The 72,089-nt window shown below is 43.4% G+C and overlaps 3 protein-coding genes across 3 annotated transcripts in view; all 3 read left to right on the top strand.

Annotated features, from left to right (window-relative positions):
• LOC130485648 (matrilysin-like) overlaps positions 1–1,179 on the top strand; it is a 7,553-nt gene extending 6,374 nt beyond the window's left edge. Inside the window, exon 6 of the mRNA XM_056858868.1 lies at positions 1,043–1,179. Within this exon, the coding sequence (XP_056714846.1) occupies positions 1,043–1,179 (137 nt within the window). The remainder of the gene's footprint in view (positions 1–1,042) is intronic.
• Positions 1,180–9,786: 8,607 nt separating this feature from the next.
• On the top strand, positions 9,787–17,258 carry LOC130485647 (matrix metalloproteinase-18-like). The gene is made up of 6 exons (XM_056858867.1): positions 9,787–9,894; positions 13,819–14,036; positions 14,124–14,269; positions 15,044–15,169; positions 15,814–15,975; positions 17,248–17,258. Exons 1-6 carry the CDS (start codon positions 9,787–9,789, stop codon positions 17,256–17,258), a joined length of 771 nt encoding a protein of 256 aa, XP_056714845.1.
• A 15,941-nt stretch (positions 17,259–33,199) lies between these two features.
• On the top strand, positions 33,200–46,229 carry LOC130485646 (collagenase 3-like). Its single transcript, XM_056858865.1, has 6 exons — positions 33,200–33,454; positions 34,798–35,018; positions 35,104–35,249; positions 37,842–37,967; positions 42,054–42,215; positions 46,063–46,229. The coding sequence occupies exons 1-6, from the start codon at positions 33,200–33,202 to the stop codon at positions 46,227–46,229; spliced, it is 1,077 nt and encodes a 358-aa protein (XP_056714843.1).
• The last annotated feature ends 25,860 nt before the right edge of the window (positions 46,230–72,089 follow it).

Below are 72,089 nucleotides of genomic sequence, written 5' to 3'. Positions count from 1 at the left end.
CCAGGCTCCAACAGCTGATCCTGCTTGTGGATCTGTCCACAAACACTTAGCTGCACACAAGATAGCTTTGTTGCTTTGATGGGGCTCAATGGGTGGTGAAGGGAGAGATGAATGGGTTAATAGTATTGGCCATCTATTTGTTGGGCTTACCATGGCATGTAACAATGAATGTAACGGATGGATGAAAGGGTGCAAACCAAAGAGTCACAATAGTAGGAGCAACGTGTGCAGCTGCCCGAACATTTCAGAAGTTGGTTTTTGCAGTCTGACATTGATACTAGGGATCCCATGTCCCCAGCTCCCATTTCCCACCACCGCACTGAGAAGCCGCAGGATAAAAATAAACAAAGAAATGGCCATTGACCTGACCATGTGATGTCAGAAGTGACATCAGCCCTCTCTCAGGGTCACCAGAAACTCTATGGCTTTACCATAGCGGTTCCAGTGATTCTGAGAGAGGACTGATGTCACTGCTGGCACACACACCCATGTTCCCCCCTGTCCTACTCTGGTTGCCATGCCTGGTAAGCCTAATTGATACTGTTCCATGGTTCTTACTTCTACAAGTGATGAAAAGTTCCAGGGGCAATGCTTACCAACACTGGATCCCTTTCAATATGAGAGCACTGGAGATGTATGGCATTTTTGTAGTATTTTGTAGTATTACAAAGATATAAGCAAACCGTCGGTGGAGGCACAGAAGCATTCTTACAGGGCAGCAGATTCTGTACACACCCAAGGTCCCTCATCCCTCTCACAGCAGAAAGTATCTGCTTCTGGATCAGGCAGGAATTGATTGTTAAGTAATGGTCTAAATAAGTCTGGCATAATGGCATGGGCTCTTAAAACCAAATTAAGGCAGCCATTCTATAGTTTTACGATATAAAAAGTCCCACTGAGCATGAAAGCATTCAAACTGTAAGACCACGCATACAGTGGTGGTAAATTTGACTTTGTTATTAGCCACATCTTCTCTGACAGTATTTTCATGGCTATTTCTCCTATTTCTTGGAAGCTTCCCGTGTCTCTTATTTCTCCTAAGCAATATCTTTTTTTCTTCTTCATCAGGAAGAAGACAATGAAACCCTTGAAGAGCTCCGTTACTCATCTCATGAAATGAAGGCTTGTTCGAGGCTTGCGATGGTTGCTTCCCAAGGGATAATGGTGGGTCAAGGCTGAGAGTGCGTGACTGGCCTAAGGTCACCGAACAAGTTTCCATGTCAGAGTGGGGATTCAAACCTGGGTTTCCCACATCCTAGTCGAACACCTTAAACACTATACCATGCTCTAAGTGTGTATAAGAGTTATCTCCTTGAATAGGATGGCTCTCTCTTTGTTTTAACCTGGGAGCTGCCCTCTGTCCCCTCCTCTCTCTGTGTGTTCTTTGTTCTTCCCTACTCTCCACATGGCTTTTCATGGAGTCACCACATATCTACAGGTCTCTCCTGTAGAAACAATGACTCATACCCCCATACACATGATGCTGGATCAGCTGGCCATTTGTGATAGGGAAAGTACTCCTTAGACTTCTCTCTCTCCTTTCGACTGCAATCTGAATATGAGCAGAATTTACTTGAATAAACATACGCTTTACTTTTTTGCAATGTACTTCTTGGGAGATTTATTCACTGAGCTCAATATCCTCAATATCACATTTCTATGACTGGGCAAACTCTGCTACATTAACCAAGTATCCCAATACGGATAGCAAAGAACAGGTCACCCCCAGAGTTCTGCATGTGGTGTTCCACCTCAGAGAGAGACCCTACGCAGTGGGCTGCTTCTGCTGGTGGACCAATGATCCAATGATCACCCATCCCTTCGTAGGAGTTACAGTGGAACTGTTTGTACTGTCTCTCTGGGCTCATCCAGAGTGCATCTTTCTTTCCTGTGTCCCTTGTCAGCATCTTTCTTTCCTATGTCCCTCGTCTGCAGGGGAAGGAGTGACCCCAGCATGGTACCCTGGCATCAGCACATCCACCATCCCATCTGGGTTCCCCTCCCCCAGGTTCAGGGGAGCTGGAAAAGAGGGCTGCAGACATCCCAGTCTGAAGCCAGGACTCCTGCACTCTTGCTTACTTGTGTAGGCACACTGTTCTCGCATGCGCACGCACAGAAACACACACGTACTGCAGGCTCTTCCCTTTGGTGTCTCCTGTCCTGAGATAGAGTGTCTGTGAGGGTTCAGAGCACAGCATTGTTAATCAAATGCAGCCACAAATGGTTCTTCTCTCCCTCGGTTGTTTGCACTGTCCTTGAGGTGCAGTTCCCAACACCAAAGGCACCTGTTGTTGCTGTTTTTCCTCATGCATGGGTATACCAGCATTTTCAGTGGCATAACTGCTGCAGCATTGGGGGCAGGGCTGGGGCCAGAGAGGCTTAGGGAGCGCACAAGCCCAGCTCTACTCATGGCATTTTAAAAAGATTTTCTACGACAGGGTAAGCCATGTTTTGGGCACTAATTGGAGCAATCGCAAGATTGGTTTCAGGAGCCTAGAATAACTGGGGAGAAGGGGAATCAAGTTGAGTTCACTTCATGGTGTGAATGGGCCTGTTAAATGGAGGCACAAAAGTATTTGAGAGTGCCATAGAGCCAGAGCTGGCTAAAGACAGGTTTCCTGTGACTTGATATGACAATGAATGGGCTAAGAAGTGAGCCCCCAATCTCTCGCAATGACACAGGCGAAGATAAGCATAACACTCAGGATGAGGCTGCATGCTGTTTCACTGGTCCCCTGTAAGCCAGCGGTTGCCATCTCCCGGACTGTATTACATGGTAGCCGCAGAGACACATGCTCCAGCCATTCTAGACGGGAGTCAAGCCCAGACATCGTGGACAGAGGCCCCCGTACTAGCAAGAACCAGAGGGAATCCATTTTCTCTCTCTGTACCCAGATCATGTCTCTAGCAGCTGTCATGTCGCAAGAGACGATCGAACAGCCCCCCACCCCACCCATCCATCTGCATACTGAATGGCTCATCGGAAACCTTTGAGATAACAGCGGCACGAGATCGCACCTCCAGCAACATACCTGAGCGCAGTTGCACAAACTTTTGTTTCCAGCTACTCCTGACTCCCGGAATGTGCTCAGGCAATGGTTTAGATTAGCCCATATAAATTGCCCCCCCTTCCCCACCCTTGCAGCCGACCATCAAGGTCTTTGTCCACACCGGGAACCACGTGGGGGTAATCCAATTAACCCCCACCCCAGAAAGGTATATCTGGGGATACCCGTAGACGTTACAAAGCTCAGCTATCTCCCTCCGCTTTATACTTGCTGTTACACTGTTGATTTGGGTAAGTGCTGCCTGACCATGCATCCCTCCCACCTTGCTGGTCAAGTCCCGGGAATCCCCCTCACCCCCTTCTTTTCTTGTCTTTGCCGCATGGAGCCCAGGATGCCGTCTTCAGAATCAGGTGAATATCGCCCCTCTTCAAGGGACCCTGCCACATTGGCGAATGTACCTCTTTTACTACCTTTACTTCCTAGGCCCTGTATATATGTAATCAAAATATTGTTTTGCTTGTGTGTGAGAGTACATATTAATTGAGTAAAAATCTTTTTATCTAAATCCACCACCTCTGCCTTATTTTGAGGATCACAGTACGGACTGCGGTATACATAGGTTGGATCCCTGTTTAGATACGTCATTTGCCGGTTATTGATTTGCTAATTCCCAATATAAATATTCATAACTGAGCAATTTGGCTAACAGCCCCCCTCCCCAAAAAATCTCCCCAGCACAATTCTGCTGCCTGTGCAGTTGCTTCAGCCCCACTCAGAGCTGGTCTAGGATTTCACTGACATGAATTCAATACAACTGTTGCAGAATTGCCTGCATATGCTGTATTCGCTCCACTTTCCTGCCCCATAAATTTTCACAAGTGGCCCACTGCTGCTTCTCAAAGATTACACATTTATTTACTTATTTCTTTTACACCCCACTTTTGACTCCAATGTCACTTTTGACCCAACATGACGTAAAACAATCTCCCCTTCTCCATTTTATCTTCACAACAATGCTGTGAGATACCTTAGGCAGAGAAGGTGTGACTTGTCCAAGGTTACTCAGCAATCGTCCATAGCAGAGTGGGGTTTCGAACCTGGGTCTTCCAACTCCTAGTCTCCGACCAGTATACCATGTGTGCAGTCACCAAAATTATAACTGATTCATGGGTTCCCACAACGATTTCTATAGAGAAATGCTTCCCATGAAGACATTTGTCATGGTCCAAGTGTGGCCCTGGCATACCATTCCTATGTAGGAGGGACAAGATTAATTAATCATTGTCATACCCATTGACTTATACCAGGGTTCAAGTTGTTTAACATTGCATGAATCAATGAACAAAGTTCCTGGAAGATTAATGACTTACATTTTCAAGATTAATTGTTAAAAATTACCTTTCCAAAAACAGATGCAGCTCAATGGTGCATTGTTATTCTTCCTGAAATAACCATCAGAACTTCCTTGATGAGGAGGGATTTTCCAAGCTCTCAAATACATTTGAAGTATCCATAGGGAGCTAAAAACAGTCTGGTTTCGATGAAACTATTCAAAGCAAAAAGCCCAAGAATCAGACAATATGTTAATCCTTCCTGACAGATACAGTGCAGTAAATATTTGGAGACTATTTTACTTAACTGAGGCGGTCCAAAGAAATAAACACCAGGAGAGATTTTTAGTAGAATATGGAAGGCCAGCAGGCTACAAATTAAATAAGGGCAATTCTCAGATTCTCATACAAAGTATGGGATTCTAGTACATACTACAAGATTTCCTGCTACAACAGGTAAAATGTGGAGGGGAAAAACCTTAAATACCAAAGGAAAATCAGGATATTTTCACACTTAATTATGTCCTTGTAAACAATTTCATGAGGAAGAAATTACAACTATGAGCATATTTAAGCTTATTCTTTTGTGGAAAATCTTTGAAGATGATGAATCTCCCTAAACTAATCTATTCATTCCAAAATGTGTCAATATTCCTAACACTTATTTCAGAGTTTTACCAAAAGGATTTTTTTTTCTGATTTCATCTGGGAAAAGAAACCCCTGGAAACACACTCATAAGGACATAAGAAAAGCCATGCTGGATCAGACCAAGGCCCATCAAGTCCAGCTCACATAGTGGCCAACTCCGACCATGTTTGAGAAATGATTGAAAGGTGGTTTTGTGTTCCCAAATTAAAACTATATTATTATATCACAAAGCTGATCTGGGTTTTAAACTGGTTGCATCTAGAAGAAGAGCACAGCTCTCACAGTGAACTCCTATGAACACTGTCCTGGAACTAAGCCCCATTCAATACACATAACTTGGGATTCTAAGTAAACTGGTTTAGGATTGCTCTCTTAGCCACATGGAACAGATTCTTACTAAGCCTTTCTACCCCTTTGTTAATGAACAGACTGCTTACAAAACCATCAAAATTTGAATTACTCTTTCAACAGCATATGAAAACTTGCTTGTCAACATTTTTATTAAATGTTATTGGAACTAGAATGTCAACCTTAAAAAAGCTTTGTAAACAACTGAGATAGAGATTGGGGACATGTTGCCAGTCAAGAACTATTGATTTATACTTCCTCTAAAGATTCCGTGCTCTCAGCTTACCGTTAAAGGACAATGTCCAGAAAATGATGGTTCAATGCAACTTATCACCTTTAAGGCTTGCCAACATACACACACAATTCCTGTGTGTGTGTGTGTGTTTTGGCAATCCTTAAAGGCAGAGTGGAAAATTTCCCCATTACCAGGTCTCCAGAGAAAAGCAAATCAAGCATATGGCTTACTATATGTGTAGGATCCTGGATACTCTGGGACAGCACCATGATTGTCATGGCTGCCATGAACTCCTGAACCACTCTTGTAAGGGCAGCCTTGGCATGAACACTGAAGTCCCCAAGGACCATTGGGCAGCAGAGTGTGCAGCACACAAAGATAATCCCTGTTCTAACCCAATTCCCAAGCATCAGTTACATACACGAGAAGAAGAAGAAGAGTTGGTTTTTATATGCCGACTTTCTCTACCATTTAAAGAGAATCAAACCAGCTTACAATCTCCTTCCCTTCCTCTCCCCGCAACAGACACCTTGTGAAGTAGGTGGGGATCAGAGAGTTCTGAGAGGACCGTGATTAGCTGGCTTCATGTGGAGGAGTGGGGAAACCAAGCAGGTTCACCATATTAGAGTTCACTGCTCTTAACCACTACACCACACTGGCTCTTAGTCACATGACTCAGTACCAGATAAGTGCCACAGAGGTCCAGTAGACTCTGACCATGCTTCATTCCCAGCTGATGCTGTTCCAAGAAGTCTGGTTGTCAATTCTTGGAGAGAGCCCCCTTCCCTCTTCATCCACCCAGGTGTATGTGATACATAATGAGCCAGCTTTCTCATCCAGTTTGAGGGAAGTTTTACTGTGGACCAATCTAGCATTCACAGCAGCATTTTTAGGCTGGGTGGGTGATCATTAAGATCACTAGGGTTCCCTCAGCTACAGGAGCAGAAGAAGGAATAGTCATAACCTTCCCCACACCTGGTCCATCCTTCTCCCACCACCATACCTCCCTCTGGCTGCCAGTACCTTAATAGTCACACCTCTTGCCCCTCCCACCAAACTACATTTGTGTGAGTGTGTTAAGTGCCATCATGTCACTTCCAATGTATGCTGGCCCTATGAATTAATATTCTCCAAAATGTTCTGTCATTAACAGCCTTGCTCAGGTCTTGCAAACTGAGGGCCATCGCTTCCTTTATAGAGTGAATTTATCTCATGTTGGGCCTTCATCTTTTCCTCCAACCTTCAAGTTTTCCTAACATTACTATCTTTTCCAGTCTCATGATGTGACCAAATTACGATAGCCTCGGTTTAGTCATTTTAGCATCTAGGGAGAGTTCAGGCTTGATTTGATCTGGAACACATTTATTTGTCTTTTTGGAGATTCACAGTATTTTTAACAGTCTTCTCGAACACCATGTTTCAAATGAATCAACTCTCTTCCTGTTAGCTTTCTTCATGGTCCAATGTTCACACCAATACATAGTAATGGGGAATACTATGGCATGAATGAACTTGGTTTTGGTTGCCAGCAACACATCCTTACACTTAAGGGTCTTTTCTAGTTCCTTCATGGGTGTCCTTCTCAGTCTCAATCTCATCTGATTTCTTGGTTGCAGTCTCCCTTTTGGTTGATGATGGAGCCAAGGAATAGAAAATCTTTAACAATTTCAATTTCTTCATTGACAACCTTAAAGTTGTGCAATTCCCTAGTAGCCATTATTTTGTCTTCTTGGTGTTCAGCTGTAATCTTACTTTGGCACTTTCTGTTTTAATCTTTAGCAGTAGTCATTTGAAGTCTTCACTATTTTCTGCCAGTAATGTGATATCATCTGCATATCACAAATTGTTATTGGTCCTTCTACCAATTTTCCTTTACACTGAACCTTCATCTAAATCTAATCCGGTTCTCCTTATGAAATGTTCTGGATTCAGATTGAAGAGATAGGGAGAGAAAATACATCCTTGCCTGACACCTTTGCCAACTGGAAACTATTCTGTTTCTTCATGCTCTGTCCTAACAGTAGCCTCTTATCCAGAGTACACATTGCACATCAGAAGAACCAGATGTTGTGGCACACCCATTTCTTTTAAAACCAACCATAACTTTTCATGATCCACACAGTCAAAACCTTTGCTTTGATCTATGAAACACAAGCTCATTTTCTTCTGAAATTCTCTCATATGCTCCAGTAACCAATGTAAATTCACAATATGATCTCTAGTGCCCCCCCTTTTTTCTTAATCAACTTGAACATCTGGCATTTCTTGTTATGCAGTAAAAGTCTTTGTTGTAAGATTTTGAGCATCACTTTACTTGCATGAAAAATTAACGCAATGGTCTGATAGTTGCTGCAATCTTTAACGTCTCTTTTTTTGGAATTGGAATGAAACTGATTGTTTCTAGTCGGTGAGCCATTATTTTGTTTTTCATATTTGTTGGCATATTCTTTGATCAACTCCATTTCTATGGCTTGGAATAACTCCATTGATATCCTATCTATTCCTAGTGATTTGTTTCTCCCAATTACTCTCAGAACAGCTGTCATTTCACTTTCTAAAACAGTAGTTTTTCTTCAACAAATTCCTCTTGGAAGGAATCTGTCATCTTTCATCTCTTCTGTATAGTCCTTCAGGGTATTGTTCCCATCTTTCTTTTATTTTGTCCTTTTCAGTTAATGTCTTTCCATGTTGATCTTTCAGCATGTTTAACCATGCTTTAAATTTCCCTCTGCTTTAAATTTCCCTCTGATTTCTTGGATCTTGGGGAACAGATCTTGTTTCCTTCCTTTTTGTTGTTCTCTTCTATTTCTCTTTGACTTTACATGCAAGTTGCCGAGATAAATATTGTGCCAACAATATTTGATTTTTTTTTGTTTCCTACTTTTGCATTCCAGTTGCCTATGATTATCAGCACATCTTGTTTAGGTGTGTGATCAATTCCTTCCTGGACACTTACATAAAAGCTTTTAGTTTTTTCCTCATCAGCATCTGTAGTTGGGGTGTAAACTTGAATGATGGTTACATTGTTAGGCTTTCCATGGAGTCTGGTTGATATTATTCAGTCAGACTTTGGATTATAGCCCCTCACTGTCTGTGCTACATCTTGCCTCACTCCGTTTTGTCTGTGTTTGTCATTCCCCGAGTAAAACACTTTGTAATTTTCTGATTGAAAATGTCTTAATCCAGTCCCTTTTAGTTCACTGTTGCAGGGGAGGCAGATGGGTGAAGTATCAACCTCTTCCCCTTTCACACTCATACTGTGGATCTTGGGAAGGCCTTCTTTTCAGGCCGCTAGAAATGGTCCACCTTCTCATAGGAGGCAAGGCCAAGGTAAAGTGGATCTTAGAGGAAAGTTCTGGTTGGCTTTGGCTTAAAACCAGCCCCCTATCAATAATGCACCTAGACGATGTCCTGCAGTGAGTGAGATGAGCAAGTACTGGAAGCAAAAATAATGACAATAATAGAATTTTTACTTCTGCCCATTCTTTCATGTTTCTTGTGCTAGAACTGCAGTAGGAAGTGGTACGACCCACTTGACCTTAAGCTCTGCACTATCACATTGTATTGTGAGAAGGTCCATAGCAAAGTAGCATACTGTACCACCATTTCAGCCAGTCCTGTCTAAATCTGTCATGGCTCCATGGGCAAATGGATTTTCAGACAGAAATCATTCCACACATCATCATCAATGGGCCACACTGCCCCGCTTTAACCACTCCATTTAAATGCTTCATAAGTCACCCTCTTTGCACTGTTCTACCTATAAAGCTGAGCTTCCTTTGTAGGGTTCAAATGTTACAATGAGCCTCAATGACAAAGAAAGGTAAACAAGAGATGAGGATGGGGTTGGGAGACTACAGAGAAACTAGCTTCCTTGTATCCCATGACTCTAGCAGCTGAAACAAGTGATAGGACAGTCAGATACTTGTGGGGGGTGTTGTGGTGGAAACAAGCTGCCTCTGACTTAGGTATTACACCACTGGAAATGTCAACAACAAAAATAGACATCTCTTAATGCTTTTTCATAATCATTTTGAAATAGTGACATCTGAAAAAAAAATTCAGCAACATGCACAAAAGAGATGGAATGTGAGTCATGTGGATTTTCACACCATGCCAGCAGTCAGACCTATATAAACTGGCCCTCTTCGGATGCAAGAGACTGGAAGCCAAAGACATTCTTCTTTGAGCCCAGACTCTTTGGTAACTTCCACGATGTTGCAGTTGCTCCTCGGCGTTATCATTTTGCTGCCCTGCTTCCAGGCCTTCCTGATTCCTTTAGATAAATCCCATAAGAACAACTCAGACGAGGACAACTGTAAGGTTGGTAATCCTGTGCTGTGATGAGTCTTGCTGCGATACTGCAAGGGACATTTCTTTTTTAAAAGAAAAGAAAAGCAACTGTTTATTTCAGAGGGAACAAGCTTGTTCTCTGTTGCTCCACAGACTAGGACATGGAGTAATGGATTTAAACTAATAGAAAAGAGATTCAATCTAAACATTAGGAAGAACTTTCTGACGGTGAGGGTGGTTCGATGGTGGAATGTGCTGTCTCGGAGGGTGGTGGAGTCCCCGTCTTTGGAGGTCTTTAAGCAGAGGCTAGATGGCCATCTGTCGGGAGTGCTTTGATTGTGGGATCCTGCATGGCGGGGGGAGGGTTGGGGTCACTGGGGATGTGGGGGAGGTAGTTGTTAATTTCCTGCATTGTGCAGGGGGTTGGACTAGATGACCCTGGTGGTCCTTTCCAACTCTATGATTCTATGATCCCCTTTTACCTCAGAGCCAATCCCTCACACTGACCATTCTGTCATTCTACCAAATACAACTAAGCCATGCTGTTCTTTGGGTACAACGAAGAATTCTAAGGCGAGAGCCTTTGGTAGCAGCGACAATAAGGAAGGCAACGAGACAACATAACACACATCAACTCAGCACGCTATAGAGAGGTGCCTTTTCAAACGTTACAAGTATGAAATATGAACGAATGAAATATTTTTGTTTGTTTGGAGGGAGAGTTTAAGCCATTAATATTTAATGAAACCATCTTCATCGTATTCGTTGTGTTATAATGTAGCAGCTTGATCAAGTTTGCCTTCTTCTTTGTCTGATAACTCTTGGACCTTTTCTCCACTTCTTGCTTTCAGTGAGTTTTTTTCTTGAATTTTCTTTCAAAATCCTTCTTTGGTTTTCCAGATATATCTTGAGTTCTTAATTCTTTCCCCAACTGATCGGAAGTAATTATTCTCTTTCCTTTATGTAAAGCTACTACTAGAGCAAATGGGATGAGCCAGTGGTACCTTCTTTTGTAGAATTTGTCTTTAAAAGTCAAAGTTTCTCCTTTTTCTCAACAGGCTTGTAGGTAAATTGTGAAAGATCTGAAGAGGTTGTCTTTGATGCTCCAGTATTGTATCTCTTGTTTTCTTATGTGTAAATTTGACCAGGGTATCTCTCTAAATGTTTTTCTTGGAGGCAAAGTTTAAGTTTATTCTGAATATCTGGTCAATTTCTGGGAAGTCTCCTTGAATCTTTAGATTCCCTCTATTAAAATCTTCTACAGTTCATTGGTTCTCGTAGGTTATCCGGGCTGTGTAACCGTGGTCTTGGTATTTTCTTTCCTGACGTTTCGCCAGCAGCTGTGGCCGGCATCTTCAGAGGAGTAACACTGAAGGAGTGTCCTTCAGTGTTACTCCTCTGAAGATGCCGGCCACAGCTGCTGGCGAAACGTCAGGAAAGAAAATACCAAGACCACGGTTACACAGCCCGGATAACCTACGAGAACCAATGCACTCTGACCGTGAAAACCTTCGACAATATCTTCTACAGTTCATCTAAATTGTAAATTATGGCTTCTACTCTGTACTTCCAAAGTTTCAAGCCTTTGTTCAGGTGTGTCCATCCAAAGATTCTTTCCTTCTAGACAAGTATCAATTCCTTTTTGTCTTTCTTTAATCTACATAATTTCTTGTGTATTTTTTGGTATCTTTTTTTAAATTTCTGATAAACCTGTTGAAATCTCTTGTCTCACTCCTTGCACCTCTTTCTTTTTTCTTTCTTGAGTACTTTCCTCAGCCTGCTTGATTCTGTCCTGAGTTCATTCCTCTGTTTGCTTAATTGTTGCTTGCATACGTTCCTCTGTTTGAGTCATTTGATTTGCGATGGCCTGAAATTGCCTTGACAGTGTTTCTGTAATCTTTCCATGTTTTCTTGTATATCTTGATCTTTTTCGAAATTTCTCTTCTCTTTTTACATGCCCCTATTGCCATTACTCTCTTTCTTTTTTCCTCTCTGCTTTACTATAATCTTTCCATATAATATTCCATAAAATTTATATTAGATATTGATCACTAATATTCAAAAGCATCTGACCATATCACATTAGAAATCTCATAGAATATCACTTGCTCCACACAAAATAGGTTTCTAGTTCATTCAAGATTTTAAAAGGAACAGTTAAGATTTCAAGTTTTTATTGCAAGTCATTTCAAGTTATTACAATGAGAATATATAAACACCAAATATCATATAAGAAATCAATAAATTTAAAATTTACACCAAAATGACTTTGTAATTCAAAATTTGAAAAACAACCAATTAAATTTCAGCTCATTTCTTAACTATAAATTGTTTCAAGGAAAATATATAGTGGCAGGAAACAGGAGAAAAGAGTAAAAAAGAGAGGAAAGATTTTTAAAAGTGAAGGAGAGAGATTAAGTTTATTAATATTAATACAACAATACTTAAAATCTATTAATACATTAATGAATTAATAATACACTAAATAATATGGTTAATATTGTTACTTTATTATTGAATATTAATATCTTGTTTTTATTCATTTTTACGACCAAAGTTCTGAATATAAAAAGAAACAGTGTGCGTGTGTGTAATTTTGAGCCCTTCTATAACCAATCATGTTTTGATCTGAATCCATTTTAGTAATCACAATGAATAGATGGAAAAAGGAAAAGGGGAAAAATGAGGAAGTTGTGGGGGGAAGCCCTTTTACAATAGGGAGGGGGAGTCAAGCCTATCCAGTAGCCTGGTATTTTTGTTCATTCGTTGTTTGTTAGCTAAAAGGACCGATGTGCATTCCAGCTAAATATGTCCAAAAATAATATCCACTCACGTCTGGGAAAGCTGGTTATAAACAAGAAAGGTTAATGAAGACTCAGAAGAGGTTACCCCTCCCGAAAATAAATATGGCAATGGTACAAAATCTGCTGTTTTCGTTTCTGTTCCGGTTAATTATCATCTCCGCTTTTTCTTATTTAATTAGTCCCCAGTTCTTTGTTTGTGTGAAGCCTGTTATAAGCTCACAAATTTACAGTTCATTTTAGTTTGTTATCTTCTAAAGGAGAAGTCCATATCTCAATTTCTTGGCTTTATTCCCAGTAACACTATATTGCCGTAGCAAGTTATTGCAGTAGGTGAAATTATCAGATGGTATAGAAGGATTTTCTTTTAATTGTAATAATGGATAGTGAAAAGAATTAAACAGGAGAAATGAAATAAATTGGGTGGGATTGGTCTTCTTGGCAGAATGACAGCAATTACCTTGTTGCCTTGATGTTATCTGAAGCTCGCAATTCAAAAAGCCTGCCGAGCTACACCTGTCAGCACCGGCCTCCCTCCAGGGAGGGACGAGAGGAAAACCAACTAAGCCTTCTCATCGACATGCTTTGGACACCCCCAGCAAGATAAGTTCCACAGCTACTTCACTGAGCTACTTTTCAGACCGCTATTCCACCCAGAAGTCCAGGACATTTCTTTTTTTAAATGCAATGCCAGCATGGTGCAGTGGTTAAGAGTGGCCGGCTCTAATCTAGTGAACCAAGATGAATTTCAGAATAACAGGGGTAGCAGGGAAGATTCCCCTCCAGGATCCAGCTCATGCAACACTTAGTGTCAAATGTCTTTCAATAGGCTTTTCCAATCCAAGCATAGTTGCAGCTATCTAGCCCCCAGGTCCTATGAAGGCAGTGCTGTGTTTTTGATCCAGCTGGGAGACATAGGAGCAAAATCCTACCACCACATACAGATTACCTTTTTCTGGATCGAGACAGCTAACTAATGGACTACTACAGATCACCAATTGAGACTTAGCTCATGGATTGTTTCCAGTTTGGCTGTTCTGTTGTTCCCCAGTTTATCAATTTATGTTCATGACCTGCAGTGTCACAACCACTCTTTCAAGGAGCAATGAGTGCATTAAGATTCTAAGGTAGCTGTGTTTTTTTCTTTGACCAGGGTTATCTTGACAGGTTTTTCCCAGGCCTTAAGAAAGCACTCAATACTACACTGCAAGAACGAATCAAGGAAATGCAGAAATTCTTCCATTTGACCGTAACTGGGAAGATAGATGCTGCAACTAAAAAGTTAATGGAGCTGCCTCGATGTGGAATGCCGGATGTGTCAGAATTACGAACAACCTCACAAGTATGGGAGAAGAAAGCGCTGACTTACAGGTTAGCTCTATTTCCCTTTTTTCTTTGAAATATCAACAGTCCCATTTCCAGAATACCAATATTTTTATATTGCTCTTTTCCTCAAAGGATTAAAAATTATACTCCAGACCTGGCTAAATCCACAGTGGATCGAATCATTAAAAATGCATGGAGTGTATGGAGTAACGTGACCCCGTTGACATTCAAGAGAGTTTATAGACCTGCCGATATTGAAATTTTGTTTGCAAGTGGAGGTAAGGATTTACAGTTATCAACTAGCAAAAAAATTCCTTGCATTCTGAAAGGGGAGGGGCCATGGCTCAGTGGTAGAACCTCTGTTTGGCATCCAGAAGGTCCCATGATCAATTCCTGGCACCTCCAGCTAAAAATAAATGTCAGTAGATGAAAGACCTATGCTGCCGGTCTGAGTAGACAATACTGACTTTGATGCACCAAGGGTTTGATTTAGTATAAAGCAGCTTCGTGTGTTCATGAATCAATTAATTTTTAATGCATAAAATCCATATCCTTTTTCTGAATTAGATTACAATGTCAGGGACCCAGAATCACTGCAGAATCATCTCTGAACTAAGCCTGTAACAAAAATGGTGGCTTCCGAACTGCAGTTTGGCTACCTTTATCATAATACCTCTATTGATCTACCTCCATATATTTATCCTGGCTTTCCTCTAAATCCTGACGTTCCTCTTCACTCCCCCCCTTCACACACACCATTTCCTTCACCTTATCTCATTGTTGCCAAAATACTCTAAACACTTTTTTAAAATGAATTATAAATTATATACATTATGCACCTCATATGGAAGCTCCATTACCACTTACACCAGTACCACCATTGACCCCTCCCCAAAAAACCCATCTTCATACACCACATAACATGGATGAAAAAAATGTCAACATGGATATGGGAGTATTTGAGCATGATGAACATTTCAGAATAATGAACCTATCCCTTCTCTAACAGCATTTTCCCCCCGGACAATAATTGCATTTTCTTTCACATTTAGCCCATGGTGACGGTAATGCTTTTGATGGAAGAGGAGGAGTTTTGGCTCATGCTTTTTTTCCTGGCAGTGGCTTAGGAGGAGATGCCCACTTTGACGAGAGTGAGAAATGGTCAGAAACCAACAAAGGTAAAATCATCCTTTAAGAAATATTTGGGTACAGCTTATCCAGTTACTAGACCAACTGTCCATCTTTCCAAGGGTACTCTCCAGCACTGATCTCTATTGAGAAGATGTGCTAAGAATCCTATGCAGAATACAGACCCCTATGAGTTAATTACTAGTTCTTTGTGGCTCATTTCAATTTGGAGTAGAAGTGGCCAAGAATAACAAGGTAGTCAAGCAACTCAAGTCCTTTCCCTGGGCTCTACGTACTAAAATGTGTTGGTTTGTTTATACACAATATAAATATATACATGCATGTGAGTGTGTCTGTATATTCATACCTCTCTATATATGTATGATTGTGTGAGTGAGTACACATATGCATATATGTGTACCAAATAACTGTTAGCCTCTAGGACCAGTTAAATCCAAATATTATATTTCATCCCAATACAGAACAGCGAGAGACCATAATCCATGTATATTATTTTATATTTATTAATTAAAATATTTATGCCTCCCCTTTTCCCATAGTGCAAGGTGGCTTACAAATCTATATTTAAAACATACAAAACACAATGAAATCCCAAATAGCCACGTCCCTATTATTACCAATTAAGTATTTAACACACAATATCCCCCTTCCCTCTTTTATGTTTGTGTTTTAGAAATCAGCCTCTTTCTTGTTGCTGCACATGAATTTGGTCATTCCTTGGGGCTGGAACATTCAAATGTCGAAGGTGCCTTGATGTTCCCTACCTATTCGTATGTGGACCCAAAGACCTTCCGTCTACCTCAAGATGATAAGGAAAGGATTCAGGGCTTATATGGTAAATTCAGAATGTGTTTCTTGTGATGATTTTACTTTTGAACACAGTCCTGTCCTTTAAAAAAGAAAACACCTAAAAAAATCTACTGGCTTGGACCTGTAGTCTTAACTAAAGCTAGGAGCTGTTCTCTAAATTTTGCAAAGATGATCCAGGCTCCAACAGCCAATCCTGCTTGTGGATCTGTCCAAAAACACATAGCTGCACACAAAATAGCATTGTTGGTTCTGATGGTGCTCAATGGCTGGTGAAGGGAGAGATGAATGAGATAATAGCATTGGCCATCTATTTGTTGGGCTGCCTATGGCATGTAACAATGGAAACAATAGATGGAGTAATAGGTGCAAACCAAAGAGTCACAACAGTGGGAGCAACATCCGCAGCTGCCTGAACCTTTCAGAAACTGATTGTTGCAGTCTAACATTGATACTAGGGATCCCATGCCCCCAGCCCCCATTTCCCACCACCGGACTGAGGAGCCGCAGGATAAAAATAAACAAAGAAATGGCCATCAGCCTGACCATGTGATGTCACTTCTAGGCAAAACTCAGAAGTGACATCAGTCCTCTCTCAGAGTCACCAGAAACTCTATGGTTCTTTTACCATAGAGTTTCCAGTGATTCTGAGAGAGGATTGATGTCACTTCTGGGTTTCCCCCAGAAGTGACATCATGACATCACTGCTGGCACCCCCATGTTCCCCCCTGTCTTACTCTGGTTGCCATGCCAGGCAAGCCTAATTGATATTGTCCCATGGTTCTTACTTCTACAAGTGGTGAAAAGTTCCAGGGGCAATGCTTACCAATATTGGATCCCTTTCACTGTGAGAGCACTGGAGATGTATGGCATTTTTTTAGTATTTGCTTTATTTGCAAAGATACAAGCAAACAGTCGGTGGAGGCACAGAAGCATTTTTACAGGGCAGCAGATTCTGTACACCCAACCCAGCTCCCTCATCCCACTCACAGCAGAAATTATCTGCTTCTGGATCAGGCAGGAATTGATTGTAAAGTAATGGTCTAAATAAGCATGGCATAATGACATGGGCCCTTAAAATCAAGTTAAGGCAGCCATTCTGTATCTTTACTGAATCAAAAGTCTCACTGAGCATGATAGCATTCAGACAGAAAGACCACACACACAGTGGTGGTAAATTAGACTTTGTTATTAACCACATCTTCTCTGACAGTATTTGCATGGCTATTTCTCCTATTTCCTTGAAGCTTTCCATGTCTCTTATTTCTCCTAAGCAATCTCCTTTTTTCTTCTTCATCAGGAAAGAAATAATAAAACCCTTGAAGAGCTCCACTACGCATGTCATGAAATGAAGGCTTCCACGATGCTTGCAATGGTTGCTTCCCAAGGGATAATGGTGGGAATTCTCTCACTTTGCCCAGAAATAAACATATTACAGATTTAGCCTGAAACTCGTTTCCACTGGATGTGGAATCTCATTCGACCCACAATCATATGTATGAAAGGGTACCTTTGCTGTGCATGGTGTCAGCGGTGGGCTGCATTGATAAGGACATATGAGAAGTGGTCAAACCCTAGCTCAGATGCTGAGGTCACAAGGCAAAGGAAAAAGTGAGCGGGGCATCTCCTAGCTCTTGACTTTTCACCATATTTTGTCATTTGCACTTGTCAGTCCTGAGAGTTTCCTCCATTTAAAGGCAATTAAAACATCTGTCTCTTTTAATAAAGCCCTATTATCCAGTCTAGCAAAGGAGAGCCACACTCCACATCTGGGTACATGTTTTAGGCTGACTATTCCACTAAGGCAACTGAGCAAACATTTAACTGGTTCCTTCCCTCTCTCCCACCTACCTGTCTTAATCCCTCTCTCCCATCTTCTACTTTTCCTCTTTCCTTCCCCCTCACAGCTTATCTCCTTCTGCTTCCTTGACTGTCTCCAGCTGCCATTTTTCCCCATTTTGCTTCATTTCCTCCCACCCCCATCCTGACTTTCCTGCCTGTCTTCCCATTCCTTGGTTCCCCAATTCACCTCCAGTTTTAGGGTTGCCAGCAGGGAGAAATGTGGGGTGGGGATAATGGGGAAACAGTGTTGCATGAGGCCACAATGTAATTTCTGGGAGTGACATCACAGCATCATGCAACTGTTACCCGAAATGCTCCTTTAATTGGGGAATTAGCTGAGCACACGGGAACTATATTTATAAAGCGGGATGCAACCAATGTATACCAAAGACGGAGTCTGTGACCTTAGAATAAAGACAGAGACAGGGATTCCGAATTAAGAGAGTTTATGTCTTCAAGCGTTCAGTGGTGCAACACAAACATACACAGAGAATCTAAGAATTCAAAGAGAGGAGTACAGAGACATTAGACAATTTGGCAGGAGTTCATTGACGGGCTATACGATAACTTTCCTGTAGAGGAGTTGTCCTGAGTTCCAGTAGACTAAGATACAGAGAACTAGAGAGGGGTGAGGAATAGGGGTTCCCGGGGACTCGACCAGCGAGGCGGGAGGGAGTGTGGCCAGGCTGCGCAAAACCCAAACCAACAGAGTGATGGCAAATATGCCAGGGAAAGACCTAAGGAAACCTTATGGGTGTGGGCGACCCCAGTTATACTGTTTTTCTGGGGGTGGGTGATTGGATTACCCCTTCGTAGCTCCCAGGTGACAAAAGGATTAATGGTCAGCGGCCGAGGTGAGGTGGTGAATATTTGGGAAAACAATTCTAATTCCGGTGACTGGTGCAACCCGGGAGGAACCGGGAGAATCTTGGTGATGAGCTTAATGGCTTAAAACAATAGGCGCAATCTCGCTGCGTCCCGGGATCGTCACTTTGCATAGCCGGGGGAGCGATTCCTGGCTGTTATCTCAATGTCTCTGGATGGCTTGCTTAATCAGTCCAATGATGCAAGGGAGGGGGGTGTAGATGCAGGTTACGTGCTCTTCTGCTTTCCCTGACATGGCTTCTGCTGGAACAGAGATGCACAGGAAATGGAGTCTCTCTGGCTCACTGGAGAGGTTGACCTGGCCTCGGTTTCTCAGCTGCTGGCGGCTCAGGATACACATGAGCAGTCGTGTCAGTTTCACTGGTGCGCGCGAAAGCCTTCCCTGTAGCGTTTTAGGGCAAGGTGAGCGGTTTGGAACAGTGTGCACACGTATGCCTGGGGTTGCCATGACCAGTCCGGGAGATGGGCAACCGGTGTCCTTACACAACTGTAGGAATCCCCCAAGAAGCTATAGGGGTGCTCTTGGCTGATCCTGCATTAACAGGGAGTTGGACTAGATGGCCTCTATGGTCCCTTCCAACTCTATGATTCCATGAAAAGCCATAGAGATTGGGGAATTCCCACAGCATTGCCATCCTCACCCTGTTTTGCTCTCACCACTCCACTGAGCAATGGCGGGGGCTACAGAAGCAGGGGCGGGAGGTTGCCAACCACAACAGGCAACTTGGTAAGTCTATCCAGGATTGAATCCAACACAGCAGCCACTTTGATGTATCAGAGTTGCACAGGCAATCCATATTGGCTGTCAAGATTTTGTGCGGATATCCCATGACATCTTGGCAACCTTTTATCCCTTTCTTTTTTATTTTACAATTTAATGTCTTTTGCAAACCTGGGGATCAAGGAACTCTAATGTTAAAATACACCCAGCAAGCTCTACAGATGTAGATACAAGTCACCACCCGCAGCTAAATTCCTCGTTTCCAGAAACACACATGTGAGGAAACAAGGCTAACAAAACCACAGCATTCCCCTGCTCTCACCCAGCACAGGCAAACACCCCAAACCCCTCCTGCCAACAGTTCAGATTGTCACTACGGTGGGGTTTAGGAGAAAAGCCTTTTTCCAAGCAAGGGGGATGCAGACTCTGGGGCAACAAAAAGGGAACACACAACGACAACCTCACCAAAAGCAATTCTGTCACCCCCCAGTGGCTTACTGGGGAAGGTGCCCATGTGACAAATGGGAGATTCAATTCATAGATTCAATTCCCAATAACGAAGAGGCTGACCAGAAGGAAAAGCTTGCCTTTTGCTGAGCAACAAAGGAGAGAGAATCCCAGATCTGAACCCATCCCTCTTGCACTTAGGAGCAGTTCTCTAACCACTTACCCAACTGGCCACACAGAAACAGCACAAGGCACTACGCATGTCCCAGCAGCCCTGCTATCAACACGAGACACATGGGGCAGGGAACGCTGCAGTGGGAAAGCATGGCACACCCCTGATTCGATTCCCACATGGCGGGGGCTTTGAGGCAGCTCCATTTTGCCCCCATTCAGTGCCATTAAGGGAGACTCAGGGCCCATTTCCACTGCCGATTCTGTTGGCACCCTATCTGACCTAGCAACCCAGTATGCCATGGGGGCATATGGGACGCAAGCTGCCAGGAGAAGCAGGGCACTGCCATGCCAAGGTGAACCAAAGATTCCAGGGCTCTGGGATCCATCTTGGCAACTGTGCAAACTTTGGGAGATGTCATGCAGAGATGGGTTGTTTGCATTCCTCTAGCCTAGATGTTGAAAAGTCAGAAACAACAAAAAGTAGTCAGTCTCCCTCGCATACCTAGTGAAGCACTCCGAGCAGGAACTGATAGCCAGCACCTTAATCCCATTAGCAATTAGAAACTATTCTAATAGTTCTGGCCGGACAGTTGGAGTGAGTGACTCAGCATGCCTGGACATGGGGGGGTGCTATGTGTGTGTTTTGCCATCATGTCACAGCTGACTTAACGGCGACCTCAGAGGGTTTTCTAGGCAAGAGACGTTCAGAGATGGTTTGGCATTGCCTGCCTCCGCATCATGCCCCTGGTATTCCTTGGAGGTCTTCCATCCAAATACTAGCCAGGGTCAAGGCTGAGAGTGTGTGACTGGCCCAACGTCACCCAGCAAGTTTCCATGGCAGAGTGGTGATTTGAACCTGGGTTTCCCAGATCCTAGTCTGACACCTTAACCACTACACCATGCTGGCTCTCTCGGGGGGGGGAGGCACTACATCACTGTAGTTGAATAATGCTGAAAGGGGGGCAAAGCTTCTCAGGAGTCAGAGTGACCATTACACCGAAGTTTCACTTGCACTGGCTAATTGGGCACAGACACCAGCACAAGGGCACTTATGCCAGCTCCAGGGAGCCATGTAGCAGCATGAGGCTCAGGCACTGGTGCTGCCTGGACAGCATCGTTTTTCCGGCACAAAGCCTCATGTCGGCATCGATGGAGCTATCCCAGGGTGTTCCCTAAGTCCCTTTGGCCCAGGAACATCCTTTTTTTTTGCAGGCTGGTCTAGGATTCTCTCAGATCAGTGCTTCACAGAATTAATTTTACTAACATGAATTCAGTACAACTATTGCAGAATTGCCTGCATATGTTGTATTCACTCCACTTCCTACCCCTTAAACTTTCACAAGTAGCCAACTGCTGTTTCTCAAAAATTACACATTACACATGCTATTTTATTGGTGTGTTTGTTTTTATATTGGTCATTTATTGTTTTAACAGTAAGCTACCTCAAGCAGGAGAGGTGGGATAAAAGTGTCCTAAATAAATAAATAATACAATCCGACTAGGACTGTGCATATCAATAAACCCAAACCGAAAATAAACCTGAAATTAGCTGTTTTGACAATACTCTAGTTTTGTTTCGGCCGAATACCAAAACCGGGGAATCTACCAGAAGCTGAATAGGTGATTCCCAAAAAGCTGAATAGATATTCAGCTTTTCAGGTTTCGGCTATTCACCTTTGCTCAGATGCATGGGAGAAGGCAGCCTTCTCCCATTTCTCTATCTTTTACTAGTTTTGTTAGATCCCCATAGTTGGGGCCCTTTTGAAGTAGGAGTCATGTAATTGGAGCCAACTTGGTCAGTCCAAGCCGTCCGTCACCATTCAGTGGATTAATTTGGATAGCAGAAGGGGCATTAAAAAGATGGGGGTCACCAAGTCCTGTCCAGAGGGATATATCCTCCAACTAAAAGCACCAGCTTCAACAGCTGCTGACACAGCTTCTGAAGAAGACTCTGAAGAAGACCCGCACGGATGAGTAATCACCTTCAAAAAAACCGCCTTGGTCGTGACTTCGGCTGGCTCTGATATCACCCGCCCCTCCATGAAAACATGCTCTCAAACTGAAGGTCACCCTGAGTAGTGTCCGTTCTCCTGCACCATGACCACCTCTTGAAATCAGATTTTTGATGACTGTATTAAAGGACAGTTCCCAGGAAGTCATTTGCCACCAAAATAAATGTTTTCTGTGCCTTATTTTTCTTGCATTTAAGCTGTTTTCCTTAGTTTGGAAGCTAATTTGCATGGATGGCATGCAAAGTGACCCAGATATGAACTGAGCCCCCAGACTCTTAGGCGCCAGCCTGCCAGTTGGCTCTTTCCACCAGTCCTTGACAACGTTGCCCTTCTGAACCTGAAAACCAATTGACAGCTCGGCTCGCAAATGCCTGGAGGATGAGGGTGACCCTTTTGCAGGCCCAAACAATTGGACCCCCTGTCCCAAACTTCGGTGTCCGGCTAAAGAGATTCCCTTGCAGCTACGCTGAAAATTTGGTGACTCTACTTCAAAAGATGCCCCATAGATTATAATGGACCCAATTCTTTTTAGGAAACTTGGAAATAAAGCCGAAATACCCATTTACAGATATGGGCATTCGGCTAATTTTGGGGTTACAAAAAAAAATTGCTCCCAATAAACGTGAACCTGCAATTTACTGAAATTTTTTTTTTTGCACTCCCCTAGTTTTTTGCACATACCAGAAGCTGAAGGCCAATTGCGTATCCTGAAAATGTAAGGAAACTAGTACTGGAGAAGTTGAATTTTTTCAATCATGTATGCTGAAGTTTTATACATTAACATATTTATTACCCCAAAGGTTAGCCATGTCAGGGAATACACCTTGGAGTGTTCCTACACGTCTAGGACCTGAACCTGTATCTCAGAGGATCTTTAAGTCTGTTGTATGTACAGTTCCAGGACAGGATCAATATCGTTCTAGAGAAAAATAACTGGGGGCGGGGGGGATGACACAGATGCTTAAATGAAGAGTTATATTGTCCCAGCCAAGATAAAACCTTTCCCCTCAGCACACACAGTCAGGCTGAGAGAGAGTGGGGCATTAAAGAGGGTGAAAGGGGGTGCGTCAACAGTAGCTGCCGTAGCAACTCCCTGGCCACCCACCCACTCCGCAGTTCCCCCATCAACGGCCACAGCAATGTCTCCCCTGCTTGCCTTCAGCATCAATGGGGTAGGCTGGCTGATGCCCGTTGTCAGTTGCCTAATCACTGGGAGCCACACCAACCATTGCAAAGATAGTTCCTGGAGCCTAGCAATGGCTGCAGCTACTCTGGTTTTGGAGGGGGTACTTAAAAAACCCCAATATGTTTTTAAGTATTCAGATTTTTCTGCAAATCTGGGAGGGGGGGATTTGCATAACTATCTGTTTTTAGTCAATGTGGGCCCACTCCACGGATTTAGCTATTCGCAGATGAGCCCACATGTGGATGTTAGATATATAGATGGGATTAAGAACTCCTAAAATGATAAAAAAGGAGCACCTGTAGGTTTAAGAAATGGATGCCCTCAGTGGTCATCGCTAGGCAACCACAACAGTCTTACTAGCCTTCAAGACTTATTTTCCATCACTGAAACACAGAGAGGATAGGGAGGGCAGGATCCTTTCCAGGGTAGTTTTGGACTTAGAGGGAGGATTCATCAGGCAGGCCAATCAGCAAACACAGTGCTACTTGCTACTACCCAACTTGCATGTCTCACCCAGGCCCGGATGCTTTACAGCAGCCACCTCATGAAATCCAGCATAGTGTAGTGATTAGAATGTCTGATTCAGCTCTGGGAGACCCAGATTCAAATCACCATTCTGCTGCAGAAGCTCCCTGAGTGACCTTGGACCAGTTCCCCATCCTGAGCCTAAGGTTGTTGTGCGAATAAAACGAAGGAGAGAAGAATGATGTATAGGGTGGCCAGCTCTGGGTTGGGAAATGCCTGGAGATTATGGGGGCAGAGCCTGAGGAGGGCGGGGTTTGGAGAGGGGAGGGACTTCAATGCCATAGAGTCCAGTTGCCAAAGTGGCCATTTTCTCCAGGTGAATTGATCTCTATTGGCTGGAGATCAGTTGTAATTCCAGGAGACCTCCAGCTATTACCTGGAGGTTAGTAGTCAAAGTAACACAGTTGTAGGCCAATATTAACACAATCAAACTTTGTATTTTAGCATCAGTTAATATTTGTATTATAACATACTATATATAATAACCCAATTAATATACACTGTTAGGTTGCACTATTTATATCATAGTGCAGCAGGGCACAATTGTATTATGAGTCAATAAGTATATCCAAATGAAGTCCATGAAAATAAAGTCCATAAATTTCCAGATGGGGAAATGATGTAAACTGCTTCAGATTCCCTTTGGGGAGAAAAACGTGGTACAAATGAAATAATTAATTTCACTTCGAGAAACGTCGTCATCTATTATAAATAAACTTGAAAAAGAAAGCCCTTGTTCCTTATGGATTTATTCCTCAATTTTCTGATGCTTTAATAACAGTAAACCCTTGTTTTCTTCATTACCTCTGTATTGGATGTGAGGGCGATCTGGCTGCGACATCTATCACCCCATTGATCGCCAGGATTGATTCAGCGGATCTGGGTGGCTAGGGGGGTGTCCCCTACCTCCCTCACTGCTCCATGTATGTCCCTCCCGAAGCTGCGCACTCAGTGGAAGAGGACGACCATCCCAGATAGGAGTGTACCATTCCTCAGTCAAGGGTATACGATAGCTGAACTCCCCTGCTAGAACCTCCAAACAAGCTCAAGGTTCATTACCTCTGTATTACCTAAATGCTGGCAAAAAGGCAATTTAATAGTAATTATGGAAGCAGTGAGATTTGTTAAATGTGATTTTGCCCTACAACTCTTCTGAACCAAGGTTATAAGATTTTGACATCAATCATACGGAATAGGTTAGAATATGTCTTTTCCAACTATGTTAATCCTTCCTGACAGATACAGTGCAGTAAATATTTGGAGACTATTTTACATAACTGAGGCGGTTCAATGAAATGAACACCAGGAGTCACGCTTCTCTTCAATTGAGAGGAAGGCTTTGGCAGGTTGGCAAAACAAAATGTTTTCCTGCCTGAAGACTTTTGGATTCCGCGCTGGGGTGAAAAGGTTTATGCCACTATACTATGCTGGCTCTTATGCTACTTCATAGACACATTTTAGATTAATTGACATTTTTCTCAATCGTTTCAACTTTTAAGGGTCATACAACAGGGATGCCCCTTTTCTGCCTTTTATTTGTAATCTTCTTTAACCTTCTATATATCTAACAGAGAAGGTGGCAAATCTTTGGATACTTAAATCCGGTGACGGGAACTGTGATCAAGCAAGATCAAGAAGACGGATCTTTCTACAAACCTGAAAAGGGCCCTAGGTTTGCAGAAAAAAATAAAATATAAAAAATATATATATTGGGGGATTTTAAAAAGCCCAAAATGATAAAATGAGTGCCTGCAGCTTCAAGTAATGGAAACCATCACTGGGTGTTGCTAGGCCAGTAAAAGGCAGGGCCCTCCCCTCCCCAAACCCCACCCTCATCTGGCTCTGCCCCCAAAACATCCCACCGGTGGCGAAGAGGGACCTGGCAACCCTACTCCACCCCCAAATCTCCAGGAATTTACCAACCTGGAGCTGGCAACCCTAAGGGTAGGGTTGCCAACCACTAGCTGGAGAACTGCTATTTCAACTGATCTCCAGCCGATAGAGATCAGTTCACCTGGAGAAAATGGCCGCTTTGGCAGTTGGACTCTATGGCATTGAAGACCCTCCCCAAACCCCACCTTCCTCAGGCTCCGTCCCAAAAACCTCCTGCCGGTGGTGAAGAGGGACATGGCAACCCTATCTAAGGGGAACTGATCACTGTAGTTGGGAGATCCATTGTTATTCCAGTAGAGCCGATGCCACCACTTCTGCTATGTGGGGTGGAAGGGAGAAGAAGAAGAAGAGTTGGATTTTCTATGCCAACTTCTCTGCCACTTAAGGAAGAATCAAACCGGCTTACAATCACCTTCCCTTCCCCTCCCCACAACAGACACCCTGTGAGGTAGGTGGGGCTGAGAGAGTGTGAGTAGCCCAAGGCCACCCAGCTGGCTTCATGTGGAGGAGTGGGGGAACAAATCCAGTTCACCAGATTAGCCTCCGCCACTTCAAACCACCGCTCTTAACCACTAAACCATGCTGGGAAGCAGGTGGGCAGCTAGAAGGGTGATGGGGAGCAGAAAGAAAAAGAAAGAATGATAGGCCAGGAGGGCAGAAAGAGAGAGAAAGTGACAGGTGTGGAGGAGAAAGAGAGTAAGAAAAGGGGTGGCAGGAGGAAGAAAGAGTGAGAGATTGAGAAAAGTAGGGGGAGAGGAGAGGAAACAAAGGTGGGGGGATGGGACAGCTGCTCCCACAAGTTTCTTGGGGGTCCCCACTTGTTGACTGTGATTACATTAAGTTACGTCTCTCTACAGATGATGTGATCAGCTTTCTAAGTGATGTGGCTAGTTCCAGTGGTACCCGAAAGATTTTTACTAGAATATGGAAAGCAGGCAGGCTACAAATTAAATAATGGCAATTCTCAGATTATTGTACATAATATGGGGTTGTAGTACTTACCAGAAGATGTCCTACTGCAACATGTAAAATATGGAGGGGGGAAAACATTAAATACCTAAGAATCACAGTGCCAAAGGAAAATCAGGATAATCAATTTTATAAGGAAAAAATTACAGCTATGAACATATTTAAGGTTATTCTTTTGTGGAAAATCTTTGAAGATGATGAATCTCCCTAAACTAATCTATTCATTCCAAAATGTGTTAATATGATTAACACTTATTCGGAGGAGGAGGTTTACCAAAAGGTTTTTTTCCCTCTGATTTCATTTGGGGGGGGGGGGCGAGAAACTCCTGAGAAGAAGCTCAGACCCTGTTTGAGAAATGGTTGAAAGGTGGTTTTGTGTTCCGAAATTAAAGTTATGTTATTATATCACAAAGCCAATCTGGGTTTTTTATCCTGTGAACACTGTCCTGGGACTAAGCCCCATTCAATAGACATAATTTAGGATTCTAAGTAGACTGGTTTAGGATTGCTCTCTTAGTCACATGGAACAGAGTTTTTCATTGTCCACCAATTCTTACCAGATTCTTTCCACTCATTTATTAATGAGGAGACTGCTTATGAAACCATCAACATTTGAATTACTCTTTCAAAACATATGAAAGGCTGCTTGTCAAATATTAATTAAATGTTATTGAAATTAGAAAGTAAACCTAAAAAAGCTTTGTAAATAACTGGGATAGAGATTGGGGACACAATGCCAGTCAAGAAGTATTGATTTATATATCCTCTAAAGATTACATGCTCTCAGTTTACTGTTGAAGGACAACATCAGGAAAATGATGGTTCAATGCAATTTATCACCTTTAAGGATTGCCAACGTATACAAAAAAATCCCTTGGGTAACAATGGGTACTGTAATCTGTGCAATGCCTCTTTTATACATCTTTGGTGGGATTGCCCAAGGGCACAGCAATTAAATAAGGACAATTCTCAGATTCTTGTACATTATATGGGGTTGTAGTACTTATCATAAGATGTCCTACTATAACAGGTAAAATATGGAGGGAAGAAAAGACCTAGGAATCACAGTGTCAAAGGAAAATCAAGATAACGAGTTTTATAAGGAAGAAATTGCAACTATAAACATATTTTAGCTCATTCTTTTGTGGAAAATCTTTGAAGATGATGAATCTCCTTAAGCTAATTTATTCATTCCAAAATATATCAATATGCCTAACACTTAATTGAGAGATTTACCAAAAGGGGCCCCCCCTCTGATTTCATTGGGGGGGAACCCCTAGGAACAAGCTCAGACCCTGTTTGAGAAATGGTTGAAAGGTGGTTTTGTGTTCCGAAATTAAAATTATATTATTATATCACAAAGCCGATCTGGGTTTTAAACTGGTTGCATCTAGAAGAAGAGCACAGCTCTCACAGTGCAATCCTATGAACACTGTTTTGGGACTAAGCCCCATTCAATAGACATAATTTAGGATTCTAAGTAGACTGGTTTAGGACTGCTCTCTTCGTCACATGGAACAGAGTTTTTCAATGTCCACATATTCTTACCAAGCCTTTCTGCCCATTTGTTAATGAGGAGACTGCTTATGAAACCATCAACATTTGAATAACTCTTTCAACAACATATGAAAGGTTGCTTGTCAAAAATTAATTAAATATTATTAGAATTAGAAAGTAAACCTAAAAAAGCTTTGTAAATAACTAGGATAGAGACTGGGGACACAATGCCAGTCAAGAAGTCTTGATTTATGTATCATCTAAAGATTCCATGTTCTCAGTTTACTGTTGAAGGACAACATCAGGAAAATGATGGTTCAATGCAACGTATCACCTTTAAGGATTGCCAACATATACAAAAAATCCCTTGGGTAACAATGGGTACTGTAATCTGTGCAATGCCTCTTTTATACAACTTTGGTGCGATTGCCCAAGGGCACAGCAGTATTGCAAGTTAATAACTATCAGTTCCAATACTGGGTTGGATCCAGGCAGGTGTGGTTTTTCATTTATCTTTTGCTGACTCTTGCCCAGTTCCCCTTCCTACTATAGCCCACATCCCATATGGCTGAGAAATGATGAGAAAGACTTCAACCTAACTGCCTTATCTTGGTAAGTGGAGGTGCTGGGGATTGAACCTGATGCCTTCTGCATGCAAAGCAGGTGCTCTACCACCAAGGCCCAGCTCCCCCCAAAGAGAGCTGGGTGTCATCCATATATTAGTAGCATCACCTACTAGGGTTGATGATACTGAAGGCTGCTTAGAGATTCAGGTGAATCAACAGGGGTGCACTCCCCCTGACACTCTGCCAGTGACCATCATCAGTCAGGATGACAAAGGTCTAGGAGTGTGCATTCGGTAAATGTAAACCAGGAAAAAAACCAGGTGAAAAAATGGTGGCAATAAAGGGAGCTGAAAAAGCAGATCCAAATAATGCCAATTTCTTTTGGCATTATTCAGGGCCGCTTTGGCCCTGCCACCATTTTTCCCCTCCCCCTCCTCCTGTCCCCCTTGGTTACCTGCGGGCTGAGATCAGATCCGGGCAGCCTGCTGGCCCCTGCCTCCTTGTGGAGGTGGAAGCCGGCAAGCAGCCGGGATCTGAACACCCCAGTGGTGCAGAACTGAATGCTGCGCTTTGCAGAGCTCAGTGCTCAGATCTGAGTCACATATTTTTAGGGTTCGGGTTTAATAAACCCAAAAATTCTTGAATTTTTTGAAAAGCCGAATCCACTGTATTTGGCTTTTCAGTTTTATCAAACATTTCCGGGTTTATTAAATCGAAACCCGAAAAATACCGAAAAAGCTGCACAGCCCTACAAAGGTCATTTCCATACCAAACCAGGCCTCAATTGGATTGAAATGAGTCTAGATAATCCATCTCTTCCAGGACTGCCTGAAGCTGCATTGCCACCACTCACACAACCCACCTTGCCCAAGAATGGAATGTTGACCATTGAATGTAAGGCCATTGGTATCCAAGGACACCTTCTTCAGAAGGGGTCTCATAATCATCTATTTCAAAGTGATCTAGAATACTCCCTGGACCTTCTTAACTAAGCTAGCCTGACACAATGCTATTAGCCATGAGGGGCATAGTTTAACCTCAATATGGTGGGCCATACACTTCTAAGCAGCTTGTCACTTCACCAGGCCTCACCAACTGAAAGTCATCCATACAACTCAGACCAGACTATGATCCAATAACACTCTGACTGAATTGGACAAACCATGGCATCTAAGTAATAGTAGATGTAACTGTCTTCCTGTCAGCTTTCTTTATTGTCCAACGTTCACACCAATAAATAGTAATGGGGAATACTATGGCATGAATGAACTTGATCTTGGTTACCAGAGACACATCTTTACTTAAGGATCTTTTCTAGTTCCTTCATGGCTGCTCTTCCCACTTTCAATCTTCTACGTTTTTGGTTGCTGTCTCCCTTTTGGTTGATGATGGAACCAAGGAATAGAATTTCAGTTTCTTCATTGTCAACTTTAAAGTTGGGCACTGCCCCAGTAGTCATTACTTTATCTTCTGGGTGTTCAGCTATAATCCAGCTTTGGCACTTTCTGCTTTAACCTTCATCAGTAGTCATTTCAAGTCTTCACTATTTTCTGCCAGTAATGTGGTGGGTTTTAGATCAAGATGGGTACCCAAGGTTGGGTGGAAATGTATGTATATATATGTGTGTGTGTGTGTGTAAATACTGAAAATATAATTTATTAGAAGTGCTATATAAAGGTTAAAATTATTTAAAAGCATTAAAATAGCACAATGGCATTTCCTGAGATTGATAACTGTAACCACATACCAAACGTGTTTCGGCCTATAGGGCCTTCATCAGTGGTTAATTAAAACCTTTGTTAAGACTGCACACATTTACAGAAATAAATTAATAAATACATATGCAAACAGTTCAAACCCAACTAGGCATGTGCATAGGTTGTAAAATCTATTCCCAATTACTCAAACATCTGGTCAGATAGGTTCTAGTTTTAATACTGGTTAGTATATGTCTCTCATATACTATGTGTTCAGGTATCAACCTAGTAAAGCAGTGTTGAAGGGAGCAGGAAAAGAGGAAGACCCAACAAGAGATGGATTGACTCTATAAAGGAAGCCACAGCTCTCAATTTGCAAGATCTGAGCAAGGCTGTTACAGATAGGACCCTTTGGAGGACATTGATTCATAGGGTCGCCATGAGTCAGAGACGACTTGATGGCACTTAACACACACACACAATGTGGTGTCATCTGCATATCACAAATTGTAAAAGTTATTTTCACTCCATCTTCATCTAAATCTAATCCAATTCTCCTTATGATATGTTCTGGGTACAAATTGAAGAGATAGGGAGAGAAAATATATCCTTGTATGACACCTTTGCCAATTGGAAATGATTCTATTTCTCCATATTCTGTACTAACAGTGGCTTCTTGGCCAGAATGCAAAACAATCAGATGTTGTGGCATACCTATTTCTTTTAAAACCAATCATAGCTTTCCATGATCCACACAGTCAAAAGCTTTGCTGTAATCTATGAAATACAATCTGATTTTCTTCTGAAATTCTCTCATATGCTCCAGCAACCAACATAAATTCAAAATGTGATCTCTAGTGCCCCTTCTTTTTTTCTGAATCCAGCTTGAATATCTGGCATTTCTTGTTCCATATACAGTAAACGTGTTGTAAGATTTTGAGCATCACTTTACTCACATGAGAAATTAATGTGAGGGTCCGATAGTTGAAGCAGTCTTTAAGGTCTCCTTTCTTCAGAAATGCAATGTAAATTGATTGTGTCCAGTCTGTGAGCCATTGTTTTGTTTTCCATACTTGTTAGCATATTCTTGTTAAGATTTTGATGGCATATTCTTGTTAAGATTTTGATGGTCCGTTTCTGTGGCTTGGAATAGTTCTATTGATGTCCCATCTGCTCCTGGTGATTTGTTTCTCCTGATTGCTCTCAGAGCAACTTTCATTTCACTTTCTGAAACTTTAGGTTCTTTTTCTTTTTGGAAGGAATCTGTCATCCTTTCATCTCTTCAGTGTTCCCATCTTTCCTTCTTCTTTTTTTGTCCTGTTCAGTTAATGTATTTCTATTTTGATCTTTCAGCATGCTTAAATGTGCCTTAAATTTCTCTTTGATTTCTTGCATATTGTAAATCTTGTTCTTCCTTTTTTGTTGTTCTCTTCTATTTCTCTTTGGGCGAAAACGCATGGTCGCTTTATCGTCCTTTAATCCCTGTTTCAGCCAGGATTCAGCCAGGACTGAACGCATGCGTTTTGCCTAACGTGCGTTCAATCCTGGCTAAAACAGGGATTAAAGGAAGATAAAGCGACCATGTGTTTTCACCCTTTGTTTCTACTTGTGAATTACCAGAACATTGCATTTAGACTTTTGATTCTGTTTCTGTCAACGTTCACTTTTGTTTCTTATGTAACTTTAGCAATTTTAAGAGTTTCCTCAGTCATCCATTGAGGCTTTTCATCTCTTTTGGGTATAGGAATAGTCTTTGCCCATTTCTCTTTGATAATATCTCTGGTTTCAACCCATCGTTCTTCTGGTTCACATTCACTCCTTGGTACTGTGTGGTCTATTCCCAGACCTCTGAACTTCAGACAGAGAAGTGATGGACATTAGCCATGGAAAGGCCATTTTTGGTGTCACCTCTATGAAAATCCTCATATGTATCCTGGATCTTTATTAATATTAATAAGAGAGAGTGGCTAAATATTCAGGGCTATAAGCCTAACATTAACTTCTTCTACCTGAGGATGATTCCCTGTTGTGATTCATTCTATCCACACAGTGCCCAAATCTGCTTTGAGCATCATTATTCTGGCAAGGTTGCAGGTTGTGCTAGAACTGCAGTAGGAGGTGGTACAACCCACTTGACCTTCCTCTCTACACTATCACATTGTATTGTAAGAAGGTCCATAGCGAAGTAGCATACTGTACCACCATTTCAGCCAGTCCTGTCTAAATCTGTCATGGCTCCATGGGCAAATGGATTTTCAGACAGAAACCTTTCCACACATCATCACCAATGTGCCACACTGCCCCGTTTTAACCACACAGTTTAAATGCTTCACAAGTCACCCTGTTTGTATTGTTCTACCTATACAGCTGAGCTATTTCTGTAGGGTTCAAATGTTACAATGAGCCTCATTGACAAACAAAGAAAGTTAGGGAAGAGACGAAGGTGAGGTTGTACAGCTGTTGTACTGGGAGAATTCAGAGAAATCATCTTTCTGTATCCCGTGGCTCTAGCAGATGAAAGAAGTGATAGGATAGTCAGGTACGTGTGTGTGTGAGGGGGGACAAGCTGCCTCTGACTGGGATAATTCACCACTGGAAATGTCAACAACAAAAAATAGACATCTCTTAATGTTTCCTCATAATCATTTTGAAATTGTGACACATTAAAGAAAAATTCAGCAACATGCACAAAAGACAAGCAAGAGATGGAATATGAGTCATGTGGATTTTCACACCGTGCCAGCAGTTAGACCTATATAAACTTGTCCTCTTTGGATGCAAGAGACTGGATACCAAAGACATTCTTCTTTGAGCATAGACTCTTTGGTAACCTCCGCAATGCTGCACATACTCCTGGGCATTACCATTTTGTTGGCCTGCAGCCAGGCCTTCCCAATTCCCCATGATTCGGCTGATGACAGTTCGGATGAGGACCATTCGGACAAGGACCATTCGGATGAGGATCATTCGGATGAGGACCATTCGGATGAGGACCATTCTGACGAGGACCATTCAGAAGAGGACCGTTCCAATGAGGACGATTCAGACGAGGACGATTCAGATGAGGACGATTGGGATGATGATGACTGGTTGGTAGGTAACCCTGTACTGTGCCATAGAACAGTAGAGTAAGTGTCTTGCTGTGGCGCTACAAAGGACATTTCTTTTTTAAATGCAAGGCCAGCATGTTGTAGTGGTTAAGAGCGATGGACTCTTATCTGGACAACCAGGTTTGATTCCCCACTCTTCCACATGAGCGGTGGACTCTAATCTGGTGAACCGGGTTGGTTTCCCCACTCCTACACACAAAGCCAGCTGGGTGACCTTGGGCCAGTCACAATACAAAACTGAACACTGTGCCAGAGCCTTGTTGAGCTTGGCAACATTAAAAGAGACAGCTTATGCCAATCAAAAACATCAAGACACATTTCAGAATATCAGGGGTAATTTCAAACACAGGAGCGAAAATGTATCAGAAAGTGCAAAATATAATATGATACAAGCTACATAACATGAAAAACAGGGCCAATTACTATAATAGCTATAAATAGCCTAATAGTTATAAATAGCCAAGTAAATAACACAGGATTACTATCCCCAAATGGGCTTGCATGTGTTATAAAAGTCCAGTATTGGTACAACAGCCTGTAAGAGTATATGTAATAGTGAATCTTCTTATTTCCGGATGTCCTTCAGCCAGGTACAAGAGAAAAAGCAGGTTCCAAATGTCAAGAAAAGAAGGGGAGACGGCCATTTCCGATTCTTCCTCAGTCCCTCTTCAATTCAATACATGACTGTACAAAGTCTCCTCTCAATTTATAATTGGAACCACCTCTAGTACAATCCAATTTTCATTAGTTCCATTATTAAGAAAGTCAGATTGGTTCCCAGAGGGAATGTCCGCTCTATCAGGTCACAATCTAGCCAGGGCTCTGCCTAGGGTAGCTAGGTCTCTTGCTCTGGCAGGAGACCTCCCACCCTGGGCCCCGATGCTCTCATGGCTCCTGCTGCTTGGTGGTGCAGCAGAAGCAAAATGGAAGGGCGGGGGAGATCGGCAGCACGATAAGGCAGGGATATCTCTTCTGGGACAAACTCTTCTGGGACAAACCCTTCTGGGACATCAGCTCATCAGCGTGTTGCTCTAGGATTCTATTCAGGTGAAGCCCAGAGCATCACGCCTGAAGTGACGTTGCAGCACTGGTGTAATGCTGCTCATTGTGAATCTGCCACCACCACCCCATCTGCTGGGGGTTGACAGCACTGGGCTGGCAACCTTAGCTCTGCCTTAGGGCTCTGACCCACAGATTGAAGACAATTGGCTTAGGGTATTACAGGCGTATTTCTATTTTTTTTTTAAACTGCCAAATGTTGGAAGATGTACGATACACATCATAGAAACACAAACAGGTCTGTCTTTTCTCCTCTCAATTATCCAGGAATACCTTGACCACTACTATCCATGCAGAGATACAGTCAACCATACCACTAAAGAAAAACTTGAAGTGATGCAGAAATTCTTCCATTTGGCTGTAACAGGAGACCCAGACAATGAAACTGTAGAGGTGATGCATCGGCCTAGGTGCGGAGTCCCTGATGTCTTGGAATATAACAGAATATCTGGAAAACCAAAATGGGAAAAGAACCATTTGACTTACAGGTGAGTTGGGTTTCAAATTTTTGATAGATGATAAGAACCAGCGCCATTTCTTAAATGCTAACGTATTTTCCTCTACTGCTCAAAGAATCAATAACTACACTACCGATATGGATCGAGGGAAGGTAGAAGAAGCAATAGTGAATGCTTTTAAAGTATGGAGTGACATCACCCCGCTGACGTTCCAAGCAGTAAAAGAATCTGCTGATATCGAAATTTGGTTTTCAAGGCGCGGTAAGGATTTTCATCTATTTATTTTTGTTTATTGACTAATCCTGCTGACCTTGCCACTGAGGAAAGCCTGACAATTAAAATAGCATAAACAATTAAAATATCCCCAAGCATTAAAAAAAAAACTGCTCAACAGTTTAAAAGAAATTTTAAGATGCCTTTTAAGTTTAGGGTTTGGAGGACCTCCACAGGTAAGGGGGACCCAGAGCACAAGTTGAGGTATTTTGTGCAATTCCATCTCAAAGAAGCCTCAGAAGCTTTGTAGTGGCAATGATTATTCCACTCAAAAAAGTTTGATATCTTTCTCAAGCCTAAAGAGCCTTTATCCTACTTAACTGGCTGTGCAATTTTGCTGAATAGAGATGAAAAAGAAGAGTTGGTTTTTATACGCCGAGTTTCTCTACCTTTTGAGGAGAATCAAACCGGCTTACAATCTCCTTCCCTTCCTCTCCCCACAACAGACACCTTGTGAGGTAGGTGAGGCTGAGAGAGCTCAGAGAGAACTGTGACTAACCCAAGGTCAGTCTTCATGTGTAGGAGTGGGGAAACCAACCCGGCAGGCTTCATGTGTAGGAATGGGGAAACCCCATGGGGTCAGCTGTGACTTGATGGCAATAAAATAAAATGGTGGCGCTAGTCATTTCAACATGGGCTAGCTGTAGGGGGTGAGGACATAGAAGAGGAAGAGTTCATTTTTATATGCCAACTTTCTCCACTACTTAAGGAAGAATCAAACCAGCTGCAAGTCAAACCCTAATGCATTGTTTATTGGAGGCCCCATTCCTGCTGATCTAATTGTCTCATACTGTGTGATCTGCCTTGGGTCTCAGTGAGAAAGGTGGACTATAATGATGCAAATAAATAAATTTGACTTTGCCATGTTGTTCCTCTGGTTACATTCCTGGGTAAAAGCCACAGGGAAGCATACACTCTGTCGTGTCGTCTGGACCATAGTCAGATGAGAAGGACAGACTTCAATGTCAACAATATAGTGGGGACCCCAGCTTCTAGACCAGCATTTTCCCTAGGGTTCCATGAGAAATCCTTAGGGGCTCCACGAGAAATAGTGATGAATAGGCTAATCATATGTAAATCATATTTAATCATATGCAGAGGTTCCCTGAGACATGAATATTATTTCAAGGGTTCCGCAAGGGTAAAAAGGTTGAGAAACGCTGTTCTAGATGATCTCATGCATTGAATGTCTGGGAGGTGGACTGCAATCTTGCAGAATCCTACAGGGAAAACCCCAGGAGGCAATTAGAAATAAATCTAGTAGGAATTAACTGATTATACCTGTGATTATAATGATCCATGGTTGTTAGGGAAATTCTGAAAAGAGGGCTAGTGAGGCTCCACGTTTCCCTGAGTTAGTTCGTGTCTGGATGGAGTGAGTAACTCTATAACCAGATTCACAGAGAGAGAGGCAAATGACATTAAAACATGTAACCACTATTTATTTTATTGTAAAGCAAACTGGAAAAAAACATGCACAGCACTCACAACCTAAGAAACCCATTAATGCATAATATAACAAGAACAATAAGGAATATATTCTGTCTGCATACCAAGCACGAGCAAAGCACTTGTGACTTTGGCATGCAGCCCTGAATAAAAGAATCAACCAAGCTTTATACCTTTTACAGTCCATAGAAGAGATAACAAATGTCAATCAAAGAATGTAAGTAACTACATTCTCCAGACCCCTCAGGGGAAGGTGGTATGGGGGGTGCATACGTCATACAAAAATTCTGTCAACGCCCCTGTCCTATCTGACGGGGAAGATGTGCCCTGGTCAGGTCACCATCAAGGTTAATCTCTGATACCAATGTCTCTTGGATGTTTAGACTTTAAGGATGGTACAGCTAGGCTCCGGAATGTCTACACTAAACTTAACCAAAGATTACACTAATCTTAACCAAAGGCATAGCATTCTTATATCTTACACCAGTATAATTGAAAAGGATTATATGGGAAGAAGAACCAAGCTGAGAATTGGGTTGCCAGCTCCGGGTTGCAAAATACCTGAAGATTTTGGAGGTGGAGTCTGAGGAGGGCAGGGTTTGGAGAGGGGAGGGACTTCAATGCCAAAGAGTCCAATTGCCAAAGCAGCCATTTTCTCCAGCGGAACTGATTTCTATTGCGTGGAGATCAGTTGTAATAGTGGGAGATCTCCAGCCACCACCTGGAGGTTGGCAACCCTATCTGAGAATCCAAAAAAGGACAAGGCCTAGTCTCAATTCTCTTAAATTCCACCAGAATGATGATAATCCGCGTTCAAGAAACAAGGCAATCTGTCAATATAGACTACTTTTTAAAAATTAAACCCCATAACTAAATTTTTCGAACCAACTGTGCCTTTTAATCACTTAGAACTTCTCCCCCAAAACTGTGGAAATAAGGAGTTAACAAAAATCTCTTTCCAGAGAAACTTCAAGGTGTTGACCTAAATACTTTGGCAGTGCAAGCTGAAGCATGTCCACTCAGACCTAAGACCCATTTCGTTTGAGTTTACTTCCAGGTAAATGCTCTTAGAATGGCAGCCTGAAAAACCTTGCCCTAATGCATATCTTTACTTTTTCCTTTCTACTTCAGCTCACGGTGATTTCAATCCTTTTGATGGAAAAGGTGGAACCCTGGCTCACGCTTATGCCCCAGGTCCAGACATCGGAGGAGACTGTCACTTTGATGAGGATGAAAAGTGGTCCGAAAAAGACAATGGTATATCTATAAACATATAACTAGAGAGCTGCCCCTGTATCCTGATTTGCAATCCTGCCACACAGTAGGTACTGCACATACAACACTAACCATCTCATACCAGATTGAATTGTTTGTCCATCTGTCTCAGTACTGTCTATTCTGACAATGCTCTCTAGAGTCTCAGATAGAAAAACGTCTTTCCCAGCACCGGAAGGTAAATTGGCAGCCAAGTAACGCTCACTGATTTAAATGGGACTTACTTCCATGCATGTGCATATTACCCTGACCTGGATGGCCCAGGCTAGACTGATTGCATCAGATCTGGGAGGCTAAGCAGGGCCGGCCCTGGTTAGAATCACCAAGGAAGTCCAGGGTCCCTATGCTGAGGCCAGCAAGTCACCTCTGCTCCTCTCTTGCCTTAAAAACCCTACGGGGTTGCCATGGGTTTTTCTGCATGGGTTTTTTTGTAAGTTTTAGCCTCCATGTCTCTCCCCACCCCCAGTTATGCTGGTCTACGACCATAACAACAATAAACTAAACTAAACTAAACCCACCCCCAGTTCTTTTGAGACCACTTTTACCCTGATGTTTTTCTAGAAGCCGATTTTGAGTCTCTTTTTCCCTTGTGCATAATGTTGCTGTTGGATTTCTTTGCCCCTCCCACTTCCACCCCACCTACAGCCCACATTTTGATGATTTTGATGATTAAACCACTCCCTCTCCTTCCCCACCACCCTGAAGATGAATTATTACATTGTCTTTCTTTTTTTAAAAAATGGCCCTAAAATATTGATATATCGCTGGAACATTATAACTGTAGGCTAAGCAGGTTCTCTAACAGCCCATTCCTGAAAAGGGGCCCCGAAAGTCTTCTGGAGGTGGCATGACCCCGCCGCCAGTGTAAGTGCGTGTAATCACGCGATTACACGCACTTACGCTGGCGGCGAGGCCAGTCCCGTCAGTGGCCAAGCGCCATGGGACCACACCTCACCCCTTCGCCAGCGCAGGCTCTCCATGGTGCAGGCCATGGCGTAGAAAGGCCGCGCAGGTGCAGAGAAGCGTTCTGGGGGTGGGGTGGGGGGAGGAGCTGCCGGCTAGGCGGTTCCCTATCCCGATTTGGCCAGTTACGCCGGCGCTGGGAACAGCAGCGCTGCGCCTCTTCCCTGCCGACTCCGCACGCCATTATTTCAGGAATGGGCTGTTAATTCCCAGCTTTCTTTATTTTTCTTTTCTTTTCTTTTTTTTTGTTTAAAGTAAGTCTCTAGCCTTTTCCCTCACAGAGATATGCCTTTTTCCTTATATCTCCACAAGGGAAAAGACTAGAGACTTACATTTTTAAATGAAAGCTGCGCCTCTTCCCTGCCAACTCCGCAGGCCATTATTTCGGGAATGGGCTGTTAATTCCCAGCTTTCTTTCTTTTTCTTTTTTTTTCTTTTTTTTTGTGTTTTTTGTTTAAAGTAAGTCTCTAGCCTTTTCCCTCACAGAGATATGCCTTTTTCCTTATATCTCCACAAGGGAAAAGACTAGAGACTTACATTTTTAAATGAAAGCTACGCCTCTTCCCTGCCGACTCCGCACGCCATTATTTCGGGAATGGGCTGTTAATTCCCAGCTTTCTTTCTTTTTCTTTTTCTTTTTTTTGTTTAAAGTAAGTCTCTAGCCTTTTCCTTAACAGAGATATGCCTTTTTCCTTATATCTCCACAAGGGAAAAGACTAGAGACTTACATTTTTAAATGAAAGCTACGCCTCTTCCCTGCCGACTCCGCACGCCATTATTTCGGGAATGGACTGTTAATTCCCAGCTTTCTTTCTTTTTCTTTTTCTTTTTTTTGTTTAAAGTAAGTCTCTAGCCTTTTCCTTAACAGAGATATGCCTTTTTCCTTATATCTCCACAAGGGAAGAGACTAGAGACTTACATTTTTAAATGAAAGCTACGCCTCTTCCCTGCCGACTCCGCACGCCATTATTTCGGGAATGGGCTGTTAATTCCCAGCTTGCTTTCTTTTTCTTTTTCTTTTTTTTGTTTAAAGTAAGTCTCTAGCCTTTTCCTTAACAGAGATATGCCTTTTTCCTTATATCTCCACAAGGGAAGAGACTAGAGACTTACATTTTTAAATGAAAGCTGGGGATTCAGAGAACCTGCTAAGCCTATTGTTACAATGTTCTAGTAATATATTGATATTTTAGGGGTGCTTTTAAAAAAGGGGGTAGCGCTATAACACTGCTGATGATACCACCAATGACGACAGCACCCTCCCTTGAAAATCCTCAGTATTGAAGCCTTGAAAATCCTCAGTATTGAAGCCATGTGCAGAAGAAAATAAACTAACTCCACAACTGTGAAAAGTTAGGGGGAGGGCAGATATGCAGAAGACCCGTGCCTAACCCAATTCCAATGCTTGTGGATAGAGTTGCCAGGTCCCTCTTCGCCCCCAGCAGGAGGTTTTTTGGGGAGGAGCCTGAGGAGGGTGGGGTTTGGGGAGGGGAGGGACTTCAATGTCATAGAGTCCAGTTGCCAAAGCTGCCATTTTCTCCAGGGGAACTGAACTCTGTTGGCTGGAGATCAGTCGTAATAGCAGGAGATCTCCTGCTACTACCTGGAGGTTGGCAACCCTACTTGTGGATCGGCTGCCAAGAAAATCAGGAGTAAGATGAGTGTGAGGGAAAGCTTCATAAGTCTGCTGTGACTTGACAGCACTTTACACACATGCATACATAGGATTTCTGCTTTGATTTTTAAATTATATTCTATCCATTTGGAGACACTTTTTGATTCATGTTATGTGCAAATGACAAGTCCTTGCCGCAGTGATGCTGCCTTTAGCACACTGTGGTCTCCTTGCCTCATTCTACTGCTCTTTGTTTCTAGAATGATCCATGGAATTGGGAACGTCTACAGCACACTCATTCATGTTTACCTATAATACTGCCTTCAAAAAAGTATGGAATATGTAGCCAATCTCCCCTTAGCACTAGTCATACAACAGCTGAGGCATCACTTTGCATATGTTTTTTCCATCTACAATGGAGTTTCTTTGGCCCCAAGACCTTCACCTTGCTGAGATTATAGCTGAGAGAAAAAATAATACCAACTTTTCCATCAAGTGAAGACTCCAACTGTCCTTAGCTTCTTCTTGCATATATTTCCAAATATTCATGATCTTTGTTTGTACCATGTGGCAAAAATATGTATATTGAATGCACAAGCCACTGTGAAAGCTAAATTCTGCTTCTGGATTTCACCACACCAAGAACCCATTTTTGCTACATATTGGTCCATAGCCTTCCATACAGTGGATCATGCCATTAATATAACAGGCGGCACACTGGTTTGGTTTAATTTCCTTTCTCACTGACTGGAAACAAAAAGGTTGCTGATGCAGACCAGATTCCAGTGGTATGAGATGTCCTTTGGGGTTATGCATAGCTCAGTTTTATCGCCCATGCTTTTTAATTTGTATGTAAAAACCCTTGGGAGAGATCATCAGTGGTTTTGCTATTGGGTGTCATCAGAATCTCGACAACACCCAGCTATGTATTTCTTTGTCTAAGCTGCCTAATGATGCTGTGACCGTCCTGAGTCAGTGGCTATACGTGAACACACTGAAATTAAATCCTGACAAGATGCAGTTAGACAGTCCGAGGTCTTGGAGGGTATTGTGCTTCCCATATTTGATGGGGTACAACTGTAGTGTAGTGGTTAAGAGCAGCAGACTCTGTTCTGGAGAACTGGGTTCGATTCCCTGCTCCTCCACATGAAGCCTGCTGGGTGACCTTGGGCTAGTCACAGTTCTCTCAGCCCCACATACATCTCTCAGCCCATGGTCAGGCCTTTTTGACTGTGACTTCTAGCTGGTGGAACAACTTACCAGACGAAGTTAGGAAAGTCCCGGCGCTCCAATTTTACTGCAGACTCTGCAAGACAGAACATTTCAGAAGGGTTTTTTGAAAAATGGGTTGCTATTTTTTAATGTTATTTCATAGACAATTTATTGTTAGTTATTGATTTTAAATATTTTTATTATGATCCACCTTCCTGTTGAGAAAGGTAGGCTACAAATGCTGCAAAATGAATAAATACATTTTCTTTGCTGTCTTTTAGATGTCAACCTTTTTGTGGTTGCTGCACACGAATTTGGTCATTCTTTGGGTTTGGACCATTCAGATCATCCTGATGCCTTGATGTTCCCTACTTATTCTTACACGGACCCAGCTAAATTCAAACTTCCGGATGATGATAGGAAAGGAATTCAAAGTATATATGGTAATTTCAATTATTATTATTTTTTAATATAAATTTTATTAGGTTTTATACTAAAAGTTTTCCATTACATTGAACAACATCTATAACAATATCAAATTTCAATTCTAACTTAAAGTTGTTGTAAATCCATATCATATAATAGAAAAAAGAAAAAAGAAAAATGGAAAAGTTTTTAGACTTCCCCTTCACCTCTGTCTGCCTCTTAATAAAAAGTTCATCCCGTCGTAGGTAATCTAATCTTAATAAACTATCAATACTATATATAGAAAAAAAAGATCATAGTCTGTTAGTAAATATACTTATACTTAATCATTATAAAAAAGATCAAAAATAATCCTCTGGATCAGATTAGAAAGTATTCTTCCATTCTTCCCATTTTTAACTCATATTCACAATAATGCATCCACGCCCCCCATTCCCCCAAAAACCGAACGTCATTTTCTTCATTTAGAATGGCTGTGAGTTTTGCTATTTCTGCCACTTCAAACATTTTGACAATCCAGTCTTTTTTCTCAGGAGTTTCTAGCCCTTTCCATTTCGCTGCATAAAGCAGTCTCGCAGCTGTTGTGGCATAAATCAAAAAAGTTCTTTGTATTGCTAAGTCGTCTGGAATCATACTCAATAGCATCATTTCTGGTGTTTTGGGTATATTCTTTTGTAGTATTAATCTCAATTCATTGTAAATCATGTCCCAAAAGTCTTTGGCTTTGTCACAGGTCCACCACATGTGATAAAAGGAAGGTAATTTCAATTATTTTTGATAGCCAAGTCTAGTAGGGTTACCAGGTCCCTCTTCATCACCGGTGGGAGGTTTTTAAGGTGGAGCCTGAGGAGGGAGGGGTTTGAGGAGGGGAGGGACTTCAATGTCATAGAGTCTAATTACCAAAGCGGCCGTTTTCTCCAGGTGAACTGACCTCTGTTAGCTGGAGATCAGTTGTAATAGCAGGAGTATCTAGTATCCCATAATACTAGAACACAAGATCATCTGTTGAAGCTGGAGGGTGACAGATTCAAAACAGATAAAAGGAAGTATTTTTTCACACAATGCATAGTTAAATTGTGGATCTCCCCGCCCCAAAATGTGGTGATGGCTTCCAACTTGGAAGGCTTTAAGAGGGGAGTGGATATTTTCATGGAGGAGAGGACTATCCTTGGCTACTAGTCAAAATGGCTGCCAGTAATGATGCATACCTATTCTCTTCAGAATCAGAGGAGCATGCCCATTATATGAAGTGCGGTGGAAGACAGGCAGGATGGTGCTGCTTGCTGCAGTCGTCTTGTTTGTGGCTTCCTAAAGGCACCTGGTTGGCCACTGTGTGAACAGACTGTTGGACTTGATGGGCCTTGGTCTGATCCAGCAGGGCCTTTCTTATGTTCTTACGTTCTTATGAGATCTCCAGCTAGTACCTGGAGGTTGGCAATCCTATAGGCTAGCCCAATCTCATCAGATCTCAGAAGCTAAGCAGGGTGAGCCCTGGCTAGTATTTGGATAAGAGACCACCAAGGAATACCAGGGTCTTGACGTGGAGGCAGGCAATGGCAAACCACCTCTGAACATCTCTTGCCTTGAAAACCCTAAAGAAATGTTCTACAAATCCTAACTTCTTTTAAATCCTAACCTAAGATATAGTACTAATTGAAAGAGAGACTAAAGAGAAATTGGGGCGGGGGGACAAGAAGAAAGGAGGAAGATATACAAGCCTGATAAATGAAGTCCTGTAGAGTTCATCAGATGAAGGAGAAAGTAGTGTGGGAGAGGGCGGCGTGAAGGATCTGAGTGCTATCTGCACAGCTGCCTGCGTTGGAAAGCAAGCCTAAGGCACAGTCAAGCACACATTTCCCCACTACTCATTCCCACATGGGAACAGTGTGTGTGTGTGTGGGGGGGGGCAAATCAACTCAGTTTTTAGGGTTGCCATTCTCCAGGTTGTGGTTGGATGTCTCCTGGGATTACAATTGATCTCCAGGTGACCGAGATCCAGTCACCTGGAGAAAATGACCACTTTGGAAGGTGGACTCCATGGCATTATACCCCATTGAAGTCCCTCCCCTCCCCAACCCCCACCCTCTTCAGGCTCCAACCCCAAAATCTCCAGGTATTTCCCAACCCAGACCTGGCAACACTATACATGGATGCAGGCAACGGCAAAGCACCTCTATCTGTCTCTTGCCTTGAAAACCCTACGGGGTTGCCATAAGTCCGCTGAGAGTTGACGGCAAAAAACAACAACATGCTACTCAAATGCTGAAAGCAGAAAACAAGCCTTTCTAAGCATCAGACTGAGTGTAACATTCTCAGAACTAAACGTGAGTTGTTGGTCTGAAATCAGATTCCTCATCTCTTTAAATTTCAATTAATATTTTGGTGGTGGAGTCTGAGGAGGGTGGGGTTTGGGAAAGGGAGGGGAAGGGAGGGACTTCAGTGTAGCGTTGCCAGCTCTGGGTTGTAAAATACCTGGAGATTTTGGGGGTGAAGCCTGAGGAAGAGACCTCAGCAGGGTGTAATGCCATAGAGTTCCCCTTCCAAGGTAGGCATTTTCTCCAGATGAACTGACCTCTGTCGCCTGGAGATCAGTTGTAATCCCAGGAGATCTCTAGCCACCACTTGGAGGCTGGCAACCCTACTTCAGTGGGGTATAATGCCACAGAGTCCACCTTCCAAAGCAGCCATTGTCCCCAGGTGCGCTGATCTCTGTCACCTGGAGATTAGTTGTAATCCCAGGAGATCTCCAGCCACCACCTGGACGTTGGAAACCCTACTGAGGAGTCAGCCAGGCTTGCTTAGAGGGTTAATTGCCTTTATCCACCCAGGGGACTTGCTAGAGTATTCTATTTCTTCAAACATGCCTGTGGATTAGGGTTGCCAGCTCTGGGTTGGGAAATACCTGGAGATTTTTGGGGCGGAGCCTGAGGAGGGCGGGGTTTGGGGAGGGACTTCAATGCCATAGAGTCCAATTGCCAAAACGGCCATTTTCTCTAGGTGAACTGATCTCTATCGGCTAGAGATCAGTTGTAACAGTAGGAAATCTCCAGCTAGTACCTGGAGGTTGGCAATCCTGCTGTGGATGTCTTAACAGAACATCCCCACTGTTAGCCTGCTCCAGTAGCCCCTGTGAGAGCTGAGATAATTGTGAAAAGAACTGGGAACTGGCAAGGACAGGTACAGAGATGGGACATTAAAGAGACAGTTAAATGTTTAGCTGTCAAGGCCAAAGCAACTGCAGACCAGCTCCCAGTCTTCTTAATAGGGAATCAGGCATAGCTTGGTTGACCATTGGTTTACAAACGTGCCCCTCAGACACCAGGGCAGACAAAACTCAGTTGGCAAGACTAGGCACCTCTGGTATAGAAGCTGGCAGAGCCTAGCGGAGGTTTGCAGTTAATATTAAGAGGGGAAGCATTGACCACCAAAGATGTCTTCAGGGTGGCTAACAACGTTATGTAAAGCACCAATAAAGGCAAATCATAAAACCCTGCCTAGAAAACATAATAACTATGACAGCTTATTTGAACAATAAGCCCTCACCCGACACCCCATGGCTCACTGGAGTAAGAAGATGTTAAGCAGTTTCCTAATAGTAGTAGGCTCATACCCTACCAGAAAATATTTTTGTTAGTCTTTAAGGTGCTACTGGACTCTTGCCCTTTTCTACTACTGCAGACAGACTAACACGGCTACCCACTGTGAATTATGTCAACCCTTGTGAGGGATGGAGGCCACAATGAGAGTGCTGCTGTGAAGAATCCCTTGTTGTGATTTGTCTAGCCTCTGACAAAAATAGAACTTTTGTCTCAAATGCAAAGCAATGGCAATCTTTTTGTCTTTCTCCATATTTTTCTCATGCAGGGCCAAATCCAAATGAAGCTGCGGCTACAGAGGAATATGACGAACCAGGGCACAATGACAAACTAGGGCACAATGATAATTCAGGGCACAATGATGATTCAGGGCACTATGACGACTCATGGCACTATTATTCTTATGAATCCAAAGAAATATGGGGATCCACATAAACATGAGGATCCAGAAAAACATGAGCGTTATTGAGTGTTTCAGAAAGAAAAAAGCTCATATCTTTTTCTTTACCCGCATCAACAATGTCTATAATAAAGAACATGACAAGAATTCGTTAAATTTGAAATGGCAATGTTATTTCTTGTTTACATTTTTCATCCCTACCTTCCCTCTGTGAAGCAATAAACATGGTGAATTTCCCAGTCTGATCATCATCACGAGATTGTGAAGTACAAGAGAAAATGACTAGCCTATGACCACCCAATGAACTAACAGTGCAGTCTTAAGAACATTTTCCTGGGAGTAAGCCCCATGGAAGAGGCCGGAGTAGAATTCTGAGTAGACCTGCTTAGGATTGCTATCTCAGTGACTGTGAAGGGATCTTAACCCATGTTTTCTGAGCCTAAATACTACATGATCAGTGCCATCCTAACAAAAGTCAAACCATTCTAAGCCCATTGGCTTCTATGGTCTTAAATAAAAAGGTAAAGGTCCCCAGTGCAAGCACTGGGTCATTACTGACCCATGGGGTGACATCACATCCCGACGTTCTGCTCTTATTGCTTATATTTTCTTCTGCCTTACAGGGGCTAGACAGATTTCCTCTGAGTTGTGGGTTCCCTTTAGGGATACCTAATTCTCCCTTACACTTAGTTAGAATTTAAGATACCAGCCCTAATAATAAACAGGTGTGGGTTCTTACAGTCCTCTGGCTTGTCCACATACAGCTTACCACATTTAAAGTTCTAACTTCCTAATAAACTTATTAGGTGCCTATGTAGCAAGACAAATCGTTCTCCATATTAAGTCCATGTGGGGTTACCGTTTGGAACAGGTGGATAAAATTATAAACCCACACCTGTTTATAATTTGCTGGTATGCGCCGGCTTCTCAGTGACATCAGGAATGACGGTTCAGCGTGAAGAAATTTTAAAAAATATGCGGGGCACATCAGCCTGGAACACACTGCTAATTACCAAGCATAAACGGCCAGTGACTTAAACAACAGCCTTCTACTGAAAGCAGGAGTAAATGCTGGTGTCCAGCGTCCAGGGCGGCTTCAGCAAACTCCAAAGGGGTAACCATGTTATTGTGGTGTTGCAAAAATAAATAGGAGTCTTGTGACAACTTAGAGGGTGGAATAAAATCTCATTAGTCAGGTGCCACAGGACACTCCATTTTTATTTAATTTTTTTAAATATATGTATTTCAGCTTGACCATAAGCCTTATCTTGCCGCAGTCAGTGCTCAATGTTTGTCAGGTGTCAGTCTGCCACCTGGTGGATAACACAGTTCTTGTCATATAACTTTCCCTGCAAAGGACTTTTTTTTGTGTGCCGTCAAGTCACAGCTGACTTACGGCAACCCCGTAGAGCTTTTAAGGCAAAAGACGTTCGGAGGTGGTTTGCCATTGCCTGTCTCCGCATCACACCCCTGCTATTCCTTGGAGGTTGCCCATCCAAATACTGACCAGGGCCAACGCTGCTTAGCTTCTGAGATCTGACAAAATCAGGCTAGCCAGGACAGGGTACAAAGGACTATACAGCTAGTAATTTTTATCCCGCCCTCCTCCAAGAAGGTGGCATAGATGCAAGGTTCTCCTTGTGAGCTAGAGAGCTGCTGGCGGCGGCTCTCCAGGGTTTCAGGCAGAGCCCTTTCACATCACCTACTTGATTAGTCCCTTTAACTGGAGATGCCGGGGATTGAACCTGGGACCTTCTGCATGCAAGGCAGAGGCTCTACCACTGAGCCACAGCCCTTCCCCAGTTTATATATAAACTGCTCCCATCTAGTGTTTACGATTTGTTTTTCTCCCATGAAGCACCATGCATACGAACAAGCTGAAAGATTCCCAGATGTGAAACATCCTTTTTAACTGTAAAAGGGACACATGTGTATGGATGAGTGTTTTCTAAGGGAAAGCAAAGAAAGCATGATTCACAGGATTACAACTGAATATTTCTGGGGAAAGGCTGAGTCACCCAAGAGCAACTTCAGCTATTAGCACCAATTACCGTTGCTGGAATGGTGACAGCACTTATCTTGTATATTTCTGAGTTCTGCGCAGAAACATCACAAACTATGCCTCTGACATTTTCCTTCACAATTTTTTCCTCCTCTGTGTCATGTGTGGGTTCATGAAAGTTAATCTTCAACAGACAATGTTGGCGACGGTTTAACACGGCTACCCCTGTGGAATTAGAATCCCAGACCAGAATTATTCTGCTACATTCTTTTAATTCCTCCTCATCCTTGGTCCAATAGTTCATCACGTTTTCGCCTGTCCACAGGCTTTTGTGAGGGCAGCTACAAGTATTGCCATTTTGCAGAAAGAGAGCGGAAACTGGAGAGGGGAAACACAGTAAATATTCAGAGAATTTCACTCGGTCTCTACCACAGTATCGCTTTTACAGCTGACTATTCAAAATTAAGATGAATTATTTCAGCTTCTCCTAATAAATCCACCCTTCTCCTGATCCCTGATGTGTAGGGAACATAAGAAGAGCTATCTGGATTGGGTCAGAGAGCCATAAATACAATCGATAAATATTTATGCAAGCTTCAGACAGCTTAACAATGGTCAAGTCTTCAATGTCATCCACTGTTTTATTGGTGTGGGTTTTTTTTGTTCTTTTTACAAAATTTCATATCCACTTTCTGAAACCAGGCAGCTGTGTTTTTATTGCTGGTTTTCATTTTCTAGTGTGTTGTCTTTTGCATTTTGTATTTTAAATATTTTAATAAAATTATTATACGCCTCAAAGATATTTATAGCAGATAAAGCATATAAAATGACTCAAATAAACAAGATTTTCCAAACCAGAGAAGCAGTGTCCTAGAGGCTGTTAGCAAATCAGCTCTGCTTTCTCTCTTACATCCAAATTTCTGCTCTTCCAATAGACCTAAACTGGACCTAATGGTATTGCAGTATTGGCATTTTCTATCACTTTCCCTACTGTCTGACTCCAGTGTAGCTTTCTCCCTGAATGCAGGTGGTTTCAACATTGGGACAGGATTGGGAGATTTCGCTATTGTTTCTGCAGCTCCTGGTACAGCACAGTAGCAATGGGGCTTCCATATGGCAGGTTTTCCTGTGGTTTCCTGCCCTTGGTAACAGCCACCACCACCCTTAGGCCACCGGGGCTTTTTCAGCTTAAAACAAAATGACAACTGAATATTGTAATACAGATATAATGTTATAAGAGGGTGTGTATCTGGTTCTCTGAATTCCTGGCTTTCATGTTTTTTAAAAAAGCAAGTGTCTAACCCTTTTAGTTGCAGTAATATACCTTTCCCCTTATATCTCCACAGTGTAAAGTGTAGTCTTTTTTAAAAAATGAAAGCTGAGAATTCAGAGAACCTGGTACACACATAGGGTTGACAACCTCAGGGTCATAGCTGGAGGTCTCCTGGGATTACAACTGATCTCCAGCCGATCGAGATCAGTTCCCCGGGAGAAAATGGCCACTTTGGCAATTGGACTCTATGACATAGAAGTCCCTCCCCTCCCCAAACCCCACCCTCCTCAGGCTCTGTCCCAAGAACCTCCCGCAGGTGGCGAAGAGGGACCTGGCAACCCGGTGTGTGTAAAGTACTGACAAGTCGCAGCCGACTTATGGCAACCCCCTTTTTTTTAGGGTTTTTATGGCAAGAGACTTACGGAGGTGGTTTGCCAGTGCCTTCCTCTGCACAGCAACCCAGGTCTTCCTTGGTGGTCTCCCACCCAAATACTAACCAGGGCTGACCCTGCTTAGCTTCTGAGATCTGACGAGATCAGGCTAGCCTGGGCCATCCAGGTCAGGGCCCTGGCAAACCTATACACACATAATTATGTTATATTGATATGACATTCAATTGCCAATTAAAATAAAGGAAAAAAATCCCTGGTGGAGGTGAGAAGGATATGGCTACCTTGGGGAGAGTACCAGGGGAAATCCTTTCCCCACCCTTGTGGCAGCCATCCAGCCTTCACTGAAATATATCCCAGACGTTAATAGCAAAGCAAGTTTGAGAAAGGTCAGAGAAAATTCAGGGAAACCTCAGGAGTTGCAATGAATGCACCACAATGCTGTGGGGAAGCAGGAAAAAAACTGTGCTTCCCGACTGCAAGAAACTTCAGGAAAATAGCTAGGGTAGCCAAGAGTGCTCTATAGGGGTTTGCCAGCGCTTGGTAGAGTGGTGGTGGGGAAAATGGGGAGAGTAGGCATCGTGTCAACGCTGCAACCTCACTGCTGGCGCAAACTCAGAAAAGTTGTGTGACAAGCCAGAATTTTACCAAAATTGGTGGGGTAGAATCCTAGAGTGTCACACCAGCACACTGATGTCACTTCTGGGTTTACGCCACAGATGTGCATTTTGTATTTCCTCACCCCCTACAACTAGCCCATGTTGAAATGACTAGCGCCACCATTTCATTTTATTGTCATGAAGTTACAGTTGACCCCATAGGGTTTTCAAGGGATTGCCTGCCTCCACATCACGACCCTGGTATTTCTTGGAGGTCTCCCAGGGTTGACCCTGCCTAGCTAATAGGGTTGCCAGCTGTTGGGAAATAACTGGAGATTTTTGGGGCGGAGCCTGAGGAGGGCGGGGTTTGGGAGGGGACATCAATGCCATAGTCCAATTGCCAAAGCGGCCGTTTTCTCCAGGTGAACAGATCTCTATTGGCTGGAGATCAGTTGTAATAGCGGGAGATCTCCAGCTACTACCTGGAGGTTGATAACCCTATTATCTAATGACATCTGACAAGATCAGGCTTGCCTGGGCTACCCACATCAAATCTACTATTGCACAACCCAAAGGCCAACATGTCATGGTTTCTGTTTTGATGCAACCTTTTCGTTGCTTAGAGTGGCACAGGGCACTTGAATGCAACTTCATTGATGCCCGGGCAACGAGAGGCAGCGAACCATGAATTGCGGTCATTAATTACATTGTTTACATGAAGCTCACAGGCAACCTCCCAGCCGGCCACAACCGAGGTTGGAATTGAGGTCTGGTTGAGCTCCTCTGGCTGGAAATGAAAGAGTGCGGGCAGGGAGGAGAAATCCCCCATCCCAGTGGAGCTTTGCACCGATAAGAATCCCGCGTACACTAGCTCGGATTCACACATGCAAAAGAATAAGGGGATCAGGTGGAAGATTCCCATCTTGGAATGTTCCCTACCCTAAAAAACAAATCCCCGCAGGTAGAAAATCAGCACAGAGAAGCGACGGAACTCTCTCGTATTCAGTGCTGGTTTTCTCCTTTCCAGGGGGTGTACGGTTTTTGCAGAGTTGGTTTTTATATATCAACTTTCTCTACCACTTAAGGAAGAATCAGCCCGACTTACAATCACTTTCCCTTCCCCACAACAGACACCCTGTGAGGTTGGTGGGAGGTTGGTGGAAACTGTGACTAGCCCAAGGTCACCCAGCTGGCTTAGGGTTGCCAGGTCCCTTTTTTCTTTATTTTAATTGGCCGCTGATTGTCATTCTATCGATATAACATAACTATGTGTATATCGTATAACTATGTGCTAAGAAACGTTGAGGGCAGCAGGAAAAGAGGAAGACCCAAGAAGAGATGGATTGACTCAATAAAGGAAGCCACAGCCCTCAATTTGCAAGATCTGAGCAAGGCTGTCAAAGATTGGACATTTTGGAGGACTTTCATTCATAGGGTGGCCATGAGTCGGAAGCGACTTGATGGCACTGAACACATACACACACACACACACACACGTGTATATAGGGTTGCCAGGTCCCATCTTTGCCACCGGTGTGAGGTTTTTGGGGTGGATCCTGAGGTAGGTGGGGTTTGGGGAGGGACTTCAATGCCATAGAGTCCAATGGCCAAAGCAGGCATTTTCTCCAGGGGAACTGATCTCTATCGGCTGGAGATCAGTTGTAATAGCAGGAACTCTCCAGCTAGTACCTGGAGGTTTACTGATATAAGGTAGTTGAAATCCAAAGAAACACTTCTCAGTACACAGCCACTGAACACTGAATATGTACAGTTTTAACAATATATTTGTTTGCTCTAGCAATACTATATAACCATCAACATATACGGAAAAACTTGATAGTTACAATTCTGTATAAATATGGAACTTGTTTAGCAATATTTCCAATACAATTGTATGCTTAAACAATAGTTCACATCCATTTATTACTAGAATCCCCCAGGGAAGTGTCTTTACATCAGGCAGTAAATATCTTTGCAATAGTAGAAATTTAGGATTGCAATAGAAGATGCTCTCAACGCCGCGGTCTGCTGGTATGTAGTTGAGTATGCACTCAACTATTGCAAAGATATTTACTGCCGGATGTCTAGGCACTTCCCTGGGGGATTCTAGTAATAAATGGATGTGAACTATTGTTTAAGCATACAATTGTATTGGAAATATTGCTAAACAAGTTCCATATTTATACAGAATTGTAACTACCAAGTTTTCCTTATTGGGACGGGACATCAATGCCATAGTCCAATTGCCAAAGCAGCCGTTTTCTCCAGGTGAACAGATCTCTATTGGTTGGAGATCAAATATATTGCTCTAGCAATACTATATATTTTTATAGTTTTAACTATATTTATATAGTTTTAACAAATATATTGTTAAAACTGTACATATTCAGTGTTCAGTGGCTGTGTACTGAGAAGTTTTTTCTTTGGATTTCAAGTACCTGGAGGTTGGCAACCCTAAGCTGGCTTCGCGTGTAGGAGTGGGGAACCCAACCGGTTCCTCTAGATCACTGGTTCCCAACCGGGGGTCCAAGTTATAAACCCATAATAAATTAATATTTTCAATTAAAAGTTCTGTCTATTATAAAAATATAATATAAAAATATAAAATCAATATAATAAATATATATATTCAAATATTATTCTAAGTTTAATGTTTAACTAACAGTTACGATTAAAGTTTATTTTCAAATTCTCGGAAATTTTATTTTGAACCTTGGGGGTCCCTGCACCGAACCAACAAAGTCCTAGCGGTCCCTGGTCAAAAAAAGGTTGGGAACCACTGCTCTAGATTAGAGTCCGCCACCCCCAGCCACTGCACCGTGGAGCAAGGGAACCAAAACGCCCTTTGCCCTGCACCTAAATAATATTTGAATATATATATTTTATAATAAAGAACTTTTAATTGAAAATATTAATTTACTATGGGTTTATAACTTTGTTTCGCGGACCTTACTTTAGTTCTCGCGGACCCCTGGGGGTCCACGCCCCAAACCACTGCACCGTGGAGAAAGGGAGCCAAACCCCCCCTTTGCCCTCCACCCAGCCTTCCCTCCTGCAGGGGAAAGCAGCGCAGCCAGGCCTGAGCAGCCGCGTCACGGGCCCGGCAGCCAATGGCGAGGCGAGGCTCCCCGCCCGCCTCCGACGCCCCGCCTCCCTCCCGCGCTCGCGCCTGCAAGCCTCGCTCGGCCCGCACCGTCACGTGGGCAGGCCGCCCCGGGCTCCTGGCCGCCGCCGCGCGCTCCTTTGCACGGGCTCGGTGCAACCTCTTGCAGCAGGGCGGTTGCAGCGTCCGCCGCGCTTTCCTCCCAGCCGGCTCGGGGCCGAGCTTGGGCGGACCGCCCCTCCTTCGGCCATGAAGCTCCTCGCGGGGCTTTTCCTCCCCGGGCTGTCGCTGGTGCTTCTGTCGGGCTGCTGCCGCGGGCGATCGGGTGAGTTGAGTGATGTTGCTGGGGGCGCGCCCCGAAAAAAGCTGGGGGGGTGCATTGTTCAGCATGCGCGAACGCGCCCCGTGTGCAATCAATCCATACTTTTATTTGCAGTCACAGACCATCAAATAAGACACATTTGCATGGTTCAATAACAGGATAAAAGAACAAATGCAAAATAGGTTTGCTATTAAAAATTGCAAAACGCGAGGCGGGGGCGGAGAAGTCAGCACTTTCTTTCAAGGCCATTTCTGCTTTGCCTTGGGGTTTGGCGCATTTCCCCCATCCAGAAACTCTGCATGGAGGCTTGTGTTTGAGTTTTGAGAATTGGGATGGGGGAAATGTGCCTCCCGAGAGCGGCAAACCCCAAGGCAAAACCTCCCGGGCATCAATGGCCTTTAAAGAAAGTGTTGGCCTCTCCACCCCCGCCTCGCGTTTGGCAATTTTTAATAGCAAATCTATTTTGTATTTGTTTTTTTATCCTCTGCTGTTTAACTAGGCAAATTTGCCTTATTTGATGGTCTGTGACTGCAAATAAAGTATTGATTGATGGCACATGGGGCGCGTTCGCACATGCTGAATAATGCACTTTCAGTCCACTTGGCAGCTGGACTTTACTGCGTGCAACGGCAAGATCCGCTTACAAACGCTCGTTAAAGTGCAATGAAAGTAGATTGAAAGTGCATTATTCAGGCTGTGTGAAAGCACCCATGGAGTAGCATGTCCACGGCAAATTGGTAGCCTGTGTGGCTGGGGGGGGTTATACCGCTCTAGGGCACTGTGCCCCACTGAGGTCCTCCCCAGGCTCCATCCCCAAATCTCCAGGAGTTTCCCAACCTAGATCTGGCAACCCTACCCCACTATGGCCCACGGTTTTAAAAGGTACTCTAAAACTGCGGACCTCTGACTATGCTGTGGTTCCGTTGTAAACAAGAGGACAAGCACACCTGAGATCTCCTCGATCTGAAATAATAATAATATTGTTGATAGTCATATTGATCCAAATGTGCTACGTGAGGGTGATCGTGAGCTTTTTGCAAGTTGTTTTGTTGCAAATGGGTCTCGAATAGACTGAGCGGGCTGACGTTTTGTTCGCTGCTGTGTGGCGTCTCTGGGTTGGATTTATGACAGTGGCTGTGAGCAGAATGTTTGGTGCCTCTTTTTTTTTTTAAGGGACTAAAATAAGACTGGAGAGTTGTTGCTTTCTGGTCCTTGGAGGCCTGTCGGGAGAAAGCTTGGTTTGGCAAACCCGGAGAGCAATCTCTGTAAAAATCAAAGCTTGGGCAAGATTGTGTAAACAACCCTCGTCATCCCGAGGCAAAACATTTACTTGGAAGTAAATCCTATTGAATGATAGAGCCAGCTCACGCTACAATCTTAAACCCCACTGAACTCTATCCTGATTTTGTTAATTTTTTTATTGTTTAAGATATCCCAGTGAGACACTGAATGGGAAAGATGGGCTTCTAGGTCAATACAGGGCTTCCAGGGGCCTATTAAACGGATAGTATCCCGTTTCGATATCCTTCGGACTGTAATCTTGAAATTCAACAACAAACTGAAGTATAACTAGTACAATTATCACACAATAATTACATATAACTTATTTACAACAGGTTGCATGGGAGTTACTTATCAGAAATGAAGCAATTATCCCTTATGACACATAAGTCTGTAATGAGTAAAATAAAATACATAACAGTTAGTAAACACAGGCACATGAAGATAAAATGGAAAGTCTCCCAAACCCTTACAAAGGCTTACAATATGAGACAATGAAACCAAAAATGCAATTAGCACATGCAGTGTAGACTGCTATGGGCTGAAGTGGAGTACACTGTATCAGCCAGGCTTATATGCATGTAGGGAAATACATCCTTAAAGGGACCAAGAGCAAACAGAGAGAGATATTTTAGAGCATTCATCCACCCCCCCCCGAGAGCCCTAAGATCGGCTAATAATAACTTATTGAAGATCTGTGGCCCTAAGAGTGTCCTGGGTCAAGGCCTTTTCGGCCTTGGCCCCAGCCTGGTGGAACTCCCTGTCTAATGAGACCCACGCCCTGCGGGACTTAGATGAGTTCTGCAGGGCCTGCAAGACACGTTCTGCCAGGCTTATGGTTGAGGGCAGTGAGGGTACCATCTAGCAACTGGCCTCCCCTTTCCCCCGTCTCCCTTTCCACTCCCTTCCTCCTTTCCCCCTCCCTTTCCTTATCATCCCTGTCCCCTTCTTTTTTGCTACATTTGTACTCATTAGTTTGGTCCACTCACTCCCCCCCCCCCGCGCTGAGATATTGGCTTTAAGTTGGACAGCAGCCGCTGTAGACACAGCTCTCCCTGCAGGAAATAATACCAGTGCCACCCAATTCAAGACGATCTTAAATCCAGCGTTTCAAAATGTTTTACACATGACTGTATTTTAATTTATTTAAACTTGATGTTAACCGTCCTGAGCCCAGCTTGCCAGGGGAGGGTGGGATATAAATAAAAGCGTATTGTCGTTTTCGTTTTTGTTGCTCGGTGGTCGAAGCCGCAGATCAGGTCTCTTCAACAGTGAAGTTGGCCTTCTGTGTTCAAAATAAGGCAGGGTGGTTATGATTGTAAATAAATCAATGCAGTGATATTTCAGGCTTTTCGTTACCTCTCCTGGAGATATAAATCTGCCTTTCTTACCCCTTGGCAAAGTTGAGGAAAGTTGTTAAACGTTTAATGGAGAACAAACAGTTCAGCCATTACAAGCCCGGTAGCACCCATCTATCCACCAGTCACTTCTGCAACAATTGAGGTCTTATTTGGAAACAGATTTTTTTAAAAAAACATAGATGCTCTAGAGCTAATTTATGGCTTTCTCTCAAGGACCAAACTAGATGTTATGGTAGATATGTGGTTGCTGCTAAAAACACCCCCACGTGCTCTCTGCTTCGTAATGGTAGGGTCTACACATCATTGGATATTGTGCATTTGCCTCCTGGGTTTGGGAGACTTTCCATTTTATCTCCTGTGGCTCAGTGGTGTAGCCTCTGCTTTGCATGCAGAAGGCTCCTGGTTCAATCCCCACCATCTCCAGTTAAAAGGATCAAATGGTCGGTAATGTGCAGGACCTTTATCCATGACCCTGGAAAGCCACTGCCAGGCAGAATAGACCTGACCTTGATAGACCAGTGGTGTGATTCTGTAGAAGGTAGAATTGTTTGCACAGTTGCAGAATATTCAGTGATGCTGAGATATAGTCAGTATCCGGTGTGACTCGCCTAGCGTGTCGTAATGATGTACAAGATTTCCACCCGCCCCACCTCCCTGCTATTGGCAGCCGATAGTGTGGGACAGGGGTGGGAAAATGTAGAATACAAAGACATGATGAGAAGAAGTCAGTGTTTTAGAAAGGAGGCAGCCGGGCAGGCAGCAACCATTGGGAAGACACAGCTCTGCAGTCATTATAGCATCTTCCAAAAAGTTGGTGGTTTGGAACAGTGTGGAGAATCTCAGCTTTCATTTGGGAAAGCAACGTTCAAGTCCTGGTAGCCGATAAAAAGATAAACGCCAGTTTGAATGGGCTTTGACGGGTTTATAAATAGAATGAGGCTTCCAGTGGGATACGTAGCTCCTAGTTCCCGATTTAGGCTGGCCAGTGGCCGTAACAATAAGTGGAAATGGACTAATGGCTCCTAGTCCCCCATCCCTCTGACCTCCCATGCCGTTCTAGGAAGAAGAAGAAGAGGTTTTTATACCCCGCTTTTCTCTACTTAAGGAGTCTCAAAGCAGCTTACAATCACATTCCCTTCCGCTCCCCACAACAAATATCTTTGAGGTAGGTGGGACTGAGAGAGTTCAGAGAGAACTGTGACTGGCCCAAGGTCACCCAGCAGGCTTCATGTGGAGGAATCAAACTCGGCTCTCCCAGAGAATCTGCCGCTCTTAACCACTACACCAGGCTGGCTCTAGACTTCTCATGTATTTCCTTGCTGCCCCAATCCTCCTTCCTGAGCCCAAAGAACAGATTGTATATATCATAATCAAAATACACACTTACAAAGTAATGTCAGAATGGCCTTGCATGTGACTTTTTGACAAAGTTGTTAGTTTGCATGTTGGAAGAAGGAATGACATTTTCAAAGCTCCGAAGAGATTTCTAGAGTGGCCAGAACCAACGGAGCACAAAGTTCCTGAACAAGACAAGCTTCGCTTGCCAAAAGGTTTTCTCTATTACACGGTTATTTATTAATTAAGGTATTTATGCCCGAAACAGTCAAGGCAGCTTATAATTTTAAAATCCACAAAAAACAGTTAAAAATAGACAACTATCCCCGTGTGCTAGTAGCAATCCTCAGGTAGTTATTACCTAGTAATAACCTAGTAGTTATTACCTTATTCGGGGTAGTCTGCCTGGCATCGACTAAGTAACACTAAGAAAGGCATTTTATTCCTTTATTTTCTGCTCAAGGCTATAGCTGTATGAGCAGTACAAGATAGATTTATTTGTTTAAAACATTTCTATCCTGCCCTTTTGCCCAAGTAGGGTCTCCAAGGTGGCGAACATTTCAGTATTAAAACAGCATTTAAAATAAAGTATGATAAAGTAATTCAATAAAACATATAAACACACATAAAACCAAAAACCAGGGAGGAGGGCAATAGCAAGTGTTGGGGATATGCCAAGCAAAACAAAAATGTCTTCACTTGCTGGTAGAAGACATCAATAGAGGGAGAAAGACAGATCACCCTAGGGAAGGAGTTGCAAATTTTGGTGGCACTGCAGAGAAAGCCCTTTCTTAGGTTGCCACCCATCTAGTCTCAAGTGGCCAGGGCATCAGAAACAGGGCCTCCAAAGATGACTGGAGGAGATGTGTAAGTTCGTATAGGAGAAATCCTAGAATCATAGAGTTGGAAGGGACCACCAGGGTCGTCTAGTCCAACCCCCTGCCCAATGCAGGAAACTACCTCCCCCCCACATCCCCAGTGACCCCAACCCTCCCCCCACCATGCAGGATCCCACAATCAAAGCACTCCCGGAAAATGGCCATCCAGCCTCTGCTTAAAGACCTCCAAAGACGGGGACTCCACCACCCTCGGAGGCAGTGCATTCCACCATCGAACAGCCCTCACTGTCAGGAAGTTCTTCCTAATGTTTAGGTGGAATTGCTTTTCTATTAGTTTAAATCCATTACTCCGTGTCCTAGTCCCTTAAAGGATGCTGGCTCCAAGCCATATAGGGCTTTAAAGGTCAATACCAGCACCTTGAATTGGGCCCGGAAGCAAATTGAAAGCCATTGTAGAGGGAATAAGACTGGAGTGATATGTTCCCTATGACCCCACGCCACTCAGCATTCTGGCTGTAGCATTCTGTATCAGCTGTGGCTTCTGGACAGTCTTCAAGAACAGCCCCACATGGAGGTCATTGCAGTAATCTAATCTAGATTTTACCAGGGTACGCACCACAGTGGTGAGATCTTTCCCGTCCCGAAACGACCCCAGCTGGCTCACCAGCCAAAGCTGGTGAAGGCACAACCACTGGTAGCGGCCTCCTGTTTATCCAACTGGAAGTCTGAGTCCAGGAGCATTCCCAGGCAGTGAACATGCTCCTTTGGGGGAGAGCAAGCCCATCCAGAAGAGGAGCTCTCCCAATTCCTGGGTCAGACCTTCCCCACACCAGTAGCACCTCTGTTTTGTCAGGATTACGTTTCAGTTTGTTAGCCCTTATCCATTCCAAAAGAGCCTCCAGGCACCAGTTGACGATTTCCACATCCTCTTTGGGATCTTCTGGAAGCACAAGATAGAGCTGTCATCTGCGTATTGGCAGTAAGTCAACCCAAATCTCCAGATGCCCTCTGCCGGTGGCTTTTATGTAGATCACTGGTTCCCAACCGGGGGTCCGTGGACCCCCAGGGGTCCGCGAGAACTAAATTAAGGTCCGCAAAACAAAGTTATAAACCCATAATAAATTAAAAATTTTAATTAAAAGTTCTCTATTATAAAAATATATATTCAAATATTATTCTAAGTTTAATGTTTAACTAACAGTTATGATTAAAGTTTATTTTCAAATTCTCGTAATTTTTATTTTGAACCTTGGGGTCCCTGCACCGAACAAAAAAGTCCTAGTGGTCCCTGGTCAAAAAAAGGTTAGGAACCACTGATGTAGATGATGAAAAGCATAGGGGACACGGTGGAACCGTGCGGGACCCCAGAGGCCAAGGGGCAGAGGAGCGGTCCTCCAGTACCACAGTCTGAAACGTATGAAGCCAGATTGGAACGGATCCAAACAATCTTAATTTGTTGAGGAATCCGTGAAGTTGCCCAGATTGTGAGCATTTTGTAAAGGGGGAGGGGGTTATTCGTACTATCGTTCCTCATCTCCGGAGGGCATTTATGTTAGCCCGTTTTAATGTTCTCCCTCTCTTCTATTCTGTATGGGAGATATAAGAAAATTCCATTCTCTGCCAGGGTGTGTAAATGTGCCCTGGGGGAGATAGAAAGTATTGACCCTATGCTCTTGTATTGTCCATTTTTTTGTGAAATTCGTTCTGTCCTTTTAGATCCCTTTCTCTCAAATCGTGTAGATCAAGCTGATCATAGTAAGATCAAGTTGTTGTTATCCTCCCGAGATTCTGAGACTATTGAATCTGTGGCTAAATTTTTTGATGAAATTGTTAAGAGGCAGAGGTTAAATGATGTTTAGAGGGTTGGTTTTTATTTGATCTGCTTCTTGATGGTATGCCAATAAAGGTATTGAAATTGATTTGTACTATTGTTGTATTGCTTATGTCGGGTGGGGAACCTTTTTCCTGCCAAGGGTCATTTGCTCATTTATAACATCATTCGGGGGCCATAACCAGGTGGAGATGTCCGGGGGGGGAGGCTAGGGTTGCCAAGTCTCCAGCCACCACCTGGAGGTTGGCAACCACAGGGGAGGCCACGCAGAGAAGGCCTGGAGGGCACGCAATGGGGCGAACAAGTTGTCAAATACCGGAGGCAAAGGAAACACTCATATTGGTTTGACTCACAAATGTTTATGCTGGAATCAATTTTGTTAGTCTGCTTGGTTCTGCTGCCCCAGACTAAAATGGCTTTTACTGTGGTAAAGTAAGACTGCATCCTACACAAGCTTTTTTTGAAACACAATTGGACTAGTGAAATTGCATTCAGTTAGGTTGCAGGAGTACAACGCTTTTGTTCTGTGCCTCTGGTCATTCTAACGGCAGGCTCCCAGTTCCTAAGCCTGAAGAACGTCTCAGGAAGTATTGCATCTTATTTTCTATTGTGCAACTTTAGAAAAAGAAATCAGTGACACATTTCAGATCACTTCCCCCCTTTTTTTTTTAACATAACCCACACCAACCCTGTCACTTCCTGTGTAGATATGTTTTTATGCTCATATTATCACTTCCGCCCCTGGATGTACTTAGAAATAGGTTAGTTAGTATGTGGGTGGATTTCATTTAAATCAAATTGATTTAAAGCTCTTGTCAAGAACACTCTATTTAATCTTGGTTTTCTACATAAAAGTCCATTCTTTATAGTTGTGAATCTGTATTAAGGTTCTAACAACTCATAGATAGATATGGGTTTCATTTTTAGAAGGTACACCCTATACATTTTTACGTAGTAATTTATTCCGAAACTTTTCAAGTTAGTTTTACAGCTATATCATAAAATGAAGGCATAAATCCACAGTTTTAAGTATTACAAAGCCAAGTATTTCTAATAGTATCTTCTAGAGCGGTGGGCCTTAATCTGGAGAACTGGGTTTGATTCCTCACTCCTACACATGAAGCTAGCTGGGTGACTTTGGGCTAGTCACTGTTCTCTGATCTCTCTCAGCCCCACCTACCTCACAGGGTGTCTGCGTCTACACTTTTTCTTGCTCTTGTTTGGATGAAGGAAGAAGAGGAAGGAAAGATCATATTGTTGTGTGTGGGCTAGCATAACATGATGCTTAAGACCCTGAGCAGGTTACCAGGAAATTCCTGATTCATAACTTTGCTCGAACACAAGTCGTGGCTTTAGCCAATTCACCTTCAGCCTCCATAACTGGCAATTTGCAGAATGAGGATACTAGTCTTGGTCTGCTTTATAGGGCTTTTATAAAGATTATTGCAATTGTCGAAGGCTTTCACGGTCAGAGTTCATTGGTTCTCATAGGTTATCCGGGTTGTGTGACCGTGGTCTTGGTATTTTCTTTCCTGACGTTTCGCCAGCAGTTGTGGCAGGCATCTTCAGAGGAGTAACACTGAAGGACAGTGTCTCTCAGTGTCAAGTGTATAGGAAGAGTAATATATAGTCAGAAAGGGGTTGGGTTTGAGCTGAATCATTGTCCTGCAAAAAGTATCAAAGGTAATGTGCTAATAATTGTCCTATAAGTATCCAGATAATGTGCTAATGAGGGTGGGGTATGTTAATATGGAACCATTGTATCCTGAAGTGATCTGTTAATGTGTGATACAATGGTTCCATATTAACATACCCCACCCTCATTAGCACATTATCTTGATACTTACAGGACAATGGTTAGCACATTACCTTTGATACTTTTTGCAGGACAATGATTCAGCTCAAACCCAACCCCTTTCTGACTATATATTACTCTTCCTACATACTTGACACTGAGACACACTGTCCTTCAGTGTTACTCCTCTGAAGATGCCGGCCACAGCTGCTGGCGAAACGTCAGGAAAGAAAATACCAAGACCACGGTTACACAGCCCGGATAACCTACGAGAACCAATTATTGCAATTAATTATAAGAATTGCTTTGGATATCCTGTCCGTCTTGTGTGTCAGTGAGAAAGGCAGGCAATAAGAGACGTAAAATAATAATAAAATAAACCCTATATAAATGCTAAATTATTAGAACTGAGCAGGAAGTGGTTTGTTTTGTGTGTTTAGGGTGGGGGTTGATTCAAATGAAGATGAAAGTATTCCCCTGCACAGGAAACATTGACTGCTCGCTCTGAATAGGCTTTAGTTACTCTGACTCACTAGGATCACCTGTGGGACCAGCCTAGGAAGCACTGTGGCATCTATAGTACTGGTTCATTTGCCCTCTGTGACACTGGCACCCAGCCTACCTGAACTGGCTGTCTGGCTTTGTTCAGATCATCTCATTTGGTGGTGGTTGGTTCTTTGGAATCGCTCCAGACGGGAGAAGGAAGCCCCTATGCAGGAAGTAACTGTGCCAAAGCAGCAACAGATTGGGGGGGAAGTGCAGACCTAAGTGTAGCAGACCTAAGTGGGTTAAATGGGGCTGGGCACTAAGTGCTAAGACGTAGCAAAAGCTACGTGTGTAATATATGCAAAATATGTAAAGCATCCTTAACCGTAGATTTTAAGCTAATGTTAATGAGTGCAACAGGGAACTCGGGGGTAAACAAGAGGGACCAGGCCCCATTCAAGGCTATGTTATTAGCAAGCAAAGCAGTAATAGCTCTGGGTTGGAAGGATAAAAGTAAATGGACTCTAGAAATCTGGCACAACTATCTGTTTGAATGTATACAGTCGGATATCGTCGAGATGATGCGCCGGAAGACTTCATGGGAAGATAAGAACAGGGAAATCACGAGTAGATGGAAGACCTATTTAGAGTGGATATCAATGGAAGGAAGAAAAGACATTCGGTGGAAGATTCAGACTTTGTGCCCGTGGCTGGGGTTAAGAGACTAAAAATAATAAGGAGTAGGGTTAGGGAGGGGGATGGGTGGGATGGAAGGGAATAAGAAAAGAATACGTTATACAAACAGTGTATGTAGAAAAAGAAATATATATTTGAAACTTGTAGAAAAAGAAATAATAATAATAATAATAAAAAAGACATAGCAAAAGCTACTGGGATAGAGAAGAACAAAACGGCCGCTCTCTATTTGAGACTATGAAAGCCCATTGTTCACTACATCACTCCGTAGCATTTTAGTGGTTCCAAGGCATTGGAGGGGTGCAGAACTGGATGATCCAGGTCAGCCCGATCTTGTCAGATCTTGGAAGCTAGGCAGGGTTGGCCCTGGTTAGTTTTTGGTTGGGAGACAGCCAAGGAAGTCCAGGGTTGCTACACAGAGGCAGGCAATGGCAAACCACCTCTGATCATCTCTTGCCTTGTATCACCCCTACTGAACTTCTCCCCGTCCCATTGTTCTTAATGTCACAGGAGCTTGATGCAAATGAAGATGAAAATATTCCCTATGCAGGAATAGAATTTACGTTGGTAAAAACGTCCTGGGGGCACTTTTAATATTGGAGATTCCTTACTGGAAGCAATTGAAGCAGTGAGGGCGGAGGAGAGAGAGATTTTTCAAATGCCATACATGTTTCCAAAGAACATTTGAAATATTTAGAAAAGGGTGCATTAGAAATTGACCTTAAGACCCCACAATTTCCAGGTGCCCTGCAGCAGCTGGGCCACTAATCTCTCGCCAGGTTTCTGGGACAAAGGAACAATATCACAGATTAAAATAATGTTGTTTCAGCGCAAGCTGTCTCTGTAGTGTTTGTTTTGAGGGGCTGTGGTTCAGTGGTAGAGCATCTGCTAGGCATGCAGAATGTCCCAGATTCAATCCCCGGCATCTCCAGTTAAAGGGACTAAGCAAGTAGGTGATGTGAAAGACCCCTGCCTGAGACCCTGGAGAGCCGCTGCCGGTCTGAGGAGACAATACTGACTTTGATGGACCATGGGTCTGATTCAGTATAAGGCAGCTTCAGGTGTTTTATTCTCTTTCCTCTTTTCCAATGCATTTTTTTAAAGGCACTCTTCTTGTCTCCTGCATTTGGGTTTCCTTTGTGTATGCGTGCGTGCCTCCCACAGTGGCCATTTTGTGTTTGCGCCCACTCCCAAGTTGCCCACAGGCTCAAAAATTTGAGGACCCCTGCCCAAGACAGAGATAACTAGAGACGATGCCCCAGTTTCATGTTTAAAGCATGAATGCAGTACTTTATTTGGACTGTTTTTTGTATCAAAATCAGATTCCCAGCTGCAAAGGAAACCAGATCTCTTAGGTTCTTGATTAGAATTGCTAGATTAGACTAGATCACTTATGTTCTTGATTAGACAAGGTCTCTTTATGTTCTTCATTAGAATTGCCAGTGTGGTGTAGTGGTTAAGAGCAGTGGTTTGGAGCAGTGGAGTTTGATCTGGAGAACCGGGTTTGATTCCCCACTCCTACACACAAAGCCAGCTGGGTGACCGTGGGCTAGTCACAGCTCTCAGCCCCACCTACCTCATAGGGTGCTGTTGTGGGGAGGGGAAGGTGATTGTAAGCTGGTTTGATTCTCCCTTAACTGGTAGAGAAAGTCGGCATATAAAAACCAACTCCTCTTCTTCTACTTGACCAGGGGTGGGATAATTAGATAGGGTTTAAGGTAAAAGCCTTCCATGGCCTGAAGTTTCTGTAATAATCATTGCAGCTCAAACCACTGTTCCAGTGAGAGATGGTTCAAATGTTGACTACTCTAGACCAGTGGTTCTCATCCTGGGGCCATATGGCCCCCCGGGGGAGCCCAGGATATTCCAAGGGGGCCACAGGTGAAAATTGCATAAATGGGGGGCCACGGCACGAGACTAGGGGGCCACAGAGGGCTGATTCCTTGGAAAGGAGTGACAAGCAAAAGTTTTATTGAAGCTGTGACCACGTGCTGACTCTGTATCTAAACACAGGTTTTGTTTTGGAATACGATTTATACCTTCAGCGGACTGAAAACCTAACACATGACTTTCTTCTGCCCACCATGCCATGTCAGGATTACAGATATGCCTACAGGCTCAAAAAGCTTGGAGACCACTGGGCTACAGCAAGGAAGCCAGGCAGGAAATCATCATATTGCATGGCTGCAGACTCCTATGTGTGTGTGTGGGGGGGGGGGGTTGAGCCTGCAAACAGGCTTGATGGAAGATTCCCACTGTTTTGCCACTCCTTTTCATCAAGGTACGAGGTACCCCACTTTTTTTCTCCTATTTCTAGTGCCCAGAAGCAAACAAGAGAAGAATAACAACATCTGATGTATATCAATAAATGCCTTTGGGTATTAGCACGATAATGACAAGAAGTATGCCGATGTTTTTAGCCCACCTGTCGGAGTACAGTAATGTTAGCCATTGTAGCTTAAAGTGGAGGAGGAGGCCAAGGATGCTTTTGCAAACCTGTCCCTACCTGTCGCTTAGAAGAGATTCATAGACCATGACCATATCTTCTCAATAATTTTTTAAAAGGGGCAATTGCAGTAGTAAGTTGCCCTCATTAGGGTCATGGTGCTGCCAGCAATGCAGGGGAGGGAGTGGCTTTCACACCTGAATGTTTTGCTAGTTGAAGCCAATCCCCAGCATCTCCAGTTAAAGGGACTAGGAAAGTAGGTGATGTGAAAGACCTCTGCCTGAGGCCCTGGAGAGCCGCTGCCAGTCTGAGTAGACAATACTGACTTTGATGGACGAAGGCTCTGATTCAGTATAAGGCATCTTCATGTATTCATTGCACTTCTATGCATTGTTTTCAACTGTGGATTTTTGTATTGCTGTAATCTTGTGCAACTGTGGTAGAGGCTTTGTTCTCCCTTGTATGTGAACATTGTTCTTTATTAGCGTGTTGTATTCCCTTTTTCTGGGGTATTGTTTGTAAATTTCAGTTTCCCAATAAGAACTGCATGTGTGCATTTTGTGTGGCTGTTTATGCTTCTTTGTTCCTTGGTTATTTACAAACAAAACATTTAAATAGCTACCTTTCTACCTGTAGGACAGGGGGGCCACAGGAAGGAAACAAGGTAGGAAGGGGGCCATGGTCGAAAAAAAGGTTGAGAACCACTGCTCTAGACTTTAACTGGCAGGGAAATAATGCATCTTCTGTAACTGACAACATGAAGATTCTGTGTTGGGGGGGAAGTCGTGTTGAACCTTCTGTTGCTCCAGAAGGTCGGACCAGAACCAACCGGTTGAAATTAAATCAAAAGAGTTTCCGTCTAGACATTAGGAAGAACTTTCTAACAGTTAGAGCAGTTCCTCAGTGAAACAGGCTTCCTCGGGAGGTGGTAAGCGCTCCTTCCCTGGAGGTTTTTAAGAAGAGGCTAGATGGCCATCTGTCAGCAATGACAGATTCTATGACCTTATGCAGATCATGATAGGGAGGGCACCTTAGTCATCTTCTGGGTATGAAGTTTGGGTCACTGGGGGTGTGGGGGGGGAGGTAGTTGTGAATTTCTTGCGTTGTGCAGGGGGTTGGACTAGATGACCCTTGTAGTCCCTTCCAACTCTATCATTCTGTGATTCTATGAATGTCTGTCTGTCTGCCTGTCATTCCCGGTGTTAAAGGCATAAAGGCGTTACAGGTTGAATTATATATTAATCATTGTTAAGCCGCCCTGAGCCCGACCTGGTTGGGAAAGGGCGGGGTATAAATTGAATAAAATTAAAATAAAGAAAATCAACCCCTATCTTAAAAATGGCAGCGATCCTAAGGAGGCTGTAAGTAAGGAAGCCATGGGCGAATTGGGTGGGAGGGGGAAGTGGTTTCCGTGCAAGTAGGCCAGCCAGCAAGCAGGGTTCAGTGAACCTGTGTCCTTTCTAACCACATTTTTTAAAAAGCCTGCCTTCTTGCGTATGCTGTGTTTATCTGTTTCTCTCATCTGCACCTTTTCCTCTTTTCTTTCTCTGCACCAACAGCGATAAAGCAGACAATGCCGCCTGCCTTGGCAAACATCCAGTTGGCAGAGGCCACAAAGATACCCTGCACAGAAGCTAAACGGTGTCAGCCCCTTAACATTAGAGAAGAGAAAGGGACTGACCTCAAACATAGTCTCCCTCTTGTTGCAAGCTGGGTTCAGATGAGTCATATGTGGTTTGTGTAAAGAACGCTAACTCATTCTGCCAAAACATCAGTAACAAATTTTGGTTGTCTGGATCTTTCCCCTTCACTCTCCATCCCACCTTTCCTCTGCCATCTCTGTGATCCATCAACTGCAAAGGATGGTGCTACTAAAAACAAATATATTTTTTTTAAAAAATCCCCGTGATTAATGAATTCGGATGGTACTGGTAACTTGAAATCCAAGTTTGGTGCAAACCAACACATATTGGTTTGTTAGACCATCCGCTTTCAGAGAGCTAGTGTGGTCTGAGCCAAGGACTTAGGATCTGGGAGACCCAGGTTCAAATCCCTGTTCCAGTTCATTGGGTGACGCTGGGGCCAGCTACTTCCTCTCTACCCAACCTACCTCACATAGTTGTTTGTGTGTGGGGGGGGGGGTATAATGAAAGAATGGTGTTCCATATATATTGCTTGGTGCTCCTTGGTGAGAGGGCAGGATAAAAATGAGCTAGATTGTTCTTTTCTCTCTACCTGAGGTTTGATCGAACTCCGGTTTGTTATGATGTCTGAGTGCAGCCTGTGTTTATATCAGAGTTATGGAGGCTCCTTTCTTGATAGAAGCGGTGGGAGGGAGATAGCAACATTTCCAGCTACCGGTTGCATGTGGTAGGTGGAATTTTTAAGACTGCTGTTTGCAGAATTGCTTGAAGCTCTGATTCACAAAAGCTCTTGCTAGAATAAATGTTGTCAAACTTCAAAGTGCCCTTGTGGTGTCCATGGGTGCCATGGCGCTAAGCAGCACTTCAGCTTCATGTGTTCAACTACTCTCACTGTAAATACTTTAGTGGAGGGGCTGTGGTTCAGTGGTAGAGCATCTGCTTGGCATGCAGAAGGTCCCAGGTTGAATCCCCGGCATCTCCAGTTAAAGGGACTAGGTGATGTGAAAGACGCCAACCTGAGAGCCTGGAGAGCTGCTCCCAGTCTGAGTAGACAATACTGACTTTGATGGACTAAGGGTCTGATTCAGTATAAGGCAGCTTCATGTGTTCAACACCTTTCCTGGTGTTTGCCAAGTGTTTTTTAGAAAGTGGGTGGGGCTTAGGGTTAGATCCTATATACACCTCTAATATGATACAAGCCCTGACCTGGATGGCCCAGGCTAGCCTGATCTCGTCAGATCTCAGAAGCTAAGCAGGGTCAGCCCTGATTAGTATTTGGATGGGGGACCACCAAGGAATACCAGGGTTGCTGTGCAGAGGAAGGCACTGGCAAACCACCTCTGTTAGCCTCTTGCCATGAAAACCCCAAAAAGGGGTCGCCATAAGTCGGCTGCAACTTGACGGCACTTCACACACACACACAAGTGTGATACAAAGCTCCTTTAATATGGGAAAGGTGCTCCCTGGGGAATTATTTGCAGGATGAGAGTATGAATTGTGCGCCTGTCTATTAAAATTTCTGTAGCGGTGCTATAGGACTACGTACAGATTCTTATGAGCGTGAAGGCTTGTGGCTTTGAACGGAAATGCAGTGCAAATACTTACTGAAATGTCTTGTCTGTTTCAGAGGTCCATCCAGCTAACCTCGGTTCTGCAGCTTCAAATAAAACAAGTAAGTCTCAGCTCAGCCTTTCCCATCCCTCTACTGTGATACAATGAAAACGCTTGCATCAGCAGCTTCCAAAGGCAAATAATAAACATTTTTTTTGTTTTGTTTTTTCCCCTCAACGGCTCAAGGGGAGATTGGATTTGTTGTGGGTCACGTTACGGTACAACTGTTTACTTAACAAAGCAAGCGCAAACCCTTGCTGGAAATCCTCGCTGGGAGTGGCTGCCTAGATCTGACTCCGGTGTGAGTTTCCCACAAAGGGACAAACCAGCATTCATTTCGGTGGGGTTTTTTTGCACCAGCTGTAATCCTAACCGTGTCACCCTAAGTAGATCTGCACCCTTCGAATTCCATTGACGTCGGTGGACTTAGAAGGGTATAACATTTCATATAACTTCCGCCTTTAAGGCGCCACTCGTTTGGAAGGCCTAACGGTGTCGCGTGTACCAGTAGCCCAGATGTTTCCCTGTATCGTGGGCATTCCAGCACAGTATAAATCCAGAGGACACACATACCTGTTGGCAGGGATGGAGAGTCGGTGTGCCAAAGCCAAGAGCGAAATAGAAGCACCTGAGCATGGGAGTGAAAGCAAGCACATCCTGTTCTTTCCTTTCCCTCCTCGGAGGCAAGATGGGTGGGAACGAACAAGCCAGATAGTGCCAGAGGGAGAAAGCAGTCTACCGCTTTTAAGCACTGGCTGCACTCCGGGACTTGATGTGACTGAAGGCACACCCAAGGCAACATGGGAAAGAGGAAGCGAGTTCCTCTGAGTATAAACATAAAGGCTGTTGCCCAGTTCCTTAACTACCAAGGCAGCCGGGTGAAGTGCTCCATAGGGTTGCCAGGTCCCCCTTTGCTACTGGCTGCAGGTTTTTGGGATGGAGCCTGAGGACGGCAGGGGTTTTGAGAATTTGACTGGGGGAAATGTGCATTTAGAGAGCGGCAAATCCGAGGCAAAACCTCCCGTGCGTTTTTGCCCAATATTACAACAACTTTAAAAATATATAAAATCCTTAAAAGTTGTAAGATTTAAATACTAGTTTGGCTCCTTTCCTCATTCAGTGGCTTTCGTCGCCCAAATTTTCCTGGCTTCTTGGCCACAAAGTGCCATTTTCCGGGAAACAAAAGGGTCAGTATCGGAAAGCAAGAAAATTAGTTTATCAGCATCCGATAATAAGTGGAAAGAATATTTGCCAGGAACGTATTCGGAGGCTTGAGGTAGAGAGGGCAGGCCAGGATGTTATGGAGTAGATCTTCCATTGAGCTACCATATATATACAGATATGTTGAGCCAAGGTTTTTTTCGAAAACCGACCACAAGTAGCTCCGTGGGCATAGTTTGAAATCACAGTGATGTGAGAACTGCTCTAAGACTATGTTGTTGTATCTACCAGATAAGAAGCTCTGAGATTATTTTTTTTATCATTTTATACCACGGGGCTCTCCCGTGGCGCTGAGTGGTAAGCTGCAGTACTGCAGTCCAATCTTCTCACAACCTGAGTTCAATCCCGACGGAAGTTGGTTTCTGGTAGCCGGCACAAGGTTGACTCAGCCTTCCATCCTTCCAAGGTCGGTAAAATGAGTACCCGGCTTGCTGGGGGTAAAGGGAAGATGACTGGGGAAGGCGCTGGCAAGCCACCCCGCAAACAAAGTCTGCCTAGTAAACGTGGGGATGAGATATCACCCCATAGGTCAGGAATGACCTGGTGCTTGCACAGGGGACCTTTACTTTTACCATTTTACCACGGGACTGGGGATTAAAGTAATAGAGCTCTCCGTGTGTTCACAACCCAATGAAGTCCACGCATTAAACTTGCTAGTTTTTACTATTCGGCAGAGGTTTTGTTGCTCTTTTAGAATGCCGCATATTTTGGAAACGTAAGGTTGCCTCTGTCTAATCGGAACTGCTGGGGAAGTCGACAGGAACCATTTCAGTTAACTTTGAGAAGTGTGTTGTTTTGTTTTGTTTTGTTTGGGGGAACGTTGGTCCGAACATATAAGCTGCCATTTCTGCGTTTGGATCTAGAACAAAAGCACGGAAAGCAGCAACGTGCTTGGGTGTTTCATCATGGATTAATTATCTGCTTGGAAGGAACTGCAGTTGGGCATTCCTCCCCGCACAAGTTTGAACAACATGCTGTGCAGGGTATCGTTTCTATGCATTTTGCAGACAAGGCAGAGTCGCCTTATAAAAATCAAAAGTGGTTGGGGGGAAAACGATGTTTCATTTTTCCCCTCTCTTCTTTGTTTCAGATTATGCAACCACACCACGTGAGTTTCAGCTTTTAAATTGTCCATCCACACCGCTTTAATATGTGTATTGCTTTCTAAGTCCTGTTTAATTGTTTTCATGTAAACTCAGGCGGTATATTAGTAGCAGTGGGGTGCATGCAGTGGGAATTTTGACTCTATGCCCCTGAAAGAGTACCCCATGTAAAATAGTTATTCTTATATTTTTATCTCTACCTGGTCATCAGTACAACGGTAGCTGCCATCTGAAGCAGAAACTTTCTCACACCTGTTTCTTGGGGGTGGATCGCATGAATGTGGCCGCCTCCCCCCCACACGCACACACGCTATGCACACTGCACTCATGAGCATTTGCACGCTTGAATTTATAGAGCAGCCAAATTAGGACTTTCTTCTGCCACATGGAGAAGTTCCAGGCATCCAAGCTAGCCTACACTAACATAGATCTAGCAGTGCAACTCCTTGTGGGTTTAAAAACTTTTTTTAAAAAGAAACGTTGAAGCACTGCAGCAGACAAAGCATATGGTGATATTGACCCATTTTAGAGGGTTTGAATATTAAAATCTGGGGCTGCA

The sequence above is a fragment of the Euleptes europaea genome, chromosome 12 (genome assembly GCF_029931775.1).
Source record: "Euleptes europaea isolate rEulEur1 chromosome 12, rEulEur1.hap1, whole genome shotgun sequence".
NCBI lineage: Eukaryota > Metazoa > Chordata > Lepidosauria > Squamata > Sphaerodactylidae > Euleptes > Euleptes europaea.
This window is presented reverse-complemented; position numbering and strand designations above follow the sequence as displayed.

Bases quoted from the DNA above. Each gene is read 5' to 3' on its own strand.
- LOC130485646 (XM_056858865.1), top strand. From the start codon at position 33,200: ATGCTGCACATACTCCTGGGCATTACCATTTTGTTGGCCTGCAGCCAG. The intron at 35,250-37,841 runs GTAAGGATTTTC...TTTCTACTTCAG, and splicing joins AATTTGGTTTTCAAGGCGCG to CTCACGGTGATTTCAATCCT. The intron at 42,216-46,062 runs GTAATTTCAATT...TTTCTCATGCAG, and splicing joins AGGAATTCAAAGTATATATG to GGCCAAATCCAAATGAAGCT.
- LOC130485647 (XM_056858867.1), top strand. From the start codon at position 9,787: ATGTTGCAGTTGCTCCTCGGCGTTATCATTTTGCTGCCCTGCTTCCAG. The intron at 9,895-13,818 runs GTTGGTAATCCT...TTCTTTGACCAG, and splicing joins CAGACGAGGACAACTGTAAG to GGTTATCTTGACAGGTTTTT. The intron at 15,170-15,813 runs GTAAAATCATCC...TTTGTGTTTTAG, and splicing joins ATGGTCAGAAACCAACAAAG to AAATCAGCCTCTTTCTTGTT.